The sequence below is a fragment of the Mytilus trossulus genome, chromosome 7 (genome assembly GCF_036588685.1).
Source record: "Mytilus trossulus isolate FHL-02 chromosome 7, PNRI_Mtr1.1.1.hap1, whole genome shotgun sequence".
Lineage (NCBI taxonomy): Eukaryota > Metazoa > Mollusca > Bivalvia > Mytilida > Mytilidae > Mytilus > Mytilus trossulus.
The window spans coordinates 34,043,747-34,115,835 of NC_086379.1; the positions used below are offsets into that span (position 1 = coordinate 34,043,747).

The 72,089-nt window shown below is 32.5% G+C and overlaps 2 protein-coding genes and 1 long non-coding RNA gene across 3 annotated transcripts; 1 reads left to right on the forward strand and 2 right to left on the reverse strand.

The window, feature by feature from the left end:
- Window positions 1–19,321: 19,321 nt before the first annotated feature.
- On the reverse strand, window positions 19,322–25,068 carry LOC134726357 (uncharacterized). Its single transcript, XM_063590756.1, has 4 exons — window positions 25,008–25,068; window positions 23,033–24,622; window positions 20,165–20,296; window positions 19,322–19,410 (listed from the first exon to the last, which is right to left on the reverse strand). The coding sequence occupies exons 1-4, from the start codon at window positions 25,066–25,068 to the stop codon at window positions 19,322–19,324; spliced, it is 1,872 nt and encodes a 623-aa protein (XP_063446826.1).
- A 259-nt stretch (window positions 25,069–25,327) lies between these two features.
- On the forward strand, window positions 25,328–27,658 carry LOC134726358 (uncharacterized). Its single transcript, XM_063590757.1, has one exon. The coding sequence runs from the start codon at window positions 25,328–25,330 to the stop codon at window positions 27,656–27,658; it is 2,331 nt and encodes a 776-aa protein (XP_063446827.1).
- A 28,629-nt stretch (window positions 27,659–56,287) lies between these two features.
- LOC134726977 (uncharacterized) lies at window positions 56,288–59,639 on the reverse strand. The gene is made up of 3 exons (XR_010108689.1): window positions 59,560–59,639; window positions 58,008–58,077; window positions 56,288–56,414 (listed from the first exon to the last, which is right to left on the reverse strand). It is a non-coding gene; the product is annotated as an uncharacterized LOC134726977 (long non-coding RNA).
- Window positions 59,640–72,089: the final 12,450 nt, after the last annotated feature.

Genomic DNA, 72,089 nt, shown 5'->3' on the forward strand with positions numbered 1-72,089 from the left:
TTCTATTGAGAAACACTCCCTTTCAGAAGAAACATAGCATTAAAGGAAAACGAGACATTATATATCCATGTATTAACTTGTATTATGTACAGGTAAAACGGTACTACAATGTATTGCACAAACTTGTAAGTGATAGTTTTTGTATCGTTATACATGTTATACACTTGTTAAGAAACAACAAAGAGGTACATTTAAAAAAAAAAAAAGTAAAATTAAAAAAAAAAAAAAAAAAAAAAAAAAGAACTGAAGTCCGAGGAATATTCAGAAATGACAGTCCCTAATTAAGTGCCAATATCAATTGGTCAAATACATCAAACGAATGAACAACTACTTTCATATTCCAGACTTGGTACAGGCATTTTGTAGTGGGAAATGGTGGATTAAACTGGGTTTTTAAGCTAGCTACCCCTCTCACATTCTTACGTTTGCATGATGACTTTTCCCAAAGTTCAGCAGTCAAGTTCTATTAAAGATGTCAACATTTAACAATAATGTAGCATATTGAGATCCACGTTAGGTTTGTCCTCACTTTGATTGTCACGAAGGAGATGACAATGTCACACTGATTGATATCGTCAAAATTAATAAACAATTTTAATTTTAACATTTATTTAGTTTGAAATCTTAAACGAGACTGCCATTGACAATTGTCAACTAGAGTGCTCTCGAATAAATATAAATGAATTAAACATTTCTTACTTAAGGCACATTCTGCAGCATTGCTTTTCCGATATGAATTTGTTGCACATTTACAGGTTGTGTCACATATTACATTAGTTGTCTCTGTACAATCTGAAGCATCTGAACAATCTTCATTATAAGCTGCTCCTGAAAAAAAATCAAATGGTCTAACATTTGTGGTTACAAAAATCATTCTTAATCTTGGTTTGAAAATTAAAGTACGTTAGATAATTATTGGCGTGATTTATCAACGCACAATAAGTATAAGATTACAACAACAAAATGAATTACAGACTTCAAACTTTGGACAAGTATATATAAAATGTGGTTTTAAAATTTTCAATTTAAATTTAGACTGGATTTTCGATGATGCACATACATAACTAGGCAATAACCTTAACGACGCTACCATATTCATTTTTTGTAGAGAAGACAATAACCATCAAAACTAAGGACTAAACAAAGACTCACAAAACCAAAGGACATTTACATAAACAGTTATAAAAATAATTAAGAAACAACACGAGCTCCACTAAAAACCGGGAGTGAAATCAGGTGCTCCGGAAGGGTAAGCATTTTCTGTACCGTATACGGCACCCGTCGTGTATTTCTTTGATCGGTAATGATGCTGGGTTATATTTTCAAAACGATTAACAATATGAAAACATCGGATACTCTAGTTGCCTCTACATCTGTATACATTTAGATATACAAATATAAAAGCGTTAAACATCACAAAACACATAACTTTAATAAATCGGATAGCTAATATTCTTCATCAGTAAGATGTAAAATGATTCTTATCTTGACTGGTGGTAGTCAAATTGAAATTTTTATTTTGATCGGTATTCAAATTATCAAGAATCACTATGCTGGTAATTTTTTGTTCAATATTTATCTTTCGGAAGAAGAACCAATTACTAAAAACTGTAAGCACCTTGTGCTATAGTCTGAATAACGGGAAACAAGTGAAGGTAAGTACTAATTTGAAGTTTCTGTAATGCTATATGGAGAAACTGACTTAACTTTCTTTGTCCATAGGTGGACCAATAAGGGCGCCCCTTTTCTGGGGAAAATTTAGTTAAATAAATAAGAATCACTTTAGCACAACTAGAGCGGGTTCCCCTACCAGCACAGATGACATTAATAAAAAAAACCACAGAACGAGTCCCTACCTTTATTATTGTGAAAAAAAGAAACTAGCGAATCTGATAACCTGTCTAATGTCCAAGGTCATAATTTCAGTTTGACTACCACATGACAAGATAAGATTTATTTTACATCTTACTGCTGAAGGATTTTAACATTTGTTCTTTGCTATTATTTAGACTTTATATATCTATACTTTTCAGTTTTTAACCAATGTGTCTCCTAGCCGACGATCATCTGAAGTATTATATACTAATAAAGTTAGTGTTTGTAATGTACTGTATAACTTCATTCATTAATTGCTTTAATAAGCATACCTTAATTAATTGAATCGCAAATGGTTAATAGCTGGTTCTTAATCGTCTTTGTTTTGTAAGCAAGCGGAAAAGGTTTTGTATTCAATCTATCTTCAATTGATGACAACTCGACCCACGGGTAACTCGCACCACTCAAACATTCTCATGAATTATTTTAATTTGCATCATTTTAACAAACACGCATCACTCACAAAATAAATATAACAAACTCCAACAAATGAGTATAGACATAAGATTGTTTTATTCTTCTCTTAGTAAATTCTTCCTTTCTCTGAACACTTTGGTAAAACCGAGAGGAAAGCTATTAATTGGACATTCAAACTCATATAGAAGAAGAACTGACAAACTAATCAAACCTATCAACATAATGCATGAGTGCATAAAACAATTTGCGAAACACTGACCTAAGCTGTGTATCACCATAGACATTTTCTAAAAGTAGTTTTCAAGCCGCGCTCGTGCGTTTTTTTTTCTAGTAGATATACCATTGTTTAAACTTTTACCACTGACGAAGGCCATTTGTTGAGCCGAAATATTTGTCAACACGATTTAATAACAACATTTTCGTTTAATAACATCTCATATCAGTACCGTTGTGCAAATATTTAGAGTTATATATATATATAAATTTATAGAGGGAAATAGTGATGAGAGAAAGAGAGAGAGTCATATGCCTAACATTTATTGATTGCTGCTTGCTGAACTCCATTTTGCATACAAATTTGTGTATTTTGAGGAAAAGAATACTTTAACAGTTATTTCAAAAATATTATAGTTTTGCCCGAGATTAAATGTTTAATAATATATCTGCCACTAGAAAGTAGAGAATGTAGAAAACACGAAAAAAAAATATTGCCTTGCAACAGTCTACAAACACAGATGCGTATTAGGGGTGTGTGGGGCAGGGAGCCTGTGATCCCCTGTCCCTTTTTTGTAAAGAGTTGGTTGATTATAAAGGGAATCACTGAAGCATGACTGGAGCGGGCCCTCTGTAAGTCAGTCAGTGGGCTCCAAATTATGAAAATTTCTGGATCCGCCACTGCTTAAACGGGACCTCAGGTCGTTGTTATAAGGTTTCTGTCCATTACTCGCGCAGAAATCTTGGCACTTTCCGACACAATATATTGGAGAAAATTGCCTTCTACCGTCCCCCGTGGTTTAAATTGGTAATCAGCGATATTTTTCAACTCTAGAGTAAAAATTGGTTGATATTGAATATCATCATCCTATCAATGACATTGAAACAGTTTTATTAACGATGAAATTGTATAACGAGTATTGCAATAGATGTGAATTATGCCACATCGTCTATTTCTATGTGAGAAATACGTCTTACACATAACCAATAATGACTATTACCATGCATACAACATTTAGCAGTTAAAGTTAATTGCATATGTCAATGTCTTAATCGGGGGGATTTGCAGGTGATAGCTTCTTTCCTTTCTTTTTTTTATTTTTTCCATGTAGAGTCGAAGAAATTTGAAGAAATTCAGATTAAAAAACTTTCGAATGACATTTTTATCGTCAAAGAAATTCGAAAATATTACAACATATTGATCAGTACATACCTTTAACACCTACTGCAATATAAATTACAAACACCCAGATTCCTACAAACCGAGCTACTAGGTCCTGAAAAAAGAAAAAAAACCAACAAAGTAATTCTGCTATGATGTTCTTGAAACGCTTTGAATACTCAACAAAGGTAAATATGAATATTATTAGATTTAACGTAAGAAGTAAAATCACAAAAATACTTAACTCCGTGGAAAATTCAAAACAGAAAGTCCCTTATCAAATGGCAACATCAAAAGCTTGAAGACATCAAACGAATTGATAACAGCTGTCATATTCCTGACTTGGTACAGACATATTCTTGTGTAAACATATGATGGATCAAACCTTGTTGTATTGCTAGGTAAACTTGTATGACAGTCGCATCACATTCCATTATATTGACACCGAAGTGATTATCAACGGTTTGATTATGTCGCAAGCTTTTTATAAACGAGGGTTAATGATGTAAGATTATAAGAATTCTGCATGAAAATGCACAGATGTAAAATATTTTTAAAATATAACTTTTCAGGATCAAATGCTGCATTTTAATGAACAGCAATATTAATTTTCATTACTTTCACTGAATTGAAAAGGCTTCGCAAGCTTAAATTTTATAACAAATTGTAGAATTTGTTTTCAATAGATCTTCGGTGACTATACAGGAAATAAAATAGATGATAAATAAAAAGGCAACAGTAGCATACCGCTGTTCGAAATTCAAAAACAAATCCGGGTTACAAACTAAAACTGAGGGAAACGTATCAAATATAAGGGAACTACGACATAACAGAAACACAACATTAAAATGTATCACACACCGAAACGAACTACAATATAATAATAGCCTTTAGAAGACCGGTAATATTCACAAAATGCATGGAATTATGTTATTTTACACAAAAACATTTACAGGTTTATTTTCAAGAAGTGTTTAAAATGTAAAGTTTTTATATGATCGTTGTTATCAACAAAACATTTGCAAGCATTTACATTTCATGGTTTTAAAACGTCTGAGATATTTGCTTCAATGATTTGGATTTAAAAACATAACTGTATAAAATCATGCATGTATTCCAATTTAAAACTATACTACTTAAGAAAGAGACCGATGTCATTGATCCGCAACTCATAGCAAATCATCGGTCTCTGAAACCATACATGTCGGAACTATTTGTATTATTATTCTTCATGTTAAAATGCCATATTTTGATTGACTATTACGAGGGTGTTAATTTACTCTATCAAATGGCTGAGCGGGTGACCATTTTTTTTAATGTTACCCTTTCGTCCAGACCAATCAAAAATTGATAATTTAATAAACAATTATTGAATTTTCATCATGTAATTAAATACAATTCTTAAGGTTCTACGTTTTGGCTCAGATTTTATTATTTGACTGTCAAAATAATAAAAAAAAAACTTCTTGCCTAACTTTTCTTGTTTTTTTTCTCTAATACCAGTAACGTTTTGTTCGTGATGTCATAAAAAAAACTTTTGAAATAAATTAACCTGTAAAAGACAATAATGATAGGACATTCAGTATAATAAATTAAATAACTTATAGCTGTGAGGGTGATAGAGCGGATCGGTACCCCTAGAAAAAGCATTGTCAACCTTGGCTTCTACGTTTTGGCTCAAATTATGTTATTTGACTGTCAAAATAAAAAAAAATCTTGCCTAACTTTTCTTGTTTTTTTCTAATACCAGTAACGTTATTTACATGACGTCATGGAAAAAACTTTTGAAATAAAATTACCTGTAAAATACAATTATGATAGGACATTCAGTATAATAAATTAAATAAATCATAGCTGTAAGGGTGATAGACCAGATTGGTACCCCTCGAAAAAGCATTGTAGGCATCACATGTAAACATATGAATGATATACTATTTTTAAGATATATTATTCAAAGTCGCCTTAAAAAAAAAGGACTATGTCCTGCTTTTTGAGACCAAACCTTGTTTGTTTGTGTTTTTGGGGATATTTGTATGCATGTTTTTAGTTATATCTAAATATGTGTCTTTAAGATTGAAAACAGGAGGTAGCGTGTAAGCATCGAACATTTCTTATTCAAAACTCCTGTATTGGAATAAAAACTTTTAAGTTTTAGTAAAGAGTGACCAGTTTAAGCTTAATATATTTTCCTTTAATTACTAAGTTATAAACATATTTTTGTTGCAAAATAACTATTGTGTGTTAATTTACTGAGAACACAAAAAGAGTGACCAGTTTAAGCTTAATATATTTTCCTTTAATTACTAAGTAAACATATTTTTGTTGCAAAATAACTATTGTGTGTTAATTTAATCATAACACAAAATCGCCTCGAACGAGAAACGTAAACAATGTTATGCTAAATATAAATTATCAGCTATGGTATTTATCTGTACAATGCTAATAAAAAAAAATTGTTTCTGTTAGGATAGATAGGTTGCGTGATAGACCAAGCAAGACACTTCTTTTGATAGAATGTTGAGAATCATGTGACTATTAATAGCAAAGATTTGTATCATTAACTAACGTTTCCATTAAAGTTTGATTGAGTCGTTGACAACTTTACATATTTAAAATTTCACAACATATTTTACAAATTCCTCAGTCCTGTTTTTGAAGTGTTCGACGCCTGAATTATACATATATATGTATTTAAAAAGGACAATCAACGTTTTTATTTAGTTCACGACTATATTGAAGATTGTTTTAATAAGGATAGTCCTTCGCCTGTCTTATCAAAAGTAGTTTTTTTCTTCGTCATTTTATTTATTCCAAACAAACGTACAACTATTAGTATTGTAATATTCATTATGATGATCCACCTAGGGGTATAATTTGATTTCGGTCTGTGTGTCCGTCCGTCCGTACGTTGACGGTTCGTCTGTCTCGCTTCATAATACAGTTTTTGATCAAGGTATATTTTTATGAAGTTTAAGTCCAATCAATTTGAAACTTAGTACACTTGTCTTCTATAATATGATCCTTTTTATTTTAATGCCAAATTAGAGTTTTGAACTGCATTTAACGATCCACTGAACATTTAAAATGATATGGCATTCATGTTCAATTGCCACATTCCTGTTGATACAATTATATAAAATTATGTTGAGATTTCTATTTTAATGGAAATGACAATATGAAATATGTGTCCCTTCATACTGGTGTTTACATTTATATATATGTCATAATGGTATATGCCAACAATTGTTTTTTACGTTGTTTTTTAAGCTGAAAGTGTCTCTCCCATTTATAAAAACGTATCAAATTTATCCTTATCTTATTTCTTAGATAGATAAATAAAAAAAAGTGGTACGTACATTATGTATAAAAAAATGATATTTGGTTTTAAACGGGGGGAAGTCCGATTTGCCCGACATTCGTTTAGGTGGGCAACTATTTCCAGATCTATCCAATGTATTTTTGTTTAGTATTCCGGAACTTAAAGAAAATAAAGAAAAAACTAACGGACCAGAGTCAAAGGGTTCAATATCTACATACCTACGGGATGTGTGCGTATTAAACTATAGCAGCAGAGCATGATGGCTTTGCGATTAAACAACCATGTTCAGCCCCATACTGGTAAAAAAGAACCATATACTATTCGACAAAGGAGAATTTGAGATATGGTCGCCTCTTTGATTTTTTTAATTTCTAAAATAATTCAAGTAATCTCAAGAGTTTTATTTATTATAATAAATAGTGCTAGTACCATTTTAGTGTCAGATATCATCAGTAAAAACTTAATTTATTTACATGTACATACACCTTCAAACTTTTTACGCGTATGGAAACACCTTCTAAATTTGTCTCTTATTGATAAATACAAATAGTCCAGTCAATCTAGCATAAATTTGACCCTAACCTGAAAGTAATTGCAACAGAAGATTTTTGAGTTTTAATCTTTAGCATTATACCCCAAATATACACAGAAAAAAGTCCCAAAAAATCTAACTTGAGGAAAACTAAAAAAATCACCATTTAAAATTCCTATGGAGATTTGCATTGAAAAGGGAAATAACTCTTGCAAAAAAGGCAGAAATATCAATAAAAATTGATACAAAATTATAACTTTACCGCTTCTATTCATCAGAATGTATTGATTCTTGTTTTTTTAGCGGTCTTTAGAGTATAACAAACAACTCTAAAGGTGTTTTCATATATTTTATCAAGCTATAATTGAGATTTCGTAATTTATTAGTTGACCATTTATTGAATTTTTCAGCATGTCAAGGTGAAGAATCTCAAATGTAATAAAAATAATTTAGCATGTATTCTTCTTTTTGTGGTTTAAAGTTTCTTAAGATAAGTAAGTTGCTGAAAAAATATAATATACAGATATAAACAATACCAAATTTTCACATTATTTTTTCAAAATGGTTACAAAGCTTCAAATTTGCAATTTCTTGAATGAAAAATGTGCGAAAAATATAAAACTACCCATAACACTTCGGTTTTGTACATTTCATGAGATGAAGATTATGTAATTAAGTAAAAAACAAACTTATAACCCCACCAAAGTATCATACTATACATAAATTTCAAGAAAAACAACCAAAAACTAACCAAAAAAGGCTAATTTTTGCAAGAGTTATCTCCCTTTCCAATGTTAATTTCCATTGTAAATCTAAAATGCTGATTTTGAGTTTTCCTCAAGTTAGATTTTATGGGACTTTTTTCTGTGTTTATAAAGGACATAATTCTATAGATTAGAACTGAAACATTTTCTGTTGCAATTAGTTTGAGGTTAAATCTTAGTTTGACTGGACTAAAAGAAGTTATAGCGAGATATGTTAATGATAAATCGTAGCACTACGTTAATAGAAAAAGCCTTCTGAAAAATTTGTTATTTGAGAAACATGAGAAATGTTAATTCAAATCCATAGATTTTGATTTACGTAAAGAAATTGTTATGGTCAAGACTACCATTCACATTCAAAAAAAATTTCTATTATAATAAGCCTCGGCCACACCTTAACGGATAGCTCGAACCGATACCTTTTTTTCAATCCGTTCATGTCCGTAAGACGTCCGCTCTTATCCGTTAGACGTCCGTCCAATACCATTTTGTGTCCGTTTAGCGTACGTTTTATCCGTCGACGTCCGTTCTGTCCGAGGGAAATTTTTAAGCATGTTCAAAACTTTCAACGGACGTCCAACGGATGATGTGTCCGTTAAACTTCCGGTAGGCGTCCGTTTTGTACGGTATTCGTCCGTTTCGTTTCCGTTTTGTATCCGTTACTTGTCCGTTATACATCCGTTGGAAATCTGGTAGACATATTCACCAACGGAGTTCTGCCGGACGTTTAACGGATAAAACGGATGCTGAACGAATGTGAAACGGACTTCTACCGGACGTATAACGGATAAAACAGATGATGAATGGATCTGACACGGATAAATGCCAATTTAATATTTCGCGTCAGAAATGCCAAATATTGGTATGTCAGATTGCTTCAGTGTCATGAAGTCTTATTATTTATAATCGATCTAAGAGTAAGGACACATCTTCACCATCAAGCAACTCTTAATCAGGCCAGACACTACCCTTTGGCGGTATTTTGAGGAACAAATCAAAACCAGGTACACAGAAACTTTTTTATTTGGTCAGTACATCAACGGACTCCAAACGGATAACAAGTTTGTCAACGGACAAGTTTTATTTTCATCCATTAGGCGTCCGTTCGTGCTATTCGGTAAGGTGTGACCACAGCTATAACATGAATATACACTAGATTGATTGTAATGTATCTGCCCGGGCTTTAGCTTTCTTACTCCCAATTATATTTATTATTTGACTGGTTCTCGTTTACAATACAAAAAAAATCAATAGTTTAAATCTACAAATTATATTCTATTAATAGGAAATTTCTATTAATAGGAAATTTTACACAATCATCTTTAGATTTTTCCAAGTTCATCCTGGTTATGATAATTATGCAGGATATCATACCTAAATGTAGTTCTATTGTCATTTTCATTATTTATCATTTCCTATTTTTTTCAAATTGCGATCCATAAAATTTAGTAACCAGAACATGATACAAAATACGATTAAAGAGCTTATTAATTTAAGAGCCTAATTATTTAAATGCGCATGTGCTACAATTTATTTTAAACTGTTGAAGGGCTACATGATAAGTTGAAGCTTAAGAAATAAGCAATACAAAAACTAGTAGAAGGATACATGTATATGTGCATGTAGATGGAATTATAATTCGTTGGAATTAATGTTTTCTGAGTTCTTAGTAATATTCATTTCAACCGTTTGTTCTTATATAACCGTACTCTCTAAATTATCGAATTATAAAGTCATTCATATTTTACAATAATAACACTAGTGTGAGTGATCGCAAGTAATTGTTAGTCTGAAATGGGTAAATAAAAGTATCATATATTGTTCAATCAAGCTTAATTATAAGCGAATCGAGTAACTGCTGAAAGGGAAAGGATTATTTACAAGAACGGTTTTATTCTGTTAATATACAACAACAAAAATGGAAGGTTTCTTAAGCTAGACAATTCCTAGATATTTTCTTTGTCCCTTACTGGTCTAAATTATGTGTAAACTCTTATTACTTTTCCCCTGAAAGTTACAATTATATGATCTTAGGTTTAAAACATTAAGATACTTTAGAACTTTGTCTGCCGTGTGAAAATAATTTGAGGGTTATACGTAAGGATTTTTATACAGATCAACATGATTATCAGCATAAATATCATTCTGAGTACAATTCAATATGAATTTATTCGTTCGCAGATTTATAATTGGAAGGGCTTTATGAAATAACAATAAAATGAACTATAATAATATTTTAACATTACCAAAAGTACAAACAACTCAAAATATAACATGTACCGATATTTATACTTATTAAGGTGTCAAAGTCACTCACATCAGTACCAACGACTTCCCTATGAATGAACCAGCAGGATACATGAGTTAACTCAAAAACAAAATGCGTAAGCAATTTTTATCGATTCTGTGATTCTGCAATTACCGTCAATATCCATTATCGGAGTTTTGCAATTGGTGCAGTTGATACAATATAAAAAAACATTTACACATTTTTTGTAGTGAGTACCCTGTAACAGAGTTGGATAACTTGATGGAGAATAGCTTGTTGACCAAAATAAATTTGAACATTGTTGAAGATAACCGCAAAACTCATATAATTTAACGTTCAACATTGCCTGAGGGATTTAGAAGTCATAAAGATTGCGTTGTCAGTATAGTAAGGTAGATCTACTGTCTTTTTCTGCGCATTCCTTTTGAGCGTGATGCAAAAATATTTTTGTATTTTACAAATATTTTTCCGAGCATATTAATTCAATATATAAAAAATTACTTAAAATAGGAAAATTAGAGATAAAGACATTAAGTGACGTGGAGAATATTAAAATGTTAAAAAAATTTGAAAACACAATAGTTTTAAAATCATTGGCAGATAATTATACATAATTTGATATTTTTCTAGAAAAAGATACCCAAGACTCCCTACCTGTAATTGGTTTGAGCTTATTCTATCGATTAATTTTATCTCAATAAGGAAATACTTCTCATCTATAAACAATATAACATATCCGAGAATTAGCTAATTTCAATGTATTTTAAGGTAGCAACCATTAAACTTTAAAAAAAAGGAGGTGGGGGGGGGGGGGGGGGGGGGGGGGCTTTCAGTCAAAATTTTATTTTATTGTGGTTAGATTTTCAACGCTATCAACCAGATTATTTTTTCAATATTTAACACTATAAGGTATGGGGAAAATCTGAATTCAGAATATTTTTGTTGTTTTCTGCTTTACCAGAATATGCTTTTTAAAAAAAAATTAAACTGGGGATCAAAATATTTGTTTGGACCCCCTCTTTTTTATATTAAAAGGTCGTTCTCTAACGAAAAAAAAACATGATTCGCGACCCTAGTATTTAATTCAAATTTGAAAGTTAATTGAAGAAGATAGCTTTTACAGAAGTTAAATAAATATCTATAACCTAAACAACGACTTCTGGGTTGATTAGACCTGCATAAGGGATTGGAAGTCCTTCAAAGCCTAAATATGCAGGTGATAGAAAATGGAAAAAGATACTCGTTTAAAATCTCATTACTGTTGATTTATCTTATAACGTCGCATCGTTAACACAGTTTATTCAATTGAACACAAACACAATAAGAAAATTGCATGGCAAAATAAACTTAATACACGCCTCCAACTTAAAAGTAACTGTGAAATCGGTGAAGCAAACCAATAAAAATATGTGTCAGAAGTAAAGAAATAAGTAGGTTGAGCAAAATTAACAAAGAACACATAAATTATATGATAGTCCCGGGAGATAAAAGATATGAGGTTACTTGAACAACATTATAAATGTTAAAATTCAATTTTAGTGGATTTTAGTGGATTTAAATAACCACATTTATTTTGTATGTGTCATAATTATCTTTGCAAAGGTTGGACGGAATGAAATTCATTCAGTGATAAGCAAACCCAGATTTCGTGATTAGATCCAGGTCGATGGTCGTTGTGTACTAATTATTGAATATACAAACTTGTCAAAATTGTTGAAAAGAACATTTGGACGAAATATGTACAGATGATTTAAAGACATGTTAAAACAAATAGATGTTAAATAAACAGATCTGAAGCATTTAAATTATAATTACAGATATTTTTAATGAATTTAAATATGGTTTGAATGTTGAAACATAGCATTAACCGGAACATTACATGTCATTTGGGAGATCTTCCATAAATTGCAAATTTACTAGTAATGATCATCTAGATGCTCTTCGTGTATCGATAGATACATTTGTAATTTATTTAGATTGCTTCGAAATGTCTTCTGATTTTTCATAAAAAAACATGATTCAAAAAACGTATATTGTAGTCTAACCCCCTTATGTATACTGTATTTCTATTTGCCATGCAATAAGGATAATAACATATTACATAGTTCGTGCTCCCGAAATGCTATTTTGGATTTACCTTCATAATAAACCCATAAACCTTTGCTGATCCAAACTGTGGATGACTTTTCATGTAATGTTTTATAATGGTTTTGATGTCCATATCTGTAGTGAATTTGGTTTTGCTGTTCTTGTTTGGGTATACCTATACTATTTGTCTCTGTTATTCAAAAAAACATTTATTTTGATATCTTTACTGTGAAGTCGTTAAAGATTACATTGTTTTTTCCTCCTCTATTTGACTCAGAATGAGTTATGTCTATTTTTTGGTCACCTCTAGCATGTGAACACTCTACAATGTCATAATGTTAAGTGATTCTGCAATTTGTTTAAGAAATTCACCACAATTGCTGCGTGATCGCCGCCCATTTCTCAATAAGTATGTTCAAACAAATGATTGGGCCGTCTTACAATCTAAGTGACGTTATAGTATTTGCTTCGTGTTGAAGACCTCACTGTGACTTTGAGATGAAGAAAAAGTAATACATGTGCTGTTTCTTTGCGTTTTTGTTTGCTTGGCATGCGTTTATTTGTGTCATGAACGGATGTCGTGTTCGTTTCTATCAATTACTGAACCGAAGGGGGATAATCAACAATATTTCTTTTATGAGACTGGTATTCGTGATACAACTTATATTTAAACGCTTTCGTTATATTTTATTTGTAAATTGGCGCAAATCAGTATTTTTTCTATGTGATGTAACACTTACACTGGTAAAAAAAATATATTTTCCAACCAATGTTGCCTACCTCCGTAAATTTTATGTTACTATCTTCATCTGGTTGTGCGGCAATGCTGGATTTTCGGCTGAATGTAACATGATTTAGGTTTCAATACAAAAATTTTGTATGCTCACTAATTTGACAACTCTCAACAAAAGACCAAATGACACAGAAATTAACAAGTAAAAGTCACCGTACGGCCATCAACAATGATTAAAATCCATACCGCATGTAGTCATCTATTACAGGCTGTTTGTTTTCTATATATAAACAACAAAAAATATTGTTTAACTTCACAAAATGTTATGTTGTGAATTAAAAGTCATCAAACACATCTGATATTTAGAACACTGGATTACTTACCATAATTATAGTATATTTTCTTTTTATCCAAAATCGTAATGATAAATAAATTTGTTACCACTAAAAAGCTTCTGGAACAGTTTAAATGGTATCAATTAAATGTTTACAAAGACTTTATGAATGTATGTTTTAATCTAGTCAAAATGCAATCTGATATGATATTGTTGTAAATCAAAAGATAACATTGTTCCAAATCTCAAAAGAAGATACAAACATGAATATATTGATGAAAATTGTGTCTTTGTCAATTCAAGTGCCTATTCCGAATCCAGATCATGTGGAACATTTCTTGTTGGTTACACTGTATCGTGGTGATTGTGTTTTTTTCGTTGCATTATTTAACGTTTTCAGTCCTTTTGGAATTATTGCATATTCAATAACCCATGGCATGTATATCATATATAAATTAACAGTATGTGTTCGTGTAGTCCTTAACTCCGCATTATTACGAATAGTTACAATAAATGTGTGCAAATGCAATTAATTTCAGTTGACAATTACAACTTGTCTTTTTAAAAATAAATGTCTCTCGAAAGAACATACAGTAATAATTTACACTCTTTCTTTTTGTATTGTCGTTAATATGATTAAAAGTGACAATTGAATATTTACGCGTTTGAACATGGTTACATTTGAAACTGTCAACAGCAAGGACTACCGATTTGATATACTAACTAATTTATTTCAAATGCGTCTTCCAACGTAACTGATAGGCTGAAGATGTTAATACTGGCCTATTAATGTGCAAATGAAAAAAAGAAAAAAAAACCAAGAACAATTTTCAGACAGAGGTTGAATTCTTTCATCGAGTCACTTACCGTTCTAGAGTTGTGACCATTACCGTTCTAAAGTTATGACCATTAATAAATTTGAAAATTGCATATATTTTTTATCGTCTCTGCCAATTTTATGAACCTTATTTACAATGTCAAAAACGAAATATTGCAGACAGAGTTTGGCAGTATTTCAACAATCGTTCTGAATTTAAAAAAAACAACAAAAAAAAACCCAACAAACTTATAACTCGGAACTTTTCAAATATTTTAGTTCCGCACTATGACATGTATTGTTCGAGTTTTTAACTTGAAAAAACGTCAAAGCTTGACCGGACATTCTTATGTTTAGTCATTAAACAATGTTAAAAGAGGGTGATCTACAATTATGAAAAAAGCATGAAAACAAGCGTTGTCAATATAGTTTAATTCATTTGATAATGGAGTTTACTATTCTAATTGATTCAAATATTTGAAGCCTTTATTTTTGTCAGGGGCAGACAACTGTTGCTTCATAGCGTACCTTCCTGGAGTAGAGACCTTTTGGACTATTCTTTCCAAAATTATGAGCTGTTATTTCCTTTTCAAGAAAATTGTCATCGTGTTAGTTGCTGGTTTTATCTTTTTTTTCTGGGGTGTGTGGAGGGGGGGGGGGGGGGGAAGGTTGACATATTTTAGATGAATATTTAAACTGTAAAGTTAATGGATCAAATGTGGTCCCTATTAACCTTTTTTTTTTCATTTTAAGGGTCGATGACTGAAGCAAGACATTTGAAACCATAATTATCATGATTATATACTGTAAAATTTGTAAACATAATATTTTTAGCCGATTTGTGTCTGAGCTAAAGTATTTATAATAATGAATAGTTAGTGTATGTATTGTACTTTATAACTTTATATAGTTATTGCTTTAATTAGCGTAGCATAATCAATTAAATCCAAAATAAAATTCCGTAGCTGTAAAAATATCCCATGAGGACGCGGTGTGCCAGTGTAAGATCATCCCGATGGCCTGAGGCTAGAGGGTGATATTACACTGACACACTTAGTCCGAATAGGATAATTATTTTACATCTAAACCGTTCTAGATAAAATTAAAAAAAAATATAAACGCTTAATAAAATTTAGTTTAGAACGCCACACAATAATTATTAGATACTTTATATATTACTATATAGTATAAATACCCTTTATGAGCCCCGGACACAATGTTTAAATATGTTAAATTTACAAAGAGTTTGTATCCAGTCACTCTTGTGTGTAGGGATATGAATCGTGGATTTATATACTAAATGTCTTGAGTTTGGATCTCAGCATAGACACCTAATGTTTTCAACATAAATTTTGATTGTCTTTTCCGAATAATGATTCTAAGTTTTATTGTGGTTTGACATTCCCGCCAAAATGTTGCAGAACGAAGGAAAGCATGCAAAACAAAAAAAACTCTTGTGTGATCTATATCTGAAAGGGGTAATTCGGGTTCAGACCACGCCTGATTTGGAAAAAAATACTCACTTTTTATGATTCAACTTGTCACTTGTAACATAAAATAGCTATTTCTATACACAAAATACCGGACGTGTGAACTCCGACTTAGAATAACGTTTCCAGGTAGGGTGACATGTCTTCTTGCGAACTGTTGGCATGTTCTCTGCAGCTGTCTGAATGTTCATTTTTATTTTGCCGCTGGACGCTAATTAGCCATACATAGTCATTATTTGAAGTTGTTGCTGGTAAAACTGTTGAGAGAAAATGATCGGGAAATAAAGATAAAACATGTTTGTATTGTTATTTTTAAATCCAATAGACTTAGAGTTTTCAGTTTAAAATCTGTGTTATAAAACAACTGTATTTTTTTACAAAATTATCCACCCCTTTCAGATTTCAGCATAATTATGTTTACAAAATGTTCTTTTAAGTCTTATTGATTATGTTTGATTGCCGTTATTTTTATTGTTAAGTATACATTTAAAGATTTATGTTCCGTAATTCGAGTTATTACAGTTGAAGAACTCATTTCCTGCATCGAGCTTGTTTCCGTATATGGCGGAACATATAGGATGAACATAGAGATGAAAGATACCAGAGGGACAGTCACTCTCATAGATCGAACAAAAAATGCCAAATAGAATGGCTTAAAAAGGAAAAGACAATCAGACAAATAATAGTACACAAGACACAACATAGAAAACTAAAGACTAAGCAACATGCACTCCACCCATCCTGCTCACATAGGGTGCCCGTCGTCTTGCTCATGTTATTAAAAAAAACGATAAATAGTCTAATTCGGTAGGTCAGATTCGTAAAAAGGGAACGGGATTGTAGTTACGACATACGAAACATATCCGATATCATCTGTGGAACGGATATTTTATGACGGTCAATCAACTCGTGATGGCGCCCGTAAAATTTACGACGGAATGATTTCAACTTCACCATTCGGAACTCTTGGTTTGATTGTTTCCTTACGAGCAGCAACCCTCTATCAAGGAAATCATGAGAGGAAATACAAGCTCGGGAATAGCGTATCAATTGGGATATATATACCCCGTATGCAGATGCTGCTGGAATGATGTACTTAGAAATGGGAAGTTCGAAATTGGGAATCTGAAATCATCTCTTATGTCGTAAAGTTTTGTTTTCAACCGACCCTCATTGTCAATTTCTAGATGTAAGTCAATACATGAAGCAGACTTTTTTTGTTTTATTTAGTGAGAGAACATCATCTATAAAGCGGATGATATCTTATTATCAATCGCTATGACTTCTGGCGACTGTCGACAGTCAAATAGTAAGTGGTGACGTCCCGTTAGTCCCGTTAGTCCGACCCTCATTATTCTACCATCCCAAAGTTCCGACAATTTATTATACTGTCAATGCATCTGTTAAAAGTGCATTTAATTTGGTTATTTTTTTCTGACTTTACCATTTCAAACGATTGATATGGGTATCCCGATTATCGCTCTATACCAGACTTGATATTTAGGTTTTCAGTTACGTTACGTGTTGAATATTTGGAAAGAAATATAACGTTTTTACATGCCCACCTATGGTCCCAGGGTTAAAAAAGGGGTAATTATAATATAATCTGTATAGTTAACACACTAAAGTAGTTATACCATCGACGTAATGGAGTGGTTGTTGGCTGATAAACATCCAGTTGCAAATATTCCATGTTCAGGACTAGAACAACTAAACAGTAACTACAATGAGTAGGTGCTATAAAAGAGGCCGTCTGGGATAAAGGTTTCAGAAATTTAGAGTGCCCCGGGAAAATAAAGGTAAAATGGATAGGGACAGAAACCTAAACCAGAGGAAACCTAAACAGTTGTTGCAAGGGTTCTAAACGTTCAAAGAGCGTGACACTTTTTTTACACGAGGCATTTAATTTAACGTCCCCATTCTCTCCGGGAAAACTGTAAACCTGAACATTTAGCACAGCCAAACAGTTACCCTACTTTGACTAGGGTTTTACTGCCGGTCGAAAGAAGACCTATGGTGACAATATTTATATTCCCTATTAACCATTGACACGTCAAACAAGACTTCTCTGGACTAAGAAGCATGTATTGTAAAGCATGCTTTGAAGTTTTAGTTACACCTCAATTGAACCACGCCATCAACAGAGGTCAGTTATGATTTGAACAAACCTAACGGGTACGCATACATACCAACTAAAAGTATCCTTCGTACCAGCAGTTTTACGAGTAAATTTGAATGATATCAACTTCTACTCCAGTAGAACAAGCTTATACTTTGTTTTCTACCGACACAAAACATGTTATCAGTAATCCTTATGGCAATAAAACAGATAAATAATCCATATAATAAACGGCTAACCGCAAAAGTCACTTTTTGATGCAAACGGAATGTTTAAATAGTATGTAAGACGGAATGAGACATACAATTGTGTTAGTTGTTGTAGCTGACCAATTGAATGTGTCTTATATACATGTTTATTTAAATTGAATAATGCACGGTTATATCCCAATGGGGTTGAAGGCATAAATAAATCAACAAAATAAGTTCACCACAGAAATAACAGTTAAAGAACAAAACATTATTCATGTTATATACATTTTATAGATATGTACTTAGGAAATGATCGAAATAGGTCATTTTAACAATTTTGTTTTTAAAGCTTTTTTGTGTAATTCACATTTCTTTGTTAAAAAAAAATACATGTCATTTCGGGCTTTTTATAGCTGACTATGCGGTATGGGCTTTGCTAATTGTTGAAGGCCGTACGGTGACTTATAGTTGTAAATTTCTGTGGTATTTTGGTCTCTTGTAGAGAGTTGTTTCATTGGCAAGCATACCCCATCTTCTATTTTATATGCATAGGAAAGGTTTAAAATTAAGTAAAAATAGCAACAAAAAAATGTGTCTTATCTTTTATTAAAGTTGTAGCTAAAACTAATTATTTTTAAAAGTTATATAATAATCTATTACTTTTTTTTATTTAGATGCATTGGTCTGATTAAATGTTAACTGACACATTTTGCCACTGCTGACAGACATGAATAGTACATAATAGACTAAAAGTAATAAGTAGCAAGTAAAACAGACACATAGTGTTTGTTGGACAAAATATAATATTACAAAAATAATTTGTGTATCACTTTAACCAAGTAAATGTACTAGAAAAACTACATTTAGCTACTCTATTAATGAAAACAAACAAAACAAGTTTATTTAAAACATCTAAGGTATCACTGCAATACAAATGTTATCACTAAAATTCAAATATTACAAAAAGCAGAATTTTCAAAATTATCTAGTATCAACTTTCATCGTAGGAATGACATCATGGATACAATAACAGGTACCAGGTACATGTATGACAGATTTGCGAATTTGACAACACTATTTAGGCTGCCTGAAAAAGTTTCAAAACACAACACTTATTTAAATAAGCTATACAAATGTTTTCTTACTCTATCAATATTACTTCGATAAATAACATGATAAAATAAACTTTATATTATTTGCCTCTTGCTTGTTTCCTTGACTTAATTTGCGAACTTTTTATGAACTAAATATGTGCCTAAAACCCTTAAATTTGATCATAAATACTAATAATTGAAAAAAATCAAGATTGAGAAGACAATATGATTAATTCAATCATAGAAACAATTTTTTGGTCGTTGTATGTAGCGGAAATACACGTCACAGAAACACTTCGTTATAATATACCAGTAGTCGTATTTGTGTTTCCTGCCATTTTGGTCAAATAAACGATTCATTTTTGTAAACTTATTTTCCCAAATGATAGAAAACAAAGATTTGACCGAGAAAGAAACCAAGTTTTTAGGAATAAGACTAAGAGGTTGGTACGTCATAATCGGGTTTCGTCTATTCTACATACATGTAATGCACCAACCCTCGATTGAAACAATCGTTAAGTGTCAGCTACTTCAAAATTATAACTGTCATTGCCTTCTGTTATTAGCTGTGTGAAATATTGAAAGACTCCTTCTTATATTATACTTGTATGTGACTACCCTGATATTTATGATAAATTATAGATCATAGAAGTGACAAAATAAAAATTCCCAGTGTAACGGCGACTGTGACCAGTGTATCTCTTATATTGCAATTTAGCTCGTAACTTCGTATTAGTATAAACTTACACATGGTAGGAGTGGCAGTTGGTGTTGCAGTATAACCTGCATTACACACACATGTTTGAGTATCAGTGGTGTCACATTCTGCATTGGTTACACATTGACTTGTAGCAACACAAGCGACAGATGGTTCTTTTTCTGCAATTATAATACACAAAAATATATTGAGTATGCGTCAATGTGACAGTTGTAAAATAAAATGAAAAATAAAAGGAGTTTAACATTTTTTCTTGGAATGCTAGATAGGTGCATATATAGTACATATAACTGTTTATTAAGGAGAGTGTATTTTTATGAATAAAACAATTAACAGTTGCTATATCGAAGGTATTACCTCATAATTCTCAAAAGTAAGAATAACCAACACCACTAAATTTAACTAATGATAAATTAGGCCGTAAGTTTTCTCAATTGAACTCTTTCCTTTTTTTCATGTCGGTGCCTTTTGTAGCCGACCTCAATATATAAGTGTTTCTCATTGCTAAAGGCTGTATGGTTGCCTTTAATTGAGGTTATCTACTTCATTTAAACTTTGATCGATCATAGTTTTCTCATCGGCAATCATACCTTATTTCCCTCTTTTTACACTGACTTGGTTCTAAAGTGATAAATGCAGAACTCTTTCTTTAATTCATAAACGAAGACGATTCAAAACGAATGCTTGTTTGAAGTGTTCAATCAATATCGAGGAAAAGATCAAGATATTTAGCAGACCTATTAGTTTTTGCAGTATACTTAATCTGAAATTTGGATACACAAGTTCGTGCAATCACTGACTGAAATGTTGCGTATTTACTTTTAGGACATCTTATATATATCTTTACACAATGATCATTTATAGTATAACCAGTTATCCTTTGATATAAGAGTATTTCTCAATTCAACATTCGAGAATTATCGTTTTTATAAAATACATGTATTTCGAGGTATAGACAATTATAAGTGTACCCTGTGGTTAAGGGTTCGTCAACGTTTGGTAGAAGTGTTTGGACTTAAATGGTCTATTTATTGACGGCAGATAAATAATGCACCCATGTTTTAGCTTTTGAAACAGTTAAGCATTCGATATCAAAAACACAATGAATCTAGTAAATTTAGTACATTGATCGTTTATTTTTAGAACACTAAGCAATACAGAAGCACAATGAGTGTGTAATGACTAAACAGAAATTATTCAAATATATTTAAGTACGCAGATTACCTCAGCTTAATACGATTACGATGTACTACCATAAACTAGTACACAAAGAAGGTATTACTTTTAACAAAAACAAATTGACACTCATAGGAAAATGTATTATTTAAGAAATATGACATTAGAATCCAGTAAGCATTTTCAACTGGTTAATGTTCATATGTTATTTCAATAAAAAGGTTTATCGCTATTTTATGAAATTTTCCTTTGATCTTATTAACTGACAATTTCCTTTCTCAGCACAGTAGAGTTACATGAAAAATAATTGCTAGAAACTTAGAGCGCACGTGCCGCTGTCACATGACCAAATCAACGCCACAAAATTGACGTCATAGGTCAATTGTTTAGAAAAATTGATACCATTCTATATCAGATTTATAACTATGCTATTTGATGTCTTTTATAAAAAATACAAAAAAAATAATATCGATTGAACAGTTTTCGTATTTAGATAATTAATTGTATTATCTAGCTATGTCTGTATTTCTTCTAAATCAAACTGCAAAATAAATAAATCGTGTACACATATATATATATATATATATATATAAGTGTCTAAGAATGTAACTTTAACACACTAATGAGTGTTATAAAATTAGGTGTTATATTTTATATATTATTCACGCAATATTTCGCTAAACAAATTAGCTTCATCGGGCGTGTGCATCTATCAAGGTGAAATCGGATGCAATTTTATATATATATATATATATATAGATTGCCTAACAATGTAATTTTAACACACTATTTAATATGTAAATATAAGAATGTTTAAAATATTTACAAAATGATGAAAATAAACGCAATATTTCGCTAGACCAACTAGCTTTATCAAGCGTGCATCTATCCAGGTGAAATCGGATGTAGATGATAAGAAACTTTTGCAGCTCAATGTATATGTTGAACTTAGCTGCCTTGAAAATAAGAAAAAAATTTAAAAAAGTTTTGCAGCTCAATGTCTATGTTGAATTTGGATTGAGCTGCCTTAAAAATAAAAAAATAAATAATTTTTTGCAGCTCCATGTATATGTTGCTCTTGGATTTAGCTGCCTTAAAAATACATAATTGGAAGTTGAAATTAGCAACGTCCATTGGCCGATATTACGGGATAAAAAGGACGATGCTTTGTTTTTAAATTATTCTTTATCTTTCCTGTATCTTTTCTCGTCTTTTTCGTTAAGACCATCAGGTTCTAAAGTGTGGAGTTGGTGGATCCAAAAGTTTTCTCTTCTCCTTCTCGCCGTGGTGTCCCACTCGGTGTTGACTTCTATAATTTGGAAAGTGACATTTTCAAAAGGATGTTTCGTAGAACGAAGATGTCTTGTGAGAGGACAGTTTTTATTGGTTTTGTACGATGAACGATGGTTATTAAGCCGAATATTAAATTTGTCCATTGTTTCTCCCACATACTGAATGCCACAAGTGTCACATGTTAATATATAAATTGAGTTCTCCGTTTTGCAGTTGGAATTTGAGTAGATGGTATAATTTTGTTTAGTAACGGAGCTGATGAAAGAACTGTTTGTATTGGCAGCTTTACAACACAAACAATTCCTTCGACCACATTGTTTGTAGCAACCGGGCGATGGAGTAGGCTGCTTTACTAATACAGAAGTCACTAACTTGTCACGGATGTTTTTAGGTCTTCTGAAGGCCATGACTGGTGGTGATGAAAATACTTTTTTTTAGATTTAAATCATTTTCTATAATTTTCCAATGCTTCTGAACAATGGATGACACATTTTTAAAATCAGGATGGTAAGTGAGTACAAGGGGTGTTCTGTTAGCTGCTTTATTCTTATCTTTGTACTCAAGAAGTTCTTGGCGACTAGTTTTGTTTGCTCTTTCGAAAGCGCTATCAATGATGTTGTTATTGTATCCTCGAACAACTAGATGTTTACGAAGTTGTCCAAGTCTAGCATCTTTCGTATTTTCATTAGAGCATATTCTCTTGATTCGTAATGCCTGGCTGAATGGGATACCACGGGAGCAATGTTTAGGATGGCAACTTGTTGGAGAAAGGAATTGATGTTTGTCCGTTTGTTTGGTATGAAGGTCCGTTATAATGGTTCCGTTCTTGATGTAACTCGTAGTATCGAGGAAGTTAATTTTCTCCATAGAGAATTCAGATGTAAATTTTATTGAATGGTGGAAAGAGTTACAGTGTTCTAGAAATTCATTAAGATGTTCTTGTGAATCTGTCCATTTGAAATCAATATCGTCAATGAATCGGAACCATGATAAGGGCTGATATGGAGCACTAGCCAAGAGGCGTTTTTCAAGTTGGCCCATAAATATGTTGGCATATGACGGTGCCATTTTTGTGCCCATACTAGTACCGTCTATCTGGAGATAGTGTTTTTCATTGAAAGAGAAGTTGTTATTCTCCAGTACTAGTTTGAGAAGTGTAACAAGGCATTCGGTAGGAGGATTTTTTTCACTACGAGTGTTCCATGCCTCTTCACACGCTGCTATTCCTTCGTCTTGTGGAATGTTGGTATATAAAGAAGACACGTCCATGGATGCAAGTATAGTATTGCTTGGTAAAGGATTGAGGCTTTCCATTTTCTTTAGATAATCAGTTGTGTCTTGAATGAATGATGGTAGTTCTTTCACATGAGGTCTTAGATGATGGTCTACAAATTCTGATATCTTTTCAGTTGGATGACTATTCGCTGATACAATTGGTCGACCTGGATTGCCAAATTTATGTATTTTAGGCAACATATAGAATCGTCCGGCCTTTGCTTCGTTCTCAAGAGGTCGGAGATAATCAAAGGTGTCATTGTCTATATGCTTGTTGTCGAACATCTCTTGTAGGATGGTGTTGATCCTTCGAATAGTATTAAGCGTTGGATCTGTGGTTAATTGTTTATAAAAATTAGAGTTTGAAAGTTGGCGATTCCCCTCTGCTATATAATCTGTTTTATTCATGACAACCACAGCACCCCCTTTGTCGGCAGGTTTTATTACAATATCCTCTTGATCTTTTAATGCTTTCAAAGCTATACTTTCTGACTTGGATAAATTATAATTTCTTGTATTTGTTATACAGGACTTTATATCAGACCTCACGTAGTTAATGAATGACTCCAAGTTATCATTTTTACTCTTTGGTGGTTTCCATGAACTTTTTTTCCTAAATTTTGGGATGGACGTGACTTCTTCATTAGTGTCAGTATCTGAATCTGTTAATCCGGCTTCTTCAAGGTTTTTCTTGCCCCTATTGTAGAAAAAATGCGTGCTACTGGAGATAATAATATAAGTGCCTATAAATAGCAGCACATGACATACAAATCTATGGGAGTGTGGATTAATCAGTACAGAGATTAATTCAATTACACAAATAAAATTATAGATTGCCTAACAATGTAATTTTAACACACTATTTAATATGTAAATATAAGAATGTTTAAAATATTTACACTCCCATAGATTTGTATGTCATGTGCTGCTATTTATAGGCACTTATATTATTATCTCCAGTAGCACGCATTACACACATGTTTGTGTAATCCATTCAAATCTATCGCTATCTTTACAACATGGATAGCGCTCAGCATTTCAAGAAACTAAGATCTTTAACTAAAAAGAAACTACAAACCGAACATCATTTATCAAACTTACAAAATTATATTCAAAGTAAAACTGTACCAAAAGGTTTAAACATCAAAGTGAGTCCCCAGGCACCGGGACACAAATCCAAAAGATTCATGAGCCGTTGGAATGAAATTCTGTTTAACTGCTCAATCCAGCTTCTTCAACTGTTACTTTCTTTTACAACCACAAATTACAATCAAATTGTAAATGAAATATCATATATCATCAACAATAGTAACATTTCTCGTGACGATTTAGCAATAATTAAACGTTGCCTCGCAGATATTGAAAAAATTGAACTATCGAAACATAAAGAAAAACAAAAAAATAAATTTCAAAGAGATAAAATTCAAACTGTCAATTTAAATCAGCCTATGCATGATATTAATACAACAAACCATAAGACCCCTAGAAAAAGAAAATTTAAAAGACGGAAACAAAAACCTGAAAGCATTGTTGTAAATTTGTCATCTAAAGAACTTACACGTGCTGAGGAATCTCTTTTAAGTAAAGGTTTAAATTTCTGTCCCATCCTATCAACTGTAAATAACTTTCAGCTAGACGAAGACCTAGACCAATTCGCTAGACGTTTACGCTTGAAAGATTTTTTCTACAATAGGGGCAAGAAAAACCTTGAAGAAGCCGGATTAACAGATTCAGATACTGACACTAATGAAGAAGTCACGTCCATCCCAAAATTTAGGAAAAAAAGTTCATGGAAACCACCAAAGAGTAAAAATGATAACTTGGAGTCATTCATTAACTACGTGAGGTCTGATATAAAGTCCTGTATAACAAATACAAGAAATTATAATTTATCCAAGTCAGAAAGTATAGCGTTGAAAGCATTAAAAGATCAAGAGGATATTGTAATAAAACCTGCCGACAAAGGGGGTGCTGTGGTTGTCATGAATAAAACAGATTATATAGCAGAGGGGAATCGCCAACTTTCAAACTCTAATTTTTATAAACAATTAACCACAGATCCAACGCTTAATACTATTCGAAGGATCAACACCATCCTACAAGAGATGTTCGACAACAAGCATATAGACAATGACACCTTTGATTATCTCCGACCTCTTGAGAACGAAGCAAAGGCCGGACGATTCTATATGTTGCCTAAAATACATAAATTTGGCAATCCAGGTCGACCAATTGTATCAGCGAATAGTCATCCAACTGAAAAGATATCAGAATTTGTAGACCATCATCTAAGACCTCATGTGAAAGAACTACCATCATTCATTCAAGACACAACTGATTATCTAAAGAAAATGGAAAGCCTCAATCCTTTACCAAGCAATACTATACTTGCATCCATGGACGTGTCTTCTTTATATACCAACATTCCACAAGACGAAGGAATAGCAGCGTGTGAAGAGGCATGGAACACTCGTAGTGAAAAAAATCCTCCTACCGAATGCCTTGTTACACTTCTCAAACTAGTACTGGAGAATAACAACTTCTCTTTCAATGAAAAACACTATCTCCAGATAGACGGTACTAGTATGGGCACAAAAATGGCACCGTCATATGCCAACATATTTATGGGCCAACTTGAAAAACGCCTCTTGGCTAGTGCTCCATATCAGCCCTTATCATGGTTCCGATTCATTGACGATATTGATTTCAAATGGACAGATTCACAAGAACATCTTAATGAATTTCTAGAACACTGTAACTCTTTCCACCATTCAATAAAATTTACATCTGAATTCTCTATGGAGAAAATTAACTTCCTCGATACTACGAGTTACATCAAGAACGGAACCATTATAACGGACCTTCATACCAAACAAACGGACAAACATCAATTCCTTTCTCCAAAAAGTTGCCATCCTAAACATTGCTCCCGTGGTATCCCATTCAGCCAGGCATTACGAATCAAGAGAATATGCTCTAATGAAAATACGAAAGATGCTAGACTTGGACAACTTCGTAAACATCTAGTTGTTCGAGGATACAATAACAACATCATTGATAGCGCTTTCGAAAGAGCAAACAAAACTAGTCGCCAAGAACTTCTTGAGTACAAAGATAAGAATAAAGCAGCTAACAGAACACCCCTTGTACTCACTTACCATCCTGATTTTAAAAATGTGTCATCCATTGTTCAGAAGCATTGGAAAATTATAGAAAATGATTTAAATCTAAAAAAAGTATTTTCATCACCACCAGTCATGGCCTTCAGAAGACCTAAAAACATCCGTGACAAATTAGTGACTTCTGTATTAGTAAAGCAGCCTACTCCATCGCCCGGTTGCTACAAACAATGTGGTCGAAGGAATTGTTTGTGTTGTAAAGCTGCCAATACAAACAGTTCTTTCATCAGCTCCGTTACTAAACAAAATTATACCATCTACTCAAATTCCAACTGCAAAACGGAGAACTCAATTTATATATTAACATGTGACACTTGTGGCATTCAGTATGTGGGAGAAACAATGAACAAATTTAATATTCGGCTTAATAACCATCGTTCATCGTACAAAACCAATAAAAACTGTCCTCTCACAAGACATCTTCGTTCTACGAAACATCCTTTTGAAAATGTCACTTTCCAAATTATAGAAGTCAACACCGAGTGGGACACCACGGCGAGAAGGAGAAGAGAAAACTTTTGGATCCACCAACTCCACACTTTAGAACCTGATGGTCTTAACGAAAAAGACGAGAAAAGATACAGGAAAGATAAAGAATAATTTAAAAACAAAGCATCGTCCTTTTTATCCCGTAATATCGGCCAATGGACGTTGCTAATTATGTATTTTTAAGGCAGCTAAATCCAAGAGCAACATATACATGGAGCTGCAAAAAATTATTTATTTTTTTATTTTTAAGGCAGCTCAATCCAAATTCAACATAGACATTGAGCTGCAAAACTTTTTTAAATTTTTTTCTTATTTTCAAGGCAGCTAAGTTCAACATATACATTGAGCTGCAAAAGTTTCTTATCATCTACATCCGATTTCACCTGGATAGATGCACGCTTGATAAAGCTAGTTGGTCTAGCGAAATATTGCGTTTATTTTCATCATTTTGTAAATATTTTAAACATTCTTATATTTACATATTAAATAGTGTGTTAAAATTACATTGTTAGGCAATCTATAATTTTATTTGTGTAATTGAATTAATCTCTGTACTGATTAATCCACACTCCCATAGATTTGTATGTCATGTGCTGCTATTTATAGGCACTTATATATATATATATATATATATATAGCGGGACGGCTGCAGTGCAGGCGATTTGGTGTCACGATATCACAGTAGCATGGGTTCTAATCCCGGCGAGGGAAGAACCAAAAATTTGCGAAAGCAAATTTACAGATCTAACATTGTTTGGTTGATGTTTAGACGAGTTGTATATACATTATGTACACAGCCATGTATCACCATCATTGATGGCGATCCGATGGATACATCTGTTGTAGGGTTGTCACTGACTCAGACGTACTTATGAATATAATTATTTTCTGTGACTGTATCTTACATTAATTTGTAGGATCCTTTACTATAGATAATTTAGCTGATCTGTAACAATAACATCTTCATGCCTTATATATCATGTACTGTAGTACGCCGCTAGATTAAAACTGACGTGGAAAGGTAACATATGGCCACCGAAAGCTCTTTTTTTGAGAGCCCAGGTGGTCGTGTGGTCTAGCGGGACGGCTGCAGTGCAGGCGATTTGGTGTCACGATATCACAGTAGCATGGGTTCGAATCCCGGCGAGGGAAGAACCAAAAATTTGCGAAAGCAAATTTACAGATCTAACATTGTTTGGTTGATGTTTAGACGAGTTGTATATACATTATGTACACAGCCATGTATCACCATCATTGATGGCGATCCGATGGATACATCTGTTGTAGGGTTGTCACTGACACAGACGTACTTATGAATATAATTATTTTCTGTGACTGTATCTTACATTAATTTGTAGGATCCTTTACTATAGATAATTTAGCTGATCTGTAACAATAACATCTTCATGCCTTATATATCATGTACTGTAGTACGCCGCTAGATTAAAACTGACGTGGAAAGGTAACATATGGCCACCGAAAGCTCTTTTTTTGAGAGCCCAGGTGGTCGTGTGGTCTAGCGGGACGGCTGCAGTGCAGGCGATTTGGTGTCACGATATCACAGTAGCATGGGTTAGAATCCCGGCGAGGGAAGAACCAAAAATTTGCGAAAGCAAATTTACAGATCTAACATTGTTGGGTTGATGTTTAGGATGTTTAGACGAGTTGTATATATATATATATATATACAACTCGTCTAAACATCAACCCAACAATGTTAGATCTGTAAATTTGCTTTCGCAAATTTTTGGTTCTTCCCTCGCCGGGATTCGAACCCATGCTACTGTGATATCGTGACACCAAATCGCCTGCACTGCAGCCGTCCCGCTAGACCACACGACCACCTGGGCTCTCAAAAAAGAGCTTTCGGTGGCCATATGTTACCTTTCCACGTCAGTTTTAATCTAGCGGCGTACTACAGTACATGATATATAAGGCATGAAGATGTTATTGTTACAGATCAGCTAAATTATCTATAGTAAAGGATCCTACAAATTAATGTAAGATACAGTCACAGAAAATAATTATATTCATAAGTACGTCTGAGTCAGTGACAACCCTACAACAGATGTATCCATCGGATCGCCATCAATGATGGTGATACATGGCTGTGTACATAATGTATATACAACTCGTCTAAACATCAACCCAACAATGTTAGATCTGTAAATTTGCTTTCGCAAATTTTTGGTTCTTCCCTCGCCGGGATTCGAACCCATGCTACTGTGATATCGTGACACCAAATCGCCTGCACTGCAGCCGTCCCGCTAGACCACACGACCACCTGGGCTCTCAAAAAAGAGCCTTCGGTGGCCATATGTTACCTTTCCACGTCAGTTTTAATCTAGCGGCGTACTACAGTACATGATATATAAGGCATGAAGATGTTATTGTATATATATATAAAACGTCTGTATAGTAGTCAACGATTTTCCCCACGTGGGCGCTGGATCGTTACGAATAACGATACATGTACACAATAAATAAATTATATAAACGCCTAAAAAAGTGTACACAACAACTCCAAATACAAAAAAAGGTAACTATAAATGTAATTATTTATAAATATTTCGGATAACAGATATCCTTCGTCAGTCAGATTCTGATGTGAAATGAATCATCTTTGAGTCTCGTTAGATTAAACTTTTACTAAATCTTGAATTTTATACAATAAAAAAAGTCAAACCGAACATCAGTAAAGACGCTTGCACCATTCTAAAAAATGTTAACATGACATAGGTTATATGGTTTATTACAACAGAGAGCTCATATATATGCTTTAAATACAAATAATAATGTGCGATTTGAACTAGCACAATTCTAAAACTGTATCGGGAACGACAATTATGATGGTATAACATGTATACGCATGATAACGTCTGTAAAATTACCAAATAGACAGCACTGCTGGACGATCTAAATATTTGAAATTGAGAGTAAAGTAGTTACAACAGAGTCTGAATATATAAACATCGTGAACAAACGGCCGTAAAAATGTAATAATATTTTTTACTAAGTATAACTAGAAAAACGTGGCTAGGTACTTATTTATCCCTCAAAAAATTAAGCAATTTAAATTGGTATCTTCAACAAATGTATTTAACAAATGAAAAAGGTTAAGAAAAAGAAACAGAGACTGTAATAATAAGTAATATAACCTGAATGTGAAGCACTACACGGAGTCGAACTACATCTTTTCATTTATCCCATTTGGTGCCAAAGTTGTTAATTTTCGTATCCAAAATCTTTCCCGAGCGAGTCTATCCTCCTTAGACCAAGCAGAGTTGTGGTCAATGATTTTAATGGTCAGTCGATTGAGATCTGCCTTAGTGTGGCCAGGGGATCTCAAATGTCGACTGAGAGGGAGGTCTGGCTTGCATTGGTAGTCGCTACGATGGCCGTTCATTCGTTTGTGAAACGGCTGTTCTGACTCGCCAACATACTGTTTACCACATTTACACTGTAAGAGATACACAACATTTTAAGTCTTGCAATTAACATTGCAAAATATGGTGTATTCTGTGCCAGTGGAGTGACTGTTAAAAGTCTGGGTATCCAGTATTTGTTTGCAAGTCAGACATCGTTTGTTTCCGCAACCCTTGCAAGATCCCATAGATGATAAGCCTGCTTGAGAGGATAAATCAGCTCTCACCAGCAAGTCTTTAAGGCTTTTGGGCCTACGGAATGCCAGTACAGGTGGCTCGGGAAAGATCTTGGATAGTTTTGAATGTTTTTCGATCTCTTTCCAATTTTCGCGGATTAGGTGAGATAAGTTGTCAAATTTTGGATGGTAATTCAACACAAAAGGCACCCTCTTGTTGACCTTTTTTTCTTTATATTGTAAAAGCTCATCTCGGCTGATGTTGTTAGCACGAGAAAAACCTTTATCAATGTCTTTTCTTTTGTAGCCCCGATGTTTAAGGTGACCGCGAAGTTCTTGTAGACGTTTTTTTGCAATATCGTTGGTGGAGCAAATCCTTTTTATTCGTATGGCCTGGCTGTTGGGAATGCTCTTGGTGCAGTGTTTGGGATGACAACTCAAAGGAGATAGATATTGATGTTTGTCTGTGGGCTTGCAATACAGATCTGTTAATATGTTTCCATCCCTCAATTGCGTTGTAGTGTCAAGAAATGTGATCTTAGAGTCAGAGATTTCATATGTGAATTTTATTGAGGGATGGGCATTGTTGGCATGATGAATGAACAGATTTAGTTCTTGTTCAGTATTGTCCCACTTCATGTCAATATCGTCGATAAATCGAAACCAAGAGAGGGGTTGATGAAGAGATGCATTGAGAATTCTTTGTTCTAATTTCCCCATAAAAAATATTGGCATAAGACGGGGCCATCTTTGTTCCCATTGCTGTTCCATTAACTTGGAGGAAGTGTTCGCCATTAAATACGAAGTTATTGCATTTCAATACCAAAGTTAGAAGCTGGATGAGACATTCAGTTGGTGGATGTAAGGTGTTACGAGAGTTCCAGACTTCCCTACAGGCTTCAATACCATCGTCATGGGGAATGTTAGTATAGAGGGAGGTAGAAAATTTACCATCCTATATACAAGACACAACACACTATCTTAAGAAAAAGGAATCTCTGAACCCTCTCCCACCTGAAACGATCCTTGTTTCGCTTGATGTTACCTCCCTCTATACTAACATTCCCCATGACGATGGTATTGAAGCCTGTAGGGAAGTCTGGAACTCTCGTAACACCTTACATCCACCAACTGAATGTCTCATCCAGCTTCTAACTTTGGTATTGAAATGCAATAACTTCGTATTTAATGGCGAACACTTCCTCCAAGTTAATGGAACAGCAATGGGAACAAAGATGGCCCCGTCTTATGCCAATATTTTTATGGGGAAATTAGAACAAAGAATTCTCAATGCATCTCTTCATCAACCCCTCTCTTGGTTTCGATTTATCGACGATATTGACATGAAGTGGGACAATACTGAACAAGAACTAAATCTGTTCATTCATCATGCCAACAATGCCCATCCCTCAATAAAATTCACATATGAAATCTCTGACTCTAAGATCACATTTCTTGACACTACAACGCAATTGAGGGATGGAAACATATTAACAGATCTGTATTGCAAGCCCACAGACAAACATCAATATCTATCTCCTTTGAGTTGTCATCCCAAACACTGCACCAAGAGCATTCCCTACAGCCAGGCCATACGAATAAAAAGGATTTGCTCCACCAACGATATTGCAAAAAAACGTCTACAAGAACTTCGCGGTCACCTTAAACATCGGGGCTACAAAAGAAAAGACATTGATAAAGGTTTTTCTCGTGCTAACAACATCAGCCGAGATGAGCTTTTACAATATAAAGAAAAAAAGGTCAACAAGAGGGTGCCTTTTGTGTTGAATTACCATCCAAAATTTGACAACTTATCTCACCTAATCCGCGAAAATTGGAAAGAGATCGAAAAACATTCAAAACTATCCAAGATCTTTCCCGAGCCACCTGTACTGGCATTCCGTAGGCCCAAAAGCCTTAAAGACTTGCTGGTGAGAGCTGATTTATCCTCTCAAGCAGGCTTATCATCTATGGGATCTTGCAAGGGTTGCGGAAACAAACGATGTCTGACTTGCAAACAAATACTGGATACCCAGACTTTTAACAGTCACTCCACTGGCACAGAATACACCATATTTTGCAATGTTAATTGCAAGACCTCAAATGTTGTGTATCTCTTACAGTGTAAATGTGGTAAACAGTATGTTGGCGAGTCAGAACAGCCGTTTCACAAACGAATGAACGGCCATCGTAGCGACTACCAATGCAAGCCAGACCTCCCTCTCAGTCGACATTTGAGATCCCCTGGCCACACTAAGGCAGATCTCAATCGACTGACCATTAAAATCATTGACCACAACTCTGCTTGGTCTAAGGAGGATAGACTCGCTCGGGAAAGATTTTGGATACGAAAATTAACAACTTTGGCACCAAATGGGATAAATGAAAAGATGTAGTTCGACTCCGTGTAGTGCTTCACATTCAGGTTATATTACTTATTATTACAGTCTCTGTTTCTTTTTCTTAACCTTTTTCATTTGTTAAATACATTTGTTGAAGATACCAATTTAAATTGCTTAATTTTTTGAGGGATAAATAAGTACCTAGCCACGTTTTTCTAGTTATACTTAGTAAAAAATATTATTACATTTTTACGGCCGTTTGTTCACGATGTTTATATATTCAGACTCTGTTGTAACTACTTTACTCTCAATTTCAAATATTTAGATCGTCCAGCAGTGCTGTCTATTTGGTAATTTTACAGACGTTATCATGCGTATACATGTTATACCATCATAATTGTCGTTCCCGATACAGTTTTAGAATTGTGCTAGTTCAAATCGCACATTATTATTTGTATTTAAAGCATATATATGAGCTCTCTGTTGTAATAAACCATATAACCTATGTCATGTTAACATTTTTTAGAATGGTGCAAGCGTCTTTACTGATGTTCGGTTTGACTTTTTTTATTGTATAAAATTCAAGATTTAGTAAAAGTTTAATCTAACGAGACTCAAAGATGATTCATTTCACATCAGAATCTGACTGACGAAGGATATCTGTTATCCGAAATATTTATAAATAATTACATTTATAGTTACCTTTTTTTGTATTTGGAGTTGTTGTGTACACTTTTTTAGGCGTTTATATATATATATATATAAACGAGTATAAATTGAAAACTACGTTCAAACCTATGAATGCGTTGGATAAAAACTGCAATTTTTATACGTGTTCATGTAAAACAAATTTCGTTGTAGAAGGGTCTAAAAACAGCACAAACAACATTTTCCAAAAGACCAAAAAAGTGAAAGAGTATATTTAAACAAAACGCATTTGACTAACAGGTCCGAACAACTGATGTTCTTATATATATAGTTGCTTTAAACTAAATGAACTGGGTGATTAATTATCTTTACTTTTACATACAAATAGAAAATAAATTACAATTACAACTACAAACGATAAGACATTTAACAATATCCGATCCAAACTACAAATACAACATCATAACTAAATACATGAATTTTGGATAACAGATACCGTTACACGTCTAATTCGCACTCAGCAAAACAGTCATAGTCGAGCATAGGTCATTTTCGGTATTTAAAAGACCAGACGACGTTAATGCTTAAACACAAGTTAAGACGTGGTAAGCATGTCTTTTGATAGATTCGACACAGACACATCGTATGGGTCAAGCAATTCGTGATGGTGTCCATAAAATTTGCGGAGTGTCATTTTCAATCTTTCTTCCTCATAACTGTGTTTAAACAGTTTCTGCGTAAGGAGCACACTCCTGTATATGAAGTTTATATAATGTGAACATGCATGAGCATAACGTATCAACTGAGATATGTAAACCCCATATGATGGGGCAGAGGGTATGTCATGCTGAGAAATGGACATGAACAAGCTGGTTTTTGACAATACAAAAGCACAGAAGACCAGACTACACATTTATCGCAGATAGTAGAAGATGCCTTCCAATCAAAGAAAGTAACATTGGCTGTCTTTGTAGATCTTCAAAGAGCATTTGATAAGGTATGGGAAGATGGACTTTGTGCAAAAAAGCTTAGATATGGCATAAGTGGAAGAATGTGCAAATGGACCAAATCTTACTTGTACAATAGAAGAGCAAGAGTGCTGGTAGATGGGCAATGTGGACAGAAAGTACTCTTAAAACAAGGGGTCCCACAAGGAGGAGTATTACCACAAACTCTACTCATACTCTTTATGAACGACCTAGTACCAGAGCTACCAAAAGGGGTACAATCAGCACTTTGTGCAGATGATCTTATTCTCTGGTGCTCAGAAGAGTATGCATCTACAGCTAAATACAGAATACAAACAGCCTTAGATATGATTGTCACATGAGCTAAGCAGTGGTGTGTTACAATCAACAGAGAAAAAACCAACAGGAACACTCTTCACACTCTCGCCCAAAACCCAACCCGTCAAACTGATTTTGGATGATACTCCACTTGAAATGGAAGACCAACAAACATACCTTGGGGTAACTTTTGACAAAAGAATGACGTGGAAGCAACATATAACATCAGCTGAAGCTAAGGCTAGGAGAAAATTGAACATCATGAAGAAACTTGCAGGAACAAAATGGGGTGCAAATGAAAAAATCTTGAAATCTGTCTACCAAGGAAATGTACGACCACACCTTGAATACGGATCTAGCCTATGTATGACTGCAGCCAAGTCTCATCATCAGACTTTAGACAAAGTTCAGAATCAGGCACTACATATCATCACAGGTGCTATGAAATCACTACCAATAAAAAGTATGGAGGATATTACAAACATACCACCGTTAGGTAGGAGAAAGGGAGTGCAAAGCCATGATACAGGCCACCAAATATCAGTGTTCACAAGACCACCCAATGAATACCAGACTGAAACAACTCTCATCAGGCAGACTCAAAAGATCCAGCTTTACATTAGAGACAAGATCATTACAAAGAAAAAACCAGGAAGCTCTACCTAAATATATATTGAACCCATAGCTTTCACAATGGATAACAACTCGTGTGAAGATAAACTTGGAAATGTCACCATCCAGACCTCAGTTCCGCTCATTACCACCAAAGATGAACAGACTTACAATGTAAGGAAAACACTGACAATGAGCATGCTTGAAGAAGAGTACCCTTCAGAAACCTGGGTAAGAGTATATACAGATGGGTCAGCCACAAATGCAACAACAAAAGGTGGGGCTGGTATATACATTAAATACCCCAATAGAGATCAACAATCAGAGGCAATACCAACAAGCCTACATTGTTAAAACTACAAAGCTGAAGAAGAAGCCCTTACTCATGCTGCACACTGCATCAAAAACAAAATCGATAATACAACTCAAGTAGTATTCCTGACTGATGCCCTCTCTGTGCTGCAAGCTTTGAAGAACGACAAGCTTCCTCAACTCCAACAAGCTTTATACAACATCAATAGTCTGACAACAGCAATTCAGTGGACATCTTTACACTGTGGAGTTTGGGGTAATGAACAAGACGATAAATTAGCAAAGTATGGTGCTGAACAACAACAGGAAGAAAATCCAGCCTGCTTCACAGAGATGAAGACTATCATCAAATCTCTGTTCAACACTCCACAGCAACAAGACAGTTACCATCAGCTAACAAGATCTGAACAAACCACCATATTTAGACTGAGGACAGGACACAACAGACTCAACCAACATCTACACAAAGTCAAGAAAGTTGTTCCATATCCAATGTGTACTTGTGGTGAAGCAGAGGAGGATACGGCACACCTCTTACAGCAAGATCCATCAGGCATTGAGAGAGAAGATATGGCACTCAGAAAAAACACTCAAAGAGAAACTATACGGACCAGTGGATGCCCTACAGAAGACCACCAGATTTGTTGAGGAGACTGGTATTCAAGTGTAAAGGCAAACGATAAGAAGAAGAAGAAGTTGAGAAATAGGAAATTGATAATTGGGAAGTTGAAACTGTCCCGTTTGTCATATATTTTAGTTTGAAGTCGTCCATCTGTGTCAATAAAAAGGTACAATCACTAAAACCCACAATTGAATTTGAAATGACTATAAAAGCAGAAATTATTATACAAATATGTTTAAGTACGCAGTTTAATATCCGCTGAATAACATTACACGATAATACCATATAAACATTGAAGTAATAATTTACGACAAAAAAAAAATAGAACGAGGCTTAAACAACAGTTATTGTGCAAGCAATACGACATAAGAATCCAATAAAGTATGTTTAACTAGTCTGTGATTATGTATTATTTCAGTAAAAAAGGTATAAAGGCACCTTTTGGTTGAACGTAAACGAAAAGTATATATTTGTAATTGAAATTGACAAAACTCTCAAGTAATAAGTTTCAACAAATGTTTATATTTCTAGTCTTACTCATTGTGCAACCGGTTCCATCTACATAGTGGGTGGTTTTACACAGGCATTTAGCAGTTCCATCAACTCTGCATTCTGAGTCCGCTATATCACATTGATCTGTTGCAGACTCTGTGGCGTCGCAAGCTCCATTCAAGGCAGCAACAACTGTTATGTGTAATAATATTAAAAATATATGGGTCTATACAGTTGTATTTATAATTGGAAATTCTAAAAAGGTCATTAAATATTTCTATCATGTATTTCTGGGAATCAAATCAAAGGAACACAAACTTAAATATGTCTGTCATATACAGTAATGTTATATATAAGCATAATATAGTTCAAAAGAATATAAAAAATCTGACTAAAGACAAATAAAAATTGTATCTTTGACGAGTTTATTTATCCGTATCTCTTATATATAAATATCATTTCCAATGATTCACTTTCATCAGCCGTACGCCAAAAATCAAACATTTATTTATCTAGTTACGTCCAAAGGCTAGTACTAAGAAGTGCCACAAATAACACCAGAGAGGAAAGTTATTTAGGGTCATTTTGATTCCAATATTTACAGAAGATAAAACTCTTATTTTAATATGACGTGCTTCTTTCGCTTTGTGAATAAACCCATGCTCTAAATCCAATAAAATTTGTTTGCACATGCATATATTGACTACTGCAGAATATTACCTTAAAACACTTCCAAACTCTAAAATGATGCACATATTGGTTCTAATTCATTTATCATGACTGTACTGTGTTGCAATACGAAATTGACATATTTGACCTAGATTCATGTACGAAAAACGTTCATGCTAGCTGTTCAAAACTCCTCCCTCTGAAAATCATGTTGCCAGTCGTGTGCTTGTTTACACACAAAATGGGAGGTTCATGGAAGAGCCTACACAAACGCTCTACACTTATACACATCGGACATAGAAATTACCTTAACTGTCCTAATCATAATCGAAATAATTGATGCACTATCGCTTAGGCAAAACAAATCATGAATATATAATGGCTACCCATATTAAAACTACAATACAGTATAGCTTGCATCAATTATTTATAAATTAAAAAAAAAATCCAGGAGTTAACAACCTCACTACAGTAATATTTATTTTTGAAAATAGATCAGCTAAAATAATTAATGTGTTTTTTGGTTGCTTTCTCCTTTGCGTATACCCCACATCTCTATAGGTATAAATGATCAAAAGTTATTTTTTATAAAGTCATGACTCGTTAGTTCATTCAAACAAAAATTCACCAACAAAAAATAATCAAATATGTATTTTTTTAAACAACTAGCCACTCCCGATTAAAATAATTGTCATGTCATAGTACTCTGTGTATACATAAATTTATATTTCAAAAGTTTATATATAAGAAGGGCGAAAGGTACCAAAGGAGCATTCAGACTCATACATCGGAAATAAACTGACGACGCCATGGCTAAAAAATAAATATATCAACAATCAAAACAATCAAAATAATAATTACAATACATATTAGTGCACAACAAAAAAACTCAAGCCTTAGCAGAACTAACTCAATCAAACTGTGGGGGTGATCTCACGTGCTCCAGAAGGTTAAGAAGAAAATGCTCAGCATGTGAGACTATCGAGAGCCTCGTAAAATTAAAATAACTCTGTAATATTGTCTAATTACATAAGCTTTTTATTATATTACAAAAATATTACACTGCTGTTTGTGATAACAATGTTAACAGATTCGAAACGATGATATTTTGTAAGATTTTACAAAACTGTTCATGTTATACACTTGCATATTCCCTTGCCACGCTCTTCAAACAACTTAAAACTGTTATAAATAGATGAATATTGGCCGTTTACACTTCCATATATGGTGGCTTACGCATGTGGCCTGTTTTGTTTGAACCAAAAACTAGTAAAAGTTACACAAATTTAGTCGTCATTATGACAATGTATGACATCACAAAAACTATTATATGTATCAGAGTTTGCAGAAATTGTTTTTATCAGATATCTTTAAACTTCTTATCATCAAATTTTACTTTTCATTACAAAACGTTAATTTCATAGATTTTAAGGGCCATTGAAGACCCTTCTGATTCCTACTCCTGTTTGTTCATATATTTAGTTTAAAAGTGTTGTATATTTAAAATAAGAACTAAAAAGAATCATCTAATAATGCTGCATTTTCCGGGTCCGTCAGTATTATTTATACAATGCAAAATGTTTGTCCGTATATTCAAATATTATTTTTGTATTAACCATACTTGGCAACAAACACTGATCCTGTGTTTTTTCAAAACTCAAAAAGGCAAACATATTTGCGTTCCGGAATAGAACTTTCAATTAGTCTTACCTACAGTACAGACATTGTTTTTATTTACAAAAAAATAGATCTTGCATTGACATTGGAGTGCTGTGTTGTCATATTCTGCATTACTGTCGGAACACTGACCATTTGTTTCTCCAGCTTCACATGCTGCAGTTAATGCAACTTCTAAAATGGAAATATATAGTATTCTGGATAAATTTCTACATGTTCTAAGAAACTGAAAAACATTGCTCTATTCACTTTTAAATTTTGTACAACGTTGTTTGAGATAGCAGAATAAAGACATCAATAGTATCCTTACTTAATATGATAACAATATGAAATACCAAAATGTAGTTGGATGATTGTCTCCTTCGTCTTAGTAAATGTGTTCGCTACTACTAGGTCTCTGGCGATTTTGACTTCGAACGAAATAGATCTGTTAAAATCGTCAAATATCTATTTATCTAAACTGAGTAATGAAAAAAAAAAAGAATTCCACGAAATAAACAGATACTCGAGCTCTGCCTGTACGAGCTTATGTCAGATCATGTTGAGGAAAAGAGGTTTCCAACTGTTCAATAAAAGCAGGAATATTTCTTCTGTCACCTGTATTTTTATAATTTTACAGTTTTCTACATGCATTAGTTGTAACGTATAAGGACGGTGATTCGTGTTTGGTTGTGGTTGTTATTTTTATTAAGTGTAAAGTTATCTATAAGAGTCTTCTTACATTACCCAATCAAGCAATTAGATTTATTTAACATCAATTGAACATGATTTCAAATGTTGATCGAGAAATACTGAGTATTTCGATTATTTCAATAATAATGCATACAAGTGTTAATGTAAGAATTTAATACAACTTAGAAAATAATAACGAGAATTTGTTTTTCAAATAACGTCATCATGTTTGATTACAACCGAAATAATCCTGTATATCGTAGTGAGTGTGGACCTAATTAATGCATTATTGAAGAGAAAAACACATTAATTTTTGCAAGTTATTAACACCCGATGCACAAAACAGATCATTGTAAAAATTAAAAAATGTGGTATGATTGCCGATGGGATACCTCTCACAACAAAGACGAAATGAATAGACGTTAAAATCTATCATAGGCCTAAGTATGGGATTAAACCATAAGCAAGTCATGAAAGGTCCTAAAAAATGAATCAAAACGATGTAGCGGGGCTAAACAAATTCCTTTTTATTACAATTTAAATAAGTCTAAAATGGCATGGTGGATGAGGCACATAGATAGTTGTGGCCACCCTGTAGATCATCCCGTCTTCACTTAATTACTAGGTTTTTTTTGTTGATCGTTGATTGTATTTGCAAAATGTTTCCCATTTTTTGTCTCTAACAATTGCATACAGCGACACATGTCATCATTTTGCCCTTTTTTTAGATATCGGTTGTCTTCTAATATTTGTATAGCTAACGTAATGTGATTTAAAAACAGTAGATCACTTGAAAAGATTATTTTTCAGAAAACAATTTTGCTAAAATACTTTCTTGCAAGACATGCGTCGTCAGCAGTATTTCTGAAATGAGTGGTGACACATTCACACGCATTGTTGCTGTATCAGTACATAGGTTACTCGTACAATCTCCACCGTAGGCTACACTGGCTCCTAAAAATATGAATAATACAGTATATGAAAATATAGCATGCATTTATAATTGCAAATTTTGAAACATGAACAAAAATGCAAAAAAAATCATTACGATTTGCGGAAATCGTTTGCAGATATATGTACCAGATATCAGAATGCAAGTTTTTATGATTGCAATACTCAAATAATGCATTATTCGAAACAATAAAAACCTATTAATACTTTCTGAATTTACAGTATTCAAAGTTCCCCTTGTTCTTATTTTTTGCACTTCTGTATTTTTAAATCATTAACAAAAATGCAGTTGCACTGTTTCAAATTTATTCAATGCAGTCAATTTTAATGAATGCCATTTGAAAATTAGATTTTACGCATGTTTGTCTCTGCAATAAAACACGTTTCATTTTTATAATGTAAATTCACGAAAAAGCGAAATTTACCTTCTTTTTTTTTTCAATTCAGGCTAATATAATCCCTATTCATAATGTGCATTTTACATTATTGATCAATACAGCTTCAGTATTTAGCAAAAGTTCTCGACTTTCAAACTAAAGCATTTAAAGCAAATCTGATAAGTTATAAAAGTTTTCATCAGGTCAGATATTATCTGCCCTACATTTTCAGACAAAGCAGAAAACCGTTGTTTAGTCATGTCGGTCATGTTGATTGGTAGGAGGGGTCATATGATTAAATTTGTCTCTGTAGTTTCATAGTAGAAGATTTTTTTTTTAAATATCAAAAATGCCCCTGCATTGGTAATTTTAAGAAATTTTGCAATAATTGGTTATTGTCTTTAATATTTATATAGAAAATAATCAACTGTAAATAGCAATAATGTACAGAAAGTTAAGATCTACAAATAAGTCGACATGACCTAAATTAAATTGACCCTGAAGGAGTTATTGTCCTTTAAAGTAAATTTTTGACAGTTTTTTTTTTTTTAACATTTTTGATATTTTTAAGAAAAATCTTCTACTATGAAACTACAGTGACAAATTTAATCGTATGACCCCTCCTACCAACCAACATGACCGACATGACTAAATATAGAACATAGAGATGAAATGTAGATTTTGGTTTATATCTCTGGAAATAAAGAATTTAGAGCAAATCTGATAAGAGGTAAAAATGTTCATCAAGTAAAAATTGATCTGCATTGAAATTTTTAGACAAATCAGACAACCTGCAGTTGGTTGCTGCCCCTAAATTGGTAATTTTTAGGATGTTTTGCCGTTTTTGGTTATTATCGTGAATATTATCAAAGATAGAGATTAACTGTAAACAGCCATGACGTTAAAAAAAGTAAGATCTACAAATAAGTCAACATGACCAAAATGATCAATTGACCCCCTAATGAGTTATTGCCCTTTATAGTCAATGTTTGTAACTATTTCAAACATCTTCTACTTTGAAACTACTGAGACAATTTTACCAGACTTGTCCACAATCACAATTAGGATATCTATTTTTTTTATGAAATCTGTTTGCTTACCAACTTATATGGCTGGCATGGTTAAAAATAGAATATAAGGGTAAAATTCAGATTTTGGCATATATCTCTGAAACTAAAGCATTTATAGCAAATCTGACCAGAGGTTATGATATTCATTATGTTAGATTTATATGCCCTTAAAATTTCAGAAAAATCAGACCCCTGAATCGGTAATTAAAAACTAAAGAATTTAGATCCAATCTGACAAGAGAACATAAGAGTAAAACTTAAATTTCAGGATATATCTTTGAAACTGAAGCATTTAGAGCAACTCTGACAAGAGGTAAACATATGCATCAGGCAAATATATCTGCCCTGAAATTTACAAACAAATCAGTCTCCTAAATTGGTAATTATAAAGAAATTTTGAAGTTTTCGGTTATCTTCTTGAATCTTATTATAGATAAAGACATAATGTAAAAAGCAATAATGTTCAGCAAAGTAAGAACGACAACTAAGTCACGTGACTAAACTGATTCCTTAGGGAGTTATTTCCCTTTATAGTCAATATTTAACAATAATAATTAGGGAATCTAGATTAAGAAATGTGTCCGATGACCCCGATTTCCAACCAACATGGCCAACATTTCCAAAAATAGAACAATGGGCAAATTGCAAGTTTTATCTATTATTTGTTTAATCGTTCTAAATAAGGAAAAATATTTAGAACTATTATCTCTACCAATTGTCCATATATGATTTTATAGAAGTAATTGCCCATAAATTACAAATTTACCATTTGTTTTTTCACTTTGGCCTATTATCATGAAAATTATGATATCTAAAGAGAAACATTTTGTTTCCCTAACCAGCTGGTTATGCCTTATACGATTTAAATTATCAAAGATGAAAAGACACATTTAAATCACAAAACTGATCAGCAAGGCAATATCTATTAAAAAGTCAAATATTGCTGTCACTCTTCATTGGTGTGATTGCCCTTAAACGAGGAATATGTGTAACCCTCTTTTTTGATTTTATCAAAAAGATACAGAGAAATTAAACAGACTTAAACCTCAGTAATACAAGATCAACAAAATAGAGATTGTTGTCATAAAGTCTACTACCGTCTATAATGTTGGAGAGAGTCATTTGATTAATATTTACATATACAAATGTGATGGACACAGGCTCTTTGAAAACTCTAGTTATATGAGCATCTGTAAAATCATTATAAATCATTATTTGTACTTTAATCTCATTTCAACAAATCTGTAAAAAATTTGAAGAAGAAATGTTTGAAAGCTAAACAAATACAATTGATCATCAAATGAATGCGTTCATGTGGATAGATAGTTATTGGTGTAGGTTACTTATAGTTATAACGAATTCTTCATTATTGCCTGAACTTTTAAATGTAGTAGTTCGTGTGCGTTAAGTAGGAAATTAAAGTGTCTCCTATTATATCAGCATTACCTGAGGTGTAAATGCAGACGCATTTAAAATGTTTGACAGCAGTTCGACACAAATTTGGAATCATGAATGGTAGTTCTTCACATATATATGATCTTTACGGAAATTTTGACTGGGGGTCGGGATTTATGTTTATAGCAGGATTTTTGTTTTAACTACATATGAATACAAGTTTTGCTAAGAACAAGACATATGGTGATTCATGGAAAATTATCCAGAAATTGATATGAATCTGTGTTTATTCTACTATATTGATATTGACTAGGGTCATACGAGATGTCTTGATAAGTATGGTGAAATGGGATAATTCTTGAAACTACAGTTGCAACAACAACCTGTTATTCCCTAAAAATGAGTTATATTTTTGGTAAAGATTTTGTAAGGCATTCTCTAAAATATCACAAATAATGATTTTTTTTTACCTCCAGTTTCCGGATGAAAAATATACTTTCAAAAAGACAAAGAAAGCTTATCATCATTACTGTTTAAATTTAAGACATGGAAATAATTTGTATTTCATATGTAAACTTTTAAATTGGCTGATATGTATTTTCACAATTCAAAAGAATGGACATCAACTTTATTGAAGATACAAAATTAAGCATGCACCAGTCCATCTTTTTGATACATAAGTTACTTATTGGCTTGATAATTTTATTGTCAAAAGCATACGCTTGTACTTTTCCAAAATTTGAAGAAAATGATTTATAAGATCTTATAACCTTTAATGATAAATGATTAGAACTTACCTATCTCAGAGTTAATGACCAACACTAACACAATGCCAAAAATCCGAAATACAAAGTGATTCTGAAATAAAAATGAATTGTACATGAATGTATTTAGATTTGTTCGATGCTTTTTTTAGTGTTATGTAGACGAATGTATTATGATCGCTGGAAATCAAATAGAAAATATACAAGAAATGAAGAATGAGAACATAAAGGTTCTTATATGCGTGATAAGATGTGGTTATACGACTTGTGTGTCTATACTCGCAACATATATAACTTAAATTATCAGTCGGGAAATGAAACTGTTAAATAATGTACTGTTAGATATATGTACATGTATGTCAATGTTATACTTTGTCTGCTTTGTTATACAAGACATAGATCGACAACATGAATTATTGGATGTACATCAATAACAATACATGTAACACTATTTCATTCTGCTAATATGTATACATAGATATATTTTATTTGTTGGAAAAGGGGTTAACAACTAGGGTTTAATAGATATGATGTAGATCCTTGGATATAAAAAAGAAGATGTGTTATTATTGCCAATGAGAAACCTCTCCAAAAGAGATCAACACGACATAGAAATTAACAACTTTAGGTCAGCGTACGGCCTTCAACAATGAATGAATGAATAAATACTTTATTTGCAAGAAGAATATACATGCTATGGCAAACGAAAATATATACAATATAAGCAAAGCCCATACCGCATAGTCAGCTATAAAAGGCCCCGAAATGACAATGTAAAATAATTTAAACGAAAAAAACAAACAGCCTTTTTTAGAGGTCATTCATAATATTGTAACAATTTTTCAAAGCGTACAAAGAGCTTTATCTTGAAAATAAGGAGGCTGTATTTTGAAAAAAGATTGATTGCAATATCCGGAGTTTTTACTGAGTTTGCATATTCTATTTTGATTTTTGTCATTTTGATTTTAAAGAGCGTTTAATTGAATTAAAGATTTTTTGTACCCATCTTAGGAAAAATTCAGTGTAGCGGTCAAACGACTTCATAATTTGATAAGAAGCAATCGATAGTTATCATAGTATAACCACTGAATTAATCAGGAAATTTTCAAACTTAATTCTGGAATCCCAGAGCTTGCAAACTAATTTATTTTCGTTGATTAATAAACATGTTATAAACAAAACATAGTTCGAGTGGATAAATGTGATTTTTCAAACAGTTCTATATTTTTGGCCATCCAAACTTTTGATCTTGAGTGTACCTAAGAGATGTCGCCTACGAAAATCGTTTAACCTTTTGTCTGGCAAAAGTATATGAAGATGTTACAGAGCTTACAGTGGCCCTGTCTTTAGACTGTTTACAGACGCATATGTATGCCTCGTATGATGACATGCACTCCGTAAGAAAAAAACACAATGTTCCTTGTTTTCAAATATTTACATTTAAGTAAAATATGTTTCATGATGTTATTATTAATATAAATTCATTTTTAAATGAAATATCATAAATAATTTTAGACAAGGAAACACAAATTATATATTGTTATTTAAAAGGTACTTACCATATTTTAATTTAAATTGTATTCATATATAAAACACTTGGTTACCCGTTAAGCTATAACACTTAAATACATTGGGTATTCATTTTAGATTGACAATAACTGTGCTGTAAGTGCATGCGTATTAGTAATGTATATAACTTTTGTTACTGTTTAACAGAAATCTCATGTGTTTAAGATGATAAGAAATATGAAATGTTTCTTAATTTCCCCTAAGGCGACACAAACTGGTAAACATGATATATGAGCATGCAGATACAACAAGAATTCGAACATGTACAAAACAGAATTTCACGAAATCCAATTAAGTTAAATCCAATCTCTTTTCAGAAAATATGTTAAATTGAATGTTTACTGTTTAGCCTACTTACATATTCAACGTTAACCCTTTGAAAATAATAAATAATTGTTCATATTGCAAAAGGTATGATTTACTATTTCAATGCACGTAAACGCAAAACAAACAATTTAACTCGCTATTTAAAGATTGATGACAAAGGAAAACAATTTTTGTGTGTATCAAACGATAGTTTACAAACAACTTGTAAGATTTAAACTTTTGTCTGAATTTAATTTATTTTTTTAATTTTTGTTTAATTTGAGAGTGACAGATTTGATAATTGCACCATTGTCCCTTTTACCATACAAACATCCGTGCTACCTTTAATTTAGTGTATTTGATATTTACTCTAAACAAAAACAGTCTCGCACTTTCCAAACACCGTTATTGACCAATCAATGTTCCAATATTCGATTGAACGTGGTTGTGTCAAATACAGACACCGTCTTCTCTCCCTTAGAACTGATCTTGCTTACTTATTTATAACTTTTATCCTTTCCTATAAAATCCAAAGTAGTAACATCCACAGCACACTTAACAATAATAGGGCTCTTCATGGTTAGTTCGGCCATATTGGATAAGGGGCATATTTTCATAATGGAGGTCAATATGGTGTGAAAAATACGGGAACACATCATTAAAACAGAGCATTTGCTTGGAAACATGCATAGGATTTCCCATACTTTCATACAATTTCAACCTCTTTCCAAAAAAATTGCCCTCTATCCAATATGGCCGAACTAACCGCGAAGAGCCCTATTATATCCATCTCTTTTAAAAGCATGGTCATTTGTTCACGTTTTTTCCCTTTATTACGACTTCTCAACTCGATTTATTTTATGTGACTGGGCGGCGTAGAGTTCATTCCCTTTCTATCTGTAGACAGGTGTTTTTTGATAATTTAATGTATGGTCATTCATCCGGCTACAATATGTAAGCACTGTTATCATAATTATATACTTACAACGTAAACCGCGAGACGTAATCGTTGATTTCCTTTTCAAACGGAATTTAACATATGTACAATCAAAATATTTGGTTTTTTTTAATTATGCAAATATTACTATGACAGTTTCTATAACGTTTAAGTGTTTGTTTTACATTGTTGTTGTTCAATTTATTTCACGGGAGGCATAATTTGCAAATGTTTTTCGACTTGGTTGAATTCTTTTCTAAAATAGTTTGGAGAATTTTCTTTTAACGTGTGGCTTAAAGATTCTATTAGAATTTATATCAAATGTTAAAGAGCAGCGAAACATACCAGAGGGTCAGTCAAACTCATAAATAAAAAATAAACTGACAACGCCATGGCTAAAAATGTAAAAAGACAAACAGACAAATAATAGTACACATGACAAAACATGGAAAACTAAAGACTAAGCAACACGAACCCCACCAGACACGGAGGTGATCACACGTTCTCTAAAAGGGTAAGTAGATCCTGCTCCACATGTGGCACCCGTCGCGTTTGCTCATGGTATCACAAACCCGGTGAATAGTATAATTCGGTAGGTCTCATGAAAGGGAAGGGGATTGTAGTTACGACGTAAGGAACATATCTGATATCATCTGTGAAATGATTATTCCATAACGGTCAACCAACTCGTGATGGCGTCCGTAAAATTTACGAAGGGATGATTTCAACTTCACCATTTGGAACTCTTGGTTTTATAGCTTTCTTGTAAATAGTAACACTCTTTCAAGAAAATCATAATAGGGAATATAGGCACGGGAATATCGTATCAATTGGGAGATATATACCCCGTATGCAGGGGCTGCTGGAATGTTGCTACTTAGAAATGGAAAGTTCACAATTAGAAAGCTGGCATCATCTCTTTTGTCGTAAAGTGTTTTTTTTAAACGACCCTCATTGTCAATTTCTAGATGTAAGTCAAGATATGAGGCCGACTTGACAGTTTCTGTTTTATCCTCTATCTCTAGTTTGATGGGATAGATGCGTTCAACATAGTCACAACATATTGAATTATTTAATGAGAGAACATCCTCTATATATCTAAAGAAAGGTCAATTTGAAAGCGTTGTATAAACTGTAATAATTCCCTTGGAAATATTCGAATGAGTTTTAAACAAGAATAATTAAGAGTATCCTTAATACGTCATTATAATAATAAAGACCTTTTGCTACATTTTAAAAGCGTTGAAAAAGTTCGCACAAGGTAACATTTGTAGAACACATGTTGTGTTATTTTACTCGCTTCAAACGATCTATATGGTTTCAAAGATTATCGCTTTCAATCAGACTTGGTATTTAGGTTTTGAGTTACATTATCGTGTTAAACGTTTGGAATAATATATAACATATGTGCATGGCTGCTTTGTGGTTATCCTAATACATAATCTGCATAGTTCACAAACATAAGTAAGGATACCATCGACATGACTGATTGTTGGTTAGACGTATTTTGGCAAATATGTCATGCATGTTAATGTCACGAACAAATCAGTAATAACTACTATAGGTAGGTCCAGTGATAGGGGTCATCCGGGATGTCAGGGACAATCAGGGTATATTGGATAGGGACATAAATTTACCCACAACCTGTTTACAGATCCCCTAAACAGTAGTTGCCATGGTTATTAATATGCCATGGGACTTTTTTACACTATGTGTCGAATTAAACGTCTCCATTCACACCGCTCTGACTGCGATCCTGTATATCCTGCACAATATCATATTTTGGTTTTTATCATTTTCAATGGTAGGAAAGAATTAGATTTGTAAAGAATTGACAAAGACAATATATGTTTGGCACAATTTATAAGGCAACCAATGAATACATTTATAGGCATACTTGTATAGTAATATTGTAACATGCATGCGAGTAGCAAGAAAAACAGACACATAGTGTTTGTTGCTTCAAAGATAAAACGAAATACACACAAATATTACTAAAGCATCAACAAACTATATGTGTAATAAACACTGGTTAATAGAAAAATATTATTCTTACATTACCATGTAAATCGTGTGATGACGAGGATGATAGAAAAAATATTTCAGACTTATTTCACATGTTGCTAAAAAGGATTTTTTCTTTCAAATTAAGCTGACCTTGCCTTTCACGGGACTCTCGTGTGAGACTCTTAGACTGTGTGTCACCTTTATTTGTGAATTTTCTTTCATTTCTTCATTAGTAATGTACAACTTTGATTAGCAAATAGCGTTTAAATCTATATATATAATACATTTTACTTTTTACTTTTAACTTTACATGTTATACCGTTGTTCTCCATTTTTATAATAGTGGCATTGCCATGACGTTTTCCATCAGTAAAGGTATAGATTCAGGAATTTATTGTTTAACATAATGTATTGACACCTGTTGAAAACTTATGTTGGCCTCTAAATGTCTTTAAGGTTATGAGTATATATAGTTAATTTACGTATATCCTACATAAGACTTTCTCTTAATTTGCAGTAAGTATAACTTAATACAAAATATTATATAAACTGCAATTACGGATAATTTGTGGTAGTGTAAATATTGTTTTATGTTATTATAATTACAATTATTGTATCACTACAAGAAAAAGGAAAGGTACAAGAAATAAAAATAAAAAAAAACATTTCGCTACTGTACAAATAAAAACAAACAGCAGTATTGTATAACATATAATGTAACACTACAATATGAATTTTATAAGAAAAAACATTCAAATATCACAAAAAGCAAAAGCTTCAAAATTATCTAGAATAAACATTCATCGTAGTAGAGACATCATGGATACAAGGATGGGTACCACGTACATGTATGAAAGAGATGCGAGATTGACAACACCACTGCCTGAAAAAAGTATAAAAACAAAACATTAATAAAAAATTGCCATACATTTTTTTCGAACTCATTTGAAATTACTTTGATAAAGTACACGATACAACAGACTTCATATTATTGTCTTATTGCTTGTTTCTTTGGTTAAATTTGCAAAACAAATTATGTGAATAAAATCAGAAAATTTGTTGTTAAAAACTTACAAAAGAAAAACACACAATTGAGAAGACAGTACGGTAAATTCAGACTTAGACATCATGTATGGATATAGTGGAAATACACGTCTAATAAACACCACGTTATACAACTCTAGTAGTTTGTGTTTTCTGCCATTTTAGCCACATAAAAGATTTCATTTTGTATTCATATTTTGTAAGAATGTTATCTATAAATAAGACCATAATCTGATGCTATATATAGGAATCGAAGATATCAGGTGCAAAATATGGTACGACAGACGCGCGTGTCGTCCACATAAGACTCATCTCTGACGCTCGAATGAATTAATTGTCAAGTGTTCGCTACTATAAAATTGAGTGACAGTATTCACGCCATTGTCTTCGTAAATTAACGCGATGAAACATATTTGAAAGTCTTCTTCTTGGTACATGTATTTTGCTTCCTTGATGTTACTGACAAATTATAGATAATATAAATATCACAAAAAAGTGCTATATGTAACGGCTGCATGGACCAGTTTGCATCGTATGTTGCCAATGAATTATTCAATTTAACCTAAACTTACACATGGTAGGACTGGCGGTCGGTGTTGCAGTATAACCTGTGTCACATTCACATTTAGTAGGACTAGAAACAGCGTCACAAGTGGCATGTTCTACACATTGATTTGCAGCACAAGTTTCATCTGGTTTCTTTCCTGCAATTAAAATAAACACAAACAGATTGAGTATACGTTAATGTAACAGTAATCAAACACAAAAAAATCAAACTAGTTCATCAGACTATTTTTATATATATTAGACCGTTGGCTTTCCCGTTGGAATGGTTTTACACTAGCAATCTTTAGGGCCCTTTATAGCTTGTTCTGTGTGAGCCAACGCATCGTGTTGAAAGCCGTACCTTGTCCTGTAATGGTTTACTTTTATAAATTGTTATTTGGATGGAGAGTTGTTTCATTGGCACTCATAGGCACTCATACCTCATCTTCCTATATATATAGATTGCTGCCTATACAGGACGTCAAGCTGTCAATGAACACTTGAATATACATTTGAGAACAAAACAAATTAGTTTTGATTATATATCAAAGATCTGTAACATACTCTACGAGTTCTCGAGATAAAACGAAATCCAGGAGAAACAAAAATAATTAACACCGAGGAAAGATTTACAGCAGATCTATCAGTTCTTGTAGTATCCTTAATCCAAAATTCACTTGGATAAATGTGGTTCGTGCAAACACTCAATGAAATATGGGTTACTTACTTACAGAACACCTTTAATGTTTCTTTACAAATATTCATACATAGTATAACAAGCAAACCTTAAATATAAGAATATATTTCTATCTAACAATCAAGAGTAATTGAGTTTCAAAATATATATTTCGAAAATACAGCCAATTATTAATGTACCCTGCACAATATTACATGTAGGTCTTCGTTACTATTTGGGGGGAGTGTTAGAACTTAAATAGTTTATATATTAGGGACAAGTAAATACTGCGTGTATGCTCTAGCTTTTTTTGGCATGCGTTGTGAAAACCAAAATGAATGACGTAAATTCAGTACATTGATCGTTTATTATCAAAACATGTAGTCTAAAATGATGTGAAAATAACAACTTTTTGCCTCCGAAGCATTTTGTGAGGAACGAAGATACCAAAAATATTGAAAGCAAAGGAAGTATAATAACATAATTACATGATGAGCTATATGAAAAAGGTACATAAAATAATAACAAGATCTCAAAGTATAGATATAAGGTGAAGTTTGCATGTGCCCTGTTACTACATGTATGTACATACAACGGTACAATCACTAATACAGACACAAAACTGAATTCGAAATTAATAAAACAGAAATTCTACAAAGATATTTTAGTACGCAGTTTCATTTCCACTGAATAAGATTGCATATTACTACCATATAAACATAAAAGTTATAACTTTCGACAAAAACAAACTGACAGTCATGGGAGCTTAACACAAAGTACTATTTAAGAAATATGACATTACAATCCAATAAGCATTTTCAACTAGTTGATTTTCTAATGTTTTACAGTAAAACAGTACACGTATGTACCTCTTTAAAAGAGCAAAGACGAAAAGTATTGATTAGTCTTTTAAAATTATCACAAGAGAAAAAAGTTAAAACTAAATATTGAACATATGTTTAGTCTTACTGGCTACGCAGGCGCTGCTTCCATCTGAATAGTAGGCGGCTGTACACAAACATTTATAAGTAGTGCCAGTTTCGACAGTGCATGCCTGATTGGCTACCGCACATTGATCGGTTGCAGTGACTGTGTTATCACAAGCTAATTCAAAGGCACTTTCTGAAATTAGTAAATAATATCTTTTGTTAAATTATGAGTCTATACAATTGTATCTAGGATAGCAAAGTTCTGTCAATGTAATTCAATAATTCAAACATGTATCTTTTTTTAAAATTAACCAAAGGAACACAAAAGTGACAAATAAACCCATGAAAGATCCAATGTTCTGTCTCCTATGTACAATTGTCTATTATTTTTAATGGGTTATTTCTAAATCATATGGTTTTTTTTTCGTAATTTTTTTTAACAATAATCTGTTTAATTTGTTCTACATTTGTCATTTCGTAGCCTTAGATAGTTGGAAGAACGTACGGTGATCTATAATTGTTAACTTCTATGCCATTTAATCTCTGGCGGACAGTTATCTCGTTGGAAATCATACCACATTTTCTTATTTTTATGTAAATAAATTTTACTGTGAATGGCGAAAATTATTTTTGAAGAGTTGGTGTATCACTTTCCCTCAGTTATAGATAATGTTAGCTACATTGCTCCTTTTACAGATGTACGTCAATGATTTCGCAACAAGGTTTGTCATTTGTTATACATTCATTCACTGCCGTTATACTGTAATTTTTTTAATTGCTGTGACATATAATCTGAATATCAGTGAATATGATTATAAACATTTTATCTTATCTAGCGATGATTTTAAAAATACACCATTTGTAATCTATAATCCAAATATAAGCTTTTCATTGTGTACACATTCTAGTACGTATCATGTGTATCTAAACTACCTGTTTGCCAACTCATCCATTTGTTAAGCGCGAAAAACTAACAACCTAATATATCGATACAGTGACAATACGTGGTACAAAAAAGGTCCATAAATACACGCTAGCATCAAGGTGGCCCTCTTAATACATTAAGATTTTGAGTGAACAATGTATTGACAGGTTTGTTTAACTAACCACACAATAACACTTATTAATTATTCGGGTAAGCCATGGTCCTGGTGTAAGATATGTCATAAGATTTGATGACTATCTTATTACTATCATACAAAATTGTATAGAATGTAAACCAAATCTGTGCTAGGATAGACGTACTTCTGATGCTGTTATGAGTGTTTTTAGTAAACAAGAAATTATTTAAAATTAAAAATAAACAACTTAAAATTAATAATTATGAAAATTATAATTATTGCCATTCAAACCATTTTCGAATATCTTATATTTTTCATTATAATAAATTAGACCATGCGTTATGAATGAAAGTGAGTTCAAACCTGAGTCGATAAAATGTTTAAATGTTGTTTGTATATATCTAATCAAATTCTAGAACTCTGTGTTCATGCTTATATGCATGAAGTAGTATTAAATTGTGAATACTTTTAAAATTTGGGTCATGGAGTAATAACTTGACGAAATGCCTGTAATTGGAAGTAAATAAATTATGTTTTGTAAATGTGTGGCAATTTAACCCTTCCTAGAACCATGACAGATTTATTCAACGTTATGTTGCCGCTGATTGCAGTAGATGATAGGCTAAGTTGAAATGTCAATACCCTACCCTTTTCACGAATGTGACCTACAAAATTAGACTATTTAATGGATTTTCTGCTTATCATTCCGGAGCACCTGAGATCACCCCCAGTTTTGGTGGGGAGCGTGTTGCTTCGTCTTTAGTCTTCTATATGTTTCGTTTTATGTACTATTATTTGTCTGTTTGTCTTTTTATTTTAGCCATGGCGTTGTCAGTTTATTTTCAATCGATGCGTTTGACTGTCCCTTTAGTATCTTTCGTCCCTCTTTCATAGACTATATGAGCTCTCTGGAGGGGTCGTAGTGTTAGACAATTTTACATCTGATGTAGAAATCAGGAACGTGAAAGTCACTCGAAGGGGATTTTCGTTTATTGAAAATGAAAATGTCTTCCTCTCTCTCTCCCTCTCTCTCAAGATTTCGTAGGTTGGTATAGTTACCTTTTCTCGTCAGTTTTTATTTAGCGTCTCAACACAGTACATGGCAAATAATTCATAAGGCAAGCAGATGGAAAATTTACAGATAAGCTAAAATATCTATCGTACAGGATCTTACAAATTAATGTCGGATGCAGTCATAGAGATAGTTATATTATAAGTATGTCTGAACCAGTGACAACTCTACGACAGATTTTAGCCATCGGACCACCAGTGAGGCTGATACAAGGCTGCCAATACATTCTGTATATATATAATTCGTCTAAATAACAGCCTAACAATGTCAAATCCGTAAAATTCAGAATTAATTTGTTAATTCTTCCCTTGCCGGGATCCAACTCATGCTACTGAGATATCATGGCACCATATCACCTTGCACTAAGCTCGATGCGCTATACCACCCGACCACCCTAAAATAAAGCCCTCGGTGGTCGGGTGTTACCTGTCCTTGTCAGTTTTCATCTAACGTGTTAACGAAACAGAGTACAGGATATATAGGGCATGAATATGGAATGTATCTTTTATATGAAAATATGTTTTTATATATAAGGAAGGAAAATGAAATACTTAAGTATGTTTTCTTTGGACCATATGCATGATATGTATATTTGGACCAAACGCGTATGGTCTTTTCAGTGGTTGTACTGACGGACGACAAAGTCAAGCTTGTTCTGATTATAAAAAAAAATATGTGAGAGTGTTGAACACTTTCCATATTGCTGCAGCAAAATGAACCTGGATGATGTACATACATCGGTTTTTGCTCATCCCGTCCACGCTTTGTGTCTTCACTTCTAATTTTACTTATATATTCTGTTGCTTGAAGATTGTATATGCAAAATATTCTCCATGTTTGTTAGTGGAGGTTAATGAAAGGGAATGATCAGTAATGATTCAGTACCTCAATAAATTATATGCAGCGACTCAGGTCCATACCCGGTATTATTCTTGATGTTATCTTTTAGAATTTTTTCAACATATTGATTGTCTTCCATTATCTGTAAGATTAATGTTATGTTATTAAACACGTTAAAACAACAGTAGATCAAGTATAAAAACAAGGATATTATAATGAGACAAGAACCCAATTTTCCAAAATACTTACTTGTAACACATTCGTCGTTAGCATTATTTCTGAAAGCAGTGGTGGCACATGCACAAACTGAATCGATACACGCATGACTTCCTGTACCAATACACGAATCAGAACCATCAGTACAAGTCAAACCATAAGCGACATCAGCTCCTAAAAAAATAATATATCTTTCAATTTAGAAATTATTTTATGCAATTATCTTTGTTTTATGGAAGACTAAACAAGAATATGATCGATTTCTGGGAAAAAAAATAATTAATACAGATTTATGCATCATATATCAGAATGCACGTTTATTTTGATTGTGATACTCACTCAGTCGAATAATTCGCATTAATACAACTCTCGATAATTTCTGTATTGACAGAGTGTTTGTAAAATTTCACTTAGTCTTATTGTTCTGCAATTCTATATATATATCTATTTTTTAAAGAAAGCCATACTTAGTAAACTTGATAAAATCTTCGAGTTTTTTGTGTTTTGTTATGATCCGAAGCATTACAATTAAGTTTTCGCTTGTGTTTTACTGACATTTAAATTAATATGCCCACATTTAAAAAACAAATGTTCTTCCAATTTACATATGACAATATGATACATCTAATAGAAATTCGAATATAATATTACGCTCCAATTTCGACTTTAAGTTGACTTAAGTTTCAGATGATGGAGAAAGTTCAAAAATAAGTTCGAGAAGAGCAGTTAAATATATCAAAGGAACATTCCAACTCGCTTAAAAGGTTATCTTTTAGATTCATAAATAATTCTAAAATCGTGTAGTACTAGCTACAGTTCTGTGCTTTTATGGTTTCTCTTACTAGATTGTAATTGGTTTTTTTTTTGTGAAATCGGTTCTTACGTTTAGCGGTTCAAATATTCGAAGTATATCAGGAATAAAAAGTTAAATAATTTATGATCTATTATTCACTGTATATACTCTGGAGCCCAACACAATGTATAATTTGATTAGGAGTGCATGACTCAGAATGATAAAGTTGATATATTTATTCGAAGAGATAACTGCATCCGTCCGCAACTTCAGTATCCCTCCTTTTCATTGATTGCACTGTTTGAGACCAGCGTATATAATTATTAATTTTTGGATATACCTGTAAACATACTATTGTTGTTCCCTTTTATAGTACTCATGTTCGATTTCTTTTATTTCTAAATTTTCCGGATATTTTTTTTCTCTCTCAAATCATTTGACATAGTAAATTTAAATGACCTTCAAAACAATAGACGCTTCCGTCTGTCTCTTTATCAAACAGAGTTTGGTTTATATAGTTTTCAAGAAATTGCCTGTAGTATAAGATCGTTGCATTGGTTGCTTTCCTTAAATTCAAATCTTGATAATTATTTTCCCTTGTTCATCTTGGAAAGTCGTAGTGTGACCATTAAATGACAATTGGGGTAAACTCTCATGTCTACTTGGTGTTATTTAACTTCTATTGTTCAAACATGATAATTAAAAAGGTAAGAAAGATGTTCTAATTTATTTGAATTGTAACACCATCGTGAATAAAGATTCTGATCAATTGGAAGTCGTCTATGTGATTCGTGACGTCACATTGGACGTCTACTAGAGGTTTAAAATATAAGACACTGATTTGAGAACGGACGTCAGATTAAGACGCCGATTTGATGAACAGACGTCTGGTAGAGGCTGTACGTCAATCTGAGTCTGACACCTTATTTTCTACAAAAGCTCATTATGTTAAAATAAAAATGATCATAACTCACCTTCAACACTATAAGCAGAATATGTGACCATAACTAGCAAGATACCAAAAACCCGACATACAACGTGATCCTGAAATAAAAGTTTATAGTGCATGGATGTATGTTAATGTGTTCAGAGATTTATTTGAAGAGTTATGTACAAGAATATCTAAATCTAACAGAACATATAGAATATAACCCAATAAAAGTTCTTATATGTGTAAGTCGAAGTTTTCGTTTGACTTTAGTTTAATCAGCAAAACATCAGATTGTAAATGAAGTTTTAAAACTGCATATATTTTAATGCATCTATTTCTATAGTGCATCTTGTATGCATTATTATATAGATTTAGGAAGATGTAGTGTGAGTGCCAATGAGACAACTCTCCATCCAAATAACAATTTATAAAAGTAAACCATTATAGGTCAATTTACGGCCTTCAACACGGAGCCTTGGCTCACACCGAACAACAAGCTATAAGGGCCCCAAACTTACTAGTGTAAAACCATTCAAACGGGAAAACCAACGGTCTAATCTATTATGCATGATTGTTATCGTCAGCGTTGATAAATGAATATACAATATTTGTAAAACATACTTATATTTATTTTCCTGGAACAAAGTTTTACTAAATGTATTAAAAAATCTAATAACTGAGCAACACAAACCCCACCAAAAGATGGGGGTGATATCAAGTGCTCTGGAAGGGTAAGCAGGTCTTGTTTCACAAGTTGCATTCACCGTTTTGCTACCGGTAAACTGTCTATTCCGGTAGGTCCCATTTTTGAAAAGGGAACGGGACTGTAGTTACGACATTGAATCATATCCGACATCATCTGTACAATTGATATCCAATGACGGTCAACCAACTCGTGATGGTGTTAATAAAATTAACGAAGGGATGACTTTAACTTCACCATTTGAAACTCTTTGTTTAATAGCTTCGTTGTGAGCAGCAACACTCTATCAAGGAAATCATTATAGGAATCATAGGTCCGGGAATGTCGTATCAAATGGGATATAATTTGCATGCAGGCGTTCCTGGAATGTTGCTACCTAGGATTGTTAAAGTTAAAAGATTTATAATGACAAAGATTTCATATAAGAATTTAAAAGTATTTAATAGAGCTAAACTTCAAAGATTGCTATACTTATACATCAGGGGTCAAATAACCTTGTTGATCAGCATGTGTTTAACCAAATTTAAAGCAACAATTCATTTGCGACTTTTATTCTTATAAAACAAATAAAACTATTTTGAATTGTGTTAATTTGAACAATTTGGGGAATTTTAATGTGATCATTTGGCTATTTATTAACACTGTTTCTCCATGTTCTATGCAATCTTTCTTTCAACTGGTCATAAAAAGTTTCTATATAAAGACTTTAAATGATATTAGTATAAACTTATTTGGGGAAGCGTCCAAAATGCACCTCATCATATATTCCCCTTGTGAAATGTTTCTCCATGAAGTTATTACACGTTTCAATATAAAAACTTTTTTGAATGAAACATTTATCATCATTTGAAAGTTATTAACAACTTATAATTTACAACTAAAAGGTACTCACCATAACTAAAGAATGTTCTCCTTAATTAAAAAGTGTTGTCTAAATACTTGGTTGTCCGTAAAGCTATGACAATTTTAGCTAATGGTAATCTGTTTATACTGCTTAACATTGTATGCACATGCGCATTAGTCGTGAATGTATGTTTGACACTGTTTAGCGGTAATTGTATATGTTCAAGATCATACGCATATAATAAAACATGGGTTTTTTTTAAATCTCAAAAAGCGATACAAAAGACGAATGACATTTATACAAGTAGATTAGATAAGTACTCGAAAGTATACAAAAAATTATTTAAGGGCTAAGCGCTACAGAGAAATCATGACAAAAACTCCGACTCACTTTCGTTTGCCTATCCGAAGTCAACAGCAAATGTAGTGATTGTCTTTAGATGTTCTGTATTTTGATATAGTAAATCTTTCCAATGATTGTTTCTTTTTAACATGTTTGCTAACAACTGTACTATAGGGAATAAAAGTATTTCAGTGAACACCAATCTCTTTTCAGAAAATCATTAATATCAAATATGTTCTTTTTATCCTCTTAAACAATCAACGTTTAATAAAAAAGTATTCCGTTTTTTCTTCGTACTTTAAAAGCCATAAAATCAATTGTTATTTCATTACTCTTAACGCATAGCAAACTATTTCTCTAATAAAAGATTGATAACAAGAGAAACAAAACCAACGTTTGTGTTAATCAAGCAATGACTAAAGAGGAGCAGGTGACTGCAGTTTTATAGGTGTATTTTACAAATTACCGGAAAAATTTGGTTTAATTGCAAAAATATCATAGTGGTTATTTAACTGTTTCAATTGTCTGTCGTTGGTTGTTGTTTGTTTAAGTGACAGTGTTGTTAGTTGCATTTTTGTCATATCTTCAACTCAACATTTACTTTAAAAAAAATGTATTTGATTTAATTTTTTTAATTTAATTTTTTCGGTTTAGAGTGACAGTTTCGATAGTTTCGCCCTTATATCCCATTACCCATTCACATACCCTTGCTTTCTATGATTAAATCAATTTGACATGTGCTGTAGACATACAAAGTTGAAAAGGGAAACATGAGAGCATAGCTGATAGGGCAGAATCTTATTCCAGCATGACATAATAAGTTTGTTGCAACGGTCACATTGCGTTCAAAGTGGTTGGCACTTTCATAACATTATAAAATGTATAATTATTGTTCAAAATTCGATTGAAAGTGGTTGAGTCAAATAAAGATACCCTCTGCCCTCTCTTGGAACTGATCTTGCTTACCTTTGTTGTTACTTTTTTCTTTCGAATCCACCGCGTATATGTCTTTCTTGTATTTTTTTTCAGTTGACCTGTAATGGTTTACTTTTACAAATTGTGATTTGAATGGAGAGTTTTCTCATTGGGACTCATACCATATTTTCCTATATTCTTTAATATTTCTTATTTTAATGCCAGATCTTACTTACCTTCAAATTAATTCATCGTCAAAGGATAAACAATGTTTATATTATTGAACGCTTTTGTGTTAATTAAAACTTGCCTATTTTGGTTAGCTCAGCTTAATGATTATGATAACCACTTACACATGCGAAGCAAAGAGTTGGTACCGATTGGGAACTTTGAGGGGTTACATTTTCAATTCTGGTGAGCAGCATACCTTAATATAAAAGATACAGATATGTTGCACTAAGTTCATCTTTTTGCAATGAATATCATTAGTTTATAGTAAACTTACAATTAAATAACAAATGAATAAGGAGAACATCAAATCAATGATCAGTAGTTTGTGTCCAGTCAGATGTTTATTGTATTTGAGTATTAGATGATTCATAATTTATTATTATCATCCAACTAGTTTAATCCCATCGCATCTAACTACTGTCAGTTAATTTTTTTTTCCGATTCCAGTATTCATGATAATGTATTCGTTCACAGTACTTGTAAGAAGGAGTTTTTGTATATAGGGTGTTTTGTCAATGTTTAACAGCATTTTCAATAGTTTAGTTATACTGATATGGATCAAACTAGATTTTGATAGCAACTACTTCGAAGAAAATAAGACAAGATAGGTTGACTTACATCCTTACATGGAACATGACTTAAATAAGGATGTCAAGTACTTGTTTTAAATACTAACTTGCATATAAATTATACTAGCAACACTTTTGAAATGGGCTCAAAACAAAAAGTGATTAAAGACTTCAACCGATTGTTATCTAGCTCCTCACCAAATATAAACGTATTCACTTCCCGAGGACACAATTAAAAACCAATTGTTCAGAGAACAATTGAAGGTCTTTCCATCAAAACAATGTATTTTGATATGAAAAGTTGTGAAACTAAGTTTAAAATGTCATTTCAATCGTCAAATGATAGCTCCTAGTAAGCTGATTCCAAAAATATATTGTTTCCATACATTTTTTTTAAATAAGGGAGATAATTTGTTACTTCCGGTTTGAAAAATGTTACTTCCGATTATATTTGAATATTTACTTAACCCGAATAATTCAGTCGTTATTTTCCGCTGATCTACGAAGGCTACATTAACGCCTGAACGTCTTCCTCGATCAAGACCGTCAACCGGAAAATTCACGCCGCTATGCAATATGGGAATTTTGATTTAAATTGGCAGCTTAGGAAGGAGGAGTTCCTGATGTTAATTGATGTTAAATGATGTTAACTGATGTTAATTAATTATTATCGGATTTGTGTTAATTGAACACACGTGTTTGGTAAGACAATTACAAGACAGTTGCGCAGACTCATTATCCTGATCGCCGCCGATTGGCTCTCTCTCACAGAGAGCAGGCGACGCGGCCAAAGATCATAAGGAGTTCAAGCCCTCGTGTGGGTGAAAATCGGACACGGAAAGGGCTTGAATTATTCGAGTTAATATTTACTTGACACTGATTCCAAAAATATCTGGTTCTATATACTTTTATATTAATAAAGTACAAAAAATAGCTACTTCCGGTTTACAAAAGGTCACTTCCGGTTGTTTTTTTCAAGGTTAAATGGTTTGATTCCTTTTTCTAAAAGTTGTATATCTTTATCATGTATACATATAGAATAAAAGCAAAGGTCAAAATCTAGAACGTCAAATTAAGCTATGACCTTGAGATCAATTTCAAGGTCATAAACCAAGGACCTCAAATAAAAAGACCATAGGTCTTAATTATATTTAGTTAATGAATTATATCACCAAACGCGTATTTTTAAATACAAGAGGGGAGAAAACTCCCTTTTACATTCAACGTACGCTTGCAATCAAAATTTACATCTTACGACATGTGACAACTAACAATTTAGTAAAAATAATTTGTTGATATCTTATACAGTCTTTGGATATAAGTGAAAATAAGCCAAATTCAAATATTAGAATATGACCTTGACCTTTGACCTTGACCTATTTTTCATTTTTTGGGACCAAGGACCTCAAATCAAAAGATCCTAGGTCTCTATCACTTATGGTTTATAAGATAGAAATTCATATCACTTATCTCAGATGCATAAGGGGAAATAACTCTCATATGGAGCGGTCATATTGCTTCGGTCAAAATAGGACAAATCATGCGAAGGATATAACGAGCGATTTTGTAAAATAAATTTGTCATAATCTTTTACGGTTGCGAAGGAGATGCGATAACAAGGAAAACAGTGTTTGGGGAGATAACTCCTACAAAGAAAAGTATTCGTTTACGCAGGGTAAATTTCAAAAGCGCATAAACTGTTCGATATCATATACAAAATATCTAAGCGACATATTGCAAAACAAATGTTTATCGCAAGAACAAAATAAGGCGGAAGAAAAAAAAAATAATCAGAAGAAAAACAATAGGTCTTTCCACAGAAAAGTGGAAAGACCTAATAAAAGTTAAACGTAAGTTTTTCTTGTCCAATAAGTGTTGTAAAGTTTCACAGTACCAGTAAACAGAAATTAGATCCACGGGTGATAGACAAATTGCATACACGCACCATTTTAACATAATGATCTGATAAAATAAAGCAAGCCTTTTCATAGAAACTTAGAAAACTTTCACAAAAGTTTCTTTCGAAAGAGAACGGAATTATATACTTATTTTTAAGACAATATAATCCAGAGATGACTCAAGTGAAATGTTATGTGCTTGACCGAGCTTTGTTTTTGCAAGTATTTATTAATATCTTAATCTGTGTCTTTTATAACTTGTTTTACAATTGAAGGTAGCAAGCAAGCACCATCAGTGTTATAAATACGTGAATCAGAATCGAAGCTATGAGCGATTCGGTAAGAGTAGTCTGTTTCAGGTAAATAATGTTTCTTCAAAATAACTAACATAACTATTTCAACGTGTTCTCATCTGTGTGATTTTGGCATACCATTGTTTGGTTTTCACTATTTTTGAATGAAATGTTTAAACAATTTATCGTGGCTTAATATAGATCCTCTGTCATAGCATTTAACTAAACGTTAGTAATAAAACTATGAGTACAGTTAATAAAATAATAAAATGCAATCATTGTAATAATCTGTGAAATGTGCTTCCAATAGGATAGATATGTTTGCGTAATATTACAAGGAAGACATGTAATTAGACATATTGATTATTATCATGTTATTAATAAAAGAAAACATGTATATCATTAACTACCGTTGAAAGTATTGTTTGTTTGGTCGTAGGCAACTATATCCATTGCGAATTAGATGACTTGTTTTCCAAAATCGTCAATCATGTTTCCAAAAGGTTTGATGGTAGAGTACTACATGTAGATAACAAAAAGTCTAAACTGGGTTAGACCCTTCTCTTTTTAAAAATGTCTAATTCGTTGCTCTCTTATTTGTTCGAAGATAGATAAACATATTATCGTAATATGCATTCTAAACAATTATGTGTACTTGGTACTCTAGTATAGTCACATGTCCATGGGTTTTTTTTAGTTTTCTGAAGAAATAACTCTAGGTTTGTTTGTATATTAAGACTTGTAAATCTATCGAATGTTGATATGTCTTGATTTAAGAAAAATCCAAATTAAAAGAAGTGCAACTCATTGTAATTATATAGCTAGGTACAGTATTGGTTAAAAGACGAATACCGGGATAAAACATGCGTAAAACATTGTAAACTATCAGCAAAATGGAAGTAGCCTTAAAAAACTCAACTTTATAATGCTCGATAATAATAAAAGTTTGATGATAGTTTACCTTGTAAAATGAGTGTTGGAAAAATTCACATGATCTGCAAACTTGGAGTAGCTGCACGAGTGGTCGAGAAATCGTACACGTTACATCTAAACATTATCAGCAGACTTTTTGTTTTTATAAAAGCTTGACAACTTCGACAAGAGGTATCTAGCAAAGTTCTTTCGAACGGACGTACGGAACGGATGACAAGTTTTAGCTATGCCGGATTTCGCCATTGGCGTCGTGGACAACGCAGGTACAAATTGCGCATGCATGCTATTCATTTTTGCAATTATCAAGAGCTGTCTGAAGTAAACTCGCTATGTGCTTGTTCAAAAACATAGCCTTGTTTTTTGCATGTCTTTCAAATATATCTTAAACAACTCTCATTTTTAATAATGCATTTCGGCACTCGGATATATCATATAAACAGAACACTTCCAATAAAATAACATATAATAAAATCAAATTTGTAACCCCTTCCTCCTTCGTCTTTTTTTTACGTATTTGTACAAAAAAGGTACAAACAGCATCGTTACATGCGGTTAAACCATTCTGAATAATTGTTACTTAAGAAATAATTGATGCAAACTATACTTTATTGTAGTTTTAACATTGGTAGGCCTTTTATTCGTAATTATTTTTGCCCGAGCGATAGTGAGGGCTAAAATAACACGAATATAATGTCTACCCACGTTTAAACTACAATAAAGTATAGCTTGCATCAATAATTTCGATTCTAAATAGTACAATTAAGGTAATTTCTATGTCCGATAAGTATAAGTGTGAAAGCGTTTGTGTAGCCTCTTCCATGAACCTCCCTTTTTCTGTTTGTAAAAAAGCAAACGGCTGGCACTGTGATTTATAATAGGGGGAGTTTGAATAGCAAGCATGAACGGGGTGTCGTATCTGGTGAAATATGTCAATTTCAGAATGCAACACATCATAGTCATAATAAATGAATTAGTAACATCATGTGCACTATTTGAGAGTTTGAAAGTGTTTTAAAATTAAGGAAATATATTAAGTGCATGATAATTTGATAAAATCCATTATTCTGAAGAAGTCAATATACGCAATTGCAAACACATTTTATTGGATTTAGAGCATAGGTTTGTTCACAAAGCGAAAGAAGCACGTCATATTAGAATAAAGCATAGTATTTTGATACGTGGATTTGATTTGTGACTTGTTTGATTTAACAGGCGTCAAAAGAAAATTAGCAGTGATTGATGGCAAGTATAGTGTACGCTATAAAACAAATTACCAGACCAATACCAAAAATTTGAATCTTTCGGCAACAGGGAAGTGGCGTCAAGACATATGTGAAACGTGTCCTTTCAATCAACGGTATATCGCTGGGTCTTCCAGTGCTCCCCGAAACATCTTTTATTGCCCAGTTTTTTGTGGCGTTTGTGTTACTCAGTCTTTAGTTCTCTATGTTTTTGTATTGTGTTATATTGTTTTGTGTTTAACTTTATCTTTTTTAGCCATGGCTATGTGTTTCAATGTCCCCTTTGGTATCTTTCGCCTCTTTTTACAAACAAAACATTATTGAGGTCTACTACAAATATAAGATTATTCGGTTAAGAAGAAAAGACGAAAAATTTTGACAAAGAGTTTCAGCTGTTTTATCTTAAAATATCGATTAACAGGTAGTTGGTAAACGCGTTATAAAAAACTGGATTAAAGGCTTCATCTTAACATTAACAAGCTGCAGACCTAATAAAAAAATATTCCTTATCATAAAAAATTAGACCACTTATACGAAGTTGTCCAACCAAGGTCGTTCGAAAAGACGAATGGAATTGCAGACGGCGTTGGGTGGTTACTAGACATGTTCTTGCATATGAATTCGTTGGCATTGCAAGTAAAAATTATGTATGAACTACTATTTTCCTTGGAATTTATTAAATTATGATATGGATATCGTTTATAGATCAATCAAAGCGATATTACACTATGATTTTTGCTGCCACTAGGATAAGAATGATTGCAGGATCTTTCAAGAAGGACATTTCTTTAGACAGAATGATAAGAATCGTGTTATTAATAAAATAAAAACTGTATCATTAACTATAGTTCCAATAATTGCGTGTTTATTCGGTGGCACTTGTACTATTTTAAAGCTATGTGACATGTTTTAATTAATCGTCTGTCCTGCTTCTATGAAGAATTGTGGTTGATGACTAGATTGAGTTTTTTTTTTTTATAAAAATGTGGTATGGCCCTCCTGCTTTGTCTCTCTTCTTAAATAAATGATTTATTTGTTGTCCTCTAATTTGTTCAAAAGTTTTTCTTTAATATTATTTTAGCTATATGTTTAATTATTAGATTGAAAAATAGGAGGTAGCATGCAAGCAACATACTTTTTTTTATATATATAAAATCAAACCTGAACATTTCTTAGTAAAGAATAGTCTTCTTCACATTATTCCATTTGCATTCTATAATAAATAATGGACATTACTTGTTTAATTGTTTCATTATTTTGTATCATTGTAATATAAGCATACCACAAATCATCTTCTGTTTGGTTTTGCAAATTTCAGAATGAAAAGGTTTAAATAAATGTAATTGCTAAACATATTTAATCTGTCATAGCTTGCAAAAAACTTAAATAATAAGAAATATAGGTACAGTCACGAAAATACAACCCAAGCAATACTCAGCTATAACATTTGACTCTTAAGGATAGATATGTTTCAAAATTTGTTTTCCCTAAATAGAACGATCATGTTATTGATAATAGCAATTATTTGTTTCATTAACTACGTTGTACGTTCAAAGTTTTGCTTGTTTGGTTCTTGACAACTTTGACTATTAAAAAATAGTGACATATTTTCCAAAATCGTTTTCAAAAGAGCAGTTGTCAGAAAGCCTTAATCATTCAAAAATATGGTCAGTTTCAGCTCATTACATTTTCTTTTAAATTTCTAACAATTATTGTTCCTTTGTTTAATATATTTAATCTGTGTAACATATGCATTTCAAATATCGCATACGGTTTTGGTTTTTCCAATTTTAGAATGAAATGTTTAAACAACTGTATATGCTAAACACAGATCATCTGTTATAGCATGTAACTAAACATTGATTATTAACATATGTGTACAGTTAATAAAATACAATAAAAAGCGATAGTTATCTATGACATTTAATACAAGAAGGTTAGTTTTTGCGATCTTTCAAGGAAGAAATTTCTTTAGACAGATCGATTACAATCGTGTAATTCACAAAAGAAAATATCTGAAGCATTAGCTACATGTCTAAGTGTTCTTAGTGTGGTTGTATTTAAATTAGGTGACAGGTTTTACAAAATCGTCCTTCCTATTTTTAGAAAGTTCGGAGTGAAATAACTTGTCAGCAGGTTTTTTTCTAAATATGTTATTCTTCTTCTCTTAAGTCTCTCTTTTTGAAAATGACTTATTCTTCGCCCTCTCACTTGTGCAAAATATGTAGCACAGTTTTTGTATTGGTAACTATTGTATAGTTTTTTATATGTCGATTTCATTGATTTGTGTCTTTTTGACAAGGGCGAAAAAACAAACGAACAGTTATTGATGACAATTGTATAGCATGCTTAAATTACTTTTACAAGACAAATACAGGTTATGATATGCCAAAGCTTTCAAACTATCTACAAAAAGGAAGTGACTTCAAGACCGTTGCATAAAGTGATTACACACTACATTTCACGTTATCAAGATCCTCACAAATATAATATATTTCTTTTCAAAGAAGCCAAGAAAGGTCTCACTTAGGTTTATAGGAACAATGAGTGTTGTAAAATTTCAAACTATCGACAAACAGGAAGTAACTGATTTTGTGACACGCCACATCTTGATATTATCATGCTGCAGATATCAAATAAATATACAATATTAGGTCAATGTCAGACAAATTTAAATTGTTTTGTATGAGGCTGAGAAACTGGGGAAGGGTAGGTTTCTACCGAGCCCTTCAACAGTTTTGCACCGAATACACAAACAATTATATTTTTCTGACATGGACCTAATATTGTTTTTATACTGCAACTTAAATTAATACATTGATACCTATTTAAATTGTAAAGCTAATTTCAAACTTATTTTCAACCCTTAATAAACCTCTGATTGTGGAAAAACGATCCATGATGAAATTGACATTGCACAAATTATAGCAGAGATACTATACGTAGGAACTAAACACAACTATTTGCAGTATAAAAGTATTCTTGTTTATAGATGCTTTGAAAACTTCACCAAATGTTGCTTATCATTGTAATCAGCATACCGTAAATTGCTTATTGTTTAGTTTTTCAAATTTTAGAATAAAATATTAACACATTGTTATTGCTAAATATAGCGTATTTGCCATATCATTAAATTACATGGAACCATTGGTAATGAAAAAAGTGTCGACAGTAAATATGCTATAATAAGATGTTATTTGAGACGAGTAGAATACGTCTGTGTGCTCTCTCAAAAAAGACATTTTCATAGACAAATTTATGAGATTCATATTATTGATAAAATGATTATTTGTACATGTATCATTAACCTCCGTACCAAGTATTGGGTTTTTGGTAATTTACAACTGTACCTATGTAACATAAAGTGACGTATTACAAATTTTTTTGAACTGCAGCCATAAAGTTCGATTTTCGAGCTCGGATACGATGGAACGTGTCATGCCTTCTACGCTATCGTCTCTCTGTTTTAATATGACTCTTTTTTAGTTAAAAAAAATGTGTACAATAGTATCGGTTAGTGCATTTTACACAAAATTTGTATTTGTTTGTATTTGTAATATTCATAACTAACCGTTTGTCTGGTTTGTGGGAATTTGAAATTTGCTCTTCCCTATAAATACATCATGTAACCTACATACATGTATTATATATATATGTATAAACAATTTAAAATTTAAAATAATGTTCAAATATATGATTGCATTGAATAAACACTACAATTTTTATACGTGTGTATGCAAAACAAATTTCTTGCTAGAGGGGCCTAAATAAAGCACAAACAACATTTTCAAAAAGACAAAAAGATTGAAAAAGTATATTTTAACAGGTCGAACAACTGATGTTTTCAAACCCCGCTTACTTATATATGATATATTTATATAGCAAAATCTCTTATACTTTATAATCATTTGTACCTCGAGACTTTTTGAACTTTGATAAAAGTTGTAGGTTATAAATATCAATAGGGTAATCACTTCTCATAACCATGATAACTTTATTTTTATTTCGGATCTTGATTTTTCGTTATTTTCTATAGAATTTTGTTTTCCGAATACTATTTCAATTTTCAAACTGAAAAGGCTGAACCTTCTCAAAGTAGACAATGTTTATTTGCTTACAAACAGAAGGTAAAAAAACATGTACCGTTCGCTAAAAATAGGGACAAATTGTCGATGCGACTAACAAAACTAAGAAAATGAGATATTTTTTATTTCATTTTCATGAATAATCATATTGTAATGGCTGTCGACAAGATATGGTTGCCTACTGTTTGTGTTTTTCCAATTCTGGCATGAAATATTCAAACAATTGTTTATGCTAAATATAGAGAATCTGCTATGTCAATTGAATAAACAATGGTAATGGAATATGGGTATAGTTAATGAAATACAATATCAGCGATATATCAGCAATGCTAGTTGTTTCCAGTAGAATGGGTATGTTTGTGTGATCTTTTAAGAAAGTTATTTCTTTAGAAAGATTGACAAATAAAATGTTATTAATAAAAGAAAAGATTTGTTTCCTTCACTACAGTTTCTAATATTGTTTGTGTGGTCGTTGACAACTGACCTATTTAATATTAGGTGTTATGTTTTACAAAATCGGTCGTCCTGTTTCTAGAAAGACTGACGTTGGAAGACTTGATAAATAGATACATGAAGATGGGAAATGAGTGCCAATGAGAAAACTCTCCATCCAAGTCACAATATGTAAAAGTAAACCATTTTCATCATGATTATAGGTCAAAATACGGTTTCAACACGGAGCCTTTGCTCACACATAACAGCAAGCTATAAAGCACCTAAAATGACAAGTGTAAAAGCATTCAAACGGGAGATCAAACGGTCAAATCTATATAAAAAAAACACTATTGTTTCAGATAAGGGTGAAGATTGGTACCTATTAAAACGTTTAAGCCCGCTGAATCTTTTTGCACTTGTCCTAAGTCAGGAATCTGATGTTTAGTAGTTGTCGTTTGTTGATTTTGTTTATAAGTGTAGCCATGCACTCGTTTCACAATCCCAATTCCAGTATTTAGTTCTTGAAAGTTAGAACTCTTAAATGTTCCTATTAAACAGAGTTCTGATTGTATGCCATTAGATTGACAGGGAGAATTTGGGGTTTCGAAAAATAAGGTAGATCTAAAATTTTTATAAAAATTAATATCATACAAGATAAATACTAAGATAGGTCTCTGTTGAAACAACTTTTTTTTTCAATCCGATCAATATGCACGTCTAAATAGATATATTTAGATGTAAAGAAAACTAGTTTCAAATAAATAAATTACCAGTGTAAACCCATTCAAACAAGAAAAACAACGGTCTAATCTATATACAAAAACGAGAAACGAAAAACACTTATGAAACATATCAACAAACGACAACAACGGAACATCAGGACAGGTGCAAACAATTGCTGTGGGATTTAACGTTTTAATGGTACCACACATGCTCTCTTGTCTGAAACAAAAGTGTAACATCACAAAATAGATAGAAATATTATAAAATATCATTTAGAATGGGTTAAATCAATCAAAACGCAGTCTCTAAAAACCCAACAAAGTTCCCCCTTTGTGCACAAAGGACCACAAGGAGTAAGATAAGTGCACAAAGTACCTGAAAATGTTTATTAAGCGGGAGAAAGTGATTTCGTACGAGAAAAAATATGATTTTTATTTAAAAAATACATGAGTTAAATCGGTTTATTTTTTAAAGTTGAATAATTACGAAACCGTGTTCCGTTATCGGTATGAATATGCATAAGATTACGGCCCTTTTCGATAAATTGAATAATACATGTAATCATATATTGAAAGATATTGAGAAAACATGAACATATAAATAAAGACCGAACATCAAACAGTGAAAAATTTAAGCTTACACTGTTTGTCGAGATTTCAATTTCACAGTTAATAAATTTTATATAACGAGGACATGATTTCGCTTGGATGAACACAAGCGTTATATATTCTGTCCAGTTAATTATCAGCGTTCAATTACCGTCTTTAGAAATAATAACATTGTTGAAAAAAACAATAATATGTATTATTGTCCTTCCCAACGCCTATATCACCCTGCTCTGTCGCTCATCAATTCTCGTATCAAGGCGTCAAAACGAGACCAGGCATTATCAGCGACGTAACAATGTGAGAAG

Excerpts from the sequence above, each read along its gene's own strand:
- LOC134726357 (XM_063590756.1), bottom strand. The coding sequence starts at position 25,068 with ATGAATCTTTTGGATTTGTGTCCCGGTGCCTGGGGACTCACTTTGATG. Across the intron at positions 20,297-23,032 it reads TGATTTAAATCTAAAAAAAA|AAAAAGAACCATCTGTCGCT; the intron begins GTATTTTCATCA and ends TTATAATTGCAG. Across the intron at positions 19,411-20,164 it reads AACTGCCACTCCTACCATGT|GCAGCCTAAATAGTGTTGTC; the intron begins GTAAGTTTATAC and ends AAACTTTTTCAG.
- LOC134726358 (XM_063590757.1), top strand. The coding sequence starts at position 25,328 with ATGCATGATATTAATACAACAAACCATAAGACCCCTAGAAAAAGAAAA.